The sequence below is a fragment of the Plectropomus leopardus genome, chromosome 11 (assembly GCF_026936395.1).
Source record: "Plectropomus leopardus strain MGB_pleo_1.0 chromosome 11, ASM2693639v1, whole genome shotgun sequence".
Taxonomy (NCBI): Eukaryota; Metazoa; Chordata; class Actinopteri; order Perciformes; family Serranidae; genus Plectropomus; species Plectropomus leopardus.
Window position 1 is genome coordinate 30,491,112 of NC_142186.1, and position 68,771 is coordinate 30,559,882.

General features: G+C 36.7%; 8 protein-coding genes across 18 annotated transcripts in view; 5 read left to right on the forward strand and 3 right to left on the reverse strand.

Moving 5' to 3' along the window:
• The first annotated feature begins 479 nt into the window (after window positions 1–479).
• LOC121946237 (uncharacterized) lies at window positions 480–9,777 on the forward strand. Of its 3 annotated transcripts, none has more exons than XM_042490730.2 (7): window positions 480–621; window positions 2,402–2,589; window positions 4,199–4,318; window positions 5,790–5,846; window positions 6,530–6,733; window positions 7,282–7,404; window positions 8,039–9,777. In XM_042490730.2, exons 2-7 carry the CDS (start codon window positions 2,413–2,415, stop codon window positions 8,102–8,104), a joined length of 747 nt encoding a protein of 248 aa, XP_042346664.2. In that variant the 5' UTR covers window positions 480–621; window positions 2,402–2,412; the 3' UTR covers window positions 8,105–9,777. The 3 variants fall into 3 exon arrangements, with proteins under 3 accessions (XP_042346664.2, XP_042346667.2, XP_042346666.2); XM_042490733.2 differs by having other exon boundaries at window positions 8,042–9,777; XM_042490732.2 differs by lacking the exon at window positions 480–621 and adding an exon at window positions 695–1,252.
• Window positions 9,647–12,946, reverse strand: LOC121945673 (uncharacterized). Its single transcript, XM_042489973.2, has 7 exons — window positions 12,891–12,946; window positions 12,055–12,205; window positions 10,889–10,999; window positions 10,612–10,668; window positions 10,340–10,510; window positions 10,073–10,192; window positions 9,647–9,848 (listed from the first exon to the last, which is right to left on the reverse strand). The coding sequence occupies exons 2-7, from the start codon at window positions 12,181–12,183 to the stop codon at window positions 9,810–9,812; spliced, it is 627 nt and encodes a 208-aa protein (XP_042345907.1). The 5' UTR covers window positions 12,184–12,205; window positions 12,891–12,946; the 3' UTR covers window positions 9,647–9,809.
• A 362-nt stretch (window positions 12,947–13,308) lies between these two features.
• On the forward strand, window positions 13,309–18,911 carry LOC121945940 (uncharacterized). 2 transcript variants are annotated; one of them, XM_088084597.1, is made up of 8 exons: window positions 13,359–13,373; window positions 14,613–14,855; window positions 16,112–16,291; window positions 16,401–16,511; window positions 17,466–17,522; window positions 18,003–18,173; window positions 18,283–18,399; window positions 18,664–18,911. In XM_088084597.1, the coding sequence occupies exons 3-8, from the start codon at window positions 16,121–16,123 to the stop codon at window positions 18,724–18,726; spliced, it is 690 nt and encodes a 229-aa protein (XP_087940723.1). In that variant the 5' UTR covers window positions 13,359–13,373; window positions 14,613–14,855; window positions 16,112–16,120; the 3' UTR covers window positions 18,727–18,911. The 2 variants fall into 2 exon arrangements, with proteins under 2 accessions (XP_042346254.2, XP_087940723.1); XM_042490320.2 differs by lacking the exon at window positions 14,613–14,855 and having other exon boundaries at window positions 13,309–13,373.
• Window positions 18,912–19,617: 706 nt separating this feature from the next.
• On the forward strand, window positions 19,618–26,096 carry LOC121945939 (uncharacterized). Of its 3 annotated transcripts, none has more exons than XM_042490316.2 (8): window positions 19,640–19,719; window positions 21,460–21,526; window positions 21,743–21,925; window positions 22,672–22,782; window positions 23,027–23,083; window positions 23,705–23,875; window positions 24,934–25,050; window positions 25,293–26,096. In XM_042490316.2, the coding sequence occupies exons 3-8, from the start codon at window positions 21,752–21,754 to the stop codon at window positions 25,353–25,355; spliced, it is 693 nt and encodes a 230-aa protein (XP_042346250.2). In that variant the 5' UTR covers window positions 19,640–19,719; window positions 21,460–21,526; window positions 21,743–21,751; the 3' UTR covers window positions 25,356–26,096. The 3 variants fall into 3 exon arrangements, with proteins under 3 accessions (XP_042346251.2, XP_042346250.2, XP_087940721.1); XM_088084595.1 differs by having other exon boundaries at window positions 19,652–19,719; window positions 21,429–21,526; XM_042490317.2 differs by lacking the exon at window positions 21,460–21,526 and having other exon boundaries at window positions 19,618–19,719.
• A 26-nt stretch (window positions 26,097–26,122) lies between these two features.
• On the forward strand, window positions 26,123–32,721 carry LOC148188307 (membrane-spanning 4-domains subfamily A member 4A-like). Of its 4 annotated transcripts, XM_088084599.1 has the most exons (8): window positions 26,123–26,230; window positions 28,229–28,285; window positions 28,497–28,676; window positions 28,782–28,892; window positions 29,795–29,851; window positions 30,593–30,745; window positions 31,517–31,633; window positions 31,881–32,721. In XM_088084599.1, exons 3-8 carry the CDS (start codon window positions 28,506–28,508, stop codon window positions 31,947–31,949), a joined length of 678 nt encoding a protein of 225 aa, XP_087940725.1. In that variant the 5' UTR covers window positions 26,123–26,230; window positions 28,229–28,285; window positions 28,497–28,505; the 3' UTR covers window positions 31,950–32,721. The 4 variants fall into 4 exon arrangements, with proteins under 4 accessions (XP_087940725.1, XP_087940726.1, XP_087940724.1 ...); XM_088084600.1 differs by lacking the exon at window positions 28,229–28,285 and having other exon boundaries at window positions 26,185–26,230; XM_088084598.1 differs by having other exon boundaries at window positions 26,221–28,285.
• Window positions 32,722–33,365: 644 nt separating this feature from the next.
• On the forward strand, window positions 33,366–45,748 carry LOC121938316 (uncharacterized). The gene is made up of 13 exons (XM_088084892.1): window positions 33,366–33,502; window positions 35,008–35,187; window positions 35,296–35,406; window positions 36,518–36,574; window positions 36,758–36,928; window positions 37,115–37,231; window positions 37,310–37,378; window positions 41,103–41,276; window positions 41,473–41,583; window positions 42,283–42,339; window positions 43,610–43,786; window positions 44,761–44,877; window positions 45,425–45,748. The coding sequence occupies exons 2-13, from the start codon at window positions 35,017–35,019 to the stop codon at window positions 45,494–45,496; spliced, it is 1,404 nt and encodes a 467-aa protein (XP_087941018.1). The 5' UTR covers window positions 33,366–33,502; window positions 35,008–35,016; the 3' UTR covers window positions 45,497–45,748.
• A 10,377-nt stretch (window positions 45,749–56,125) lies between these two features.
• The window catches only part of rpz4 (rapunzel 4), a 16,059-nt gene continuing 3,413 nt past the window's right edge, over window positions 56,126–68,771 (reverse strand). Inside the window, exons 2-4 of one of the 2 annotated variants that reach the window (XM_088084605.1) lie at window positions 66,279–66,383; window positions 60,360–60,419; window positions 56,126–59,582 (exon numbers count right to left, since the gene is read on the reverse strand). In XM_088084605.1, coding sequence (XP_087940731.1) covers window positions 58,381–59,556 — 1,176 coding nt within the window. In that variant the 5' untranslated portion in view covers window positions 59,557–59,582; window positions 60,360–60,419; window positions 66,279–66,383 and the 3' untranslated portion in view covers window positions 56,126–58,380. The remainder of the gene's footprint in view (window positions 59,583–60,359; window positions 60,420–66,278; window positions 66,384–68,771) is intronic. The other variant, XM_042489704.2, reaches the window with a different exon arrangement.
• The window catches only part of rpz5 (rapunzel 5), a 5,624-nt gene continuing 3,481 nt past the window's right edge, over window positions 66,629–68,771 (reverse strand). For both annotated transcript variants that reach the window (XM_088084604.1, XM_042489702.2), the window contains exon 2: window positions 66,629–68,771. This exon is cut by the window's right edge and continues 445 nt beyond it. In XM_088084604.1, coding sequence (XP_087940730.1) covers window positions 67,968–68,771 — 804 coding nt within the window. In that variant the 3' untranslated portion in view covers window positions 66,629–67,967.

Here is a 68,771-nt window from a genome sequence, read left to right on the forward strand (position 1 = left end):
AAATGGAAAAAGCCCTGCATCTATATAAATATCTATTTGTCCTAATTCCTGAATGACCACTTTTTTATTTTACTTATATTACTGAGGTTATCTACATATTTGAATTTGTTTGATCACCGCTCACTTCAGTTTAAGTGAATGAATATAACCATGATGTGGCCTTTTTGACTGTTTGATATTAATATTCAATTAAGTTAATTGACGAAGAAAAAAAAATCTTCGTCCCGCCAACCGTGACCCTCACGCACGATCCTGCAGAGATGCCTGTTGTGCTTGTGGACCTCTGCTGTGAATATGCAAAGTTTTTCAAAGTTTTCTAACCACAAATTAAACTTTCTTTAAATGCACTTTCCAGCACTGGTGCTGGGGGAATGTGGGCCCCTAAACTTCATGGCTACGGCCCTGCATGTAACTGCCACCTCTGTTTAAAAAAAAAAAAAAGCGTCAGTTGTGTTTACCGGACTGACCAATAAAGGGTGGGAGGTACTTCTGGTATTGTGATGAGTCTGTACTTCCTCTTATCCAAACAAAAAATTGCAGCTGCAGGAAACAGTCAGCCAGACTTTAACCCCGTAATAAGTCGTTTAGGTTTTTCTTCAGTACTCTAACAGACAAAATCAGGTGAGTCATTTCTTTAGGTTTGATTCAGACTGTAAAGAAATCTGATACGATCAGTCATCAGGCATGAAAACAGTCAGGCGGCGTGGGAAGCCAGATTTTTGTTTGATTTAATTTAATAGTCTGTAAGCACTTTGTTGCATTTATTTTTTTAAAAAAAGTTACACAGTTTGTTGGAATAAATCGTGTTTCTGATGTGTCACGCATCGCCAGACTGTTTTGAGCTGTTTTCAACACTTTTCATTTTACAGATGTTTCATTACACTCAAAGTCGCGATGCATTGAGGTTAGTTAAGTTAATACCACGAGAACAGCCCTGTTTTAGGCAGAAAGTGGTCAGTCAGTCATTTTCTGTTTTCGCGTAAGGGTCGCGGGGGGGCTGGAGCCAATCCCAGCTGTCATGGGGCGGAAGGCGGGGTACACCCGGGACAGGTCGCCAGACCATCGCAGGGTCACCACATATAGACGAACAACCATACACACTCACATTCACACCTAAGGGCAATTTAGAGTCACCAAATAACCCGAGCCGCATGTCTTTGGACTGTGGGAGGAAGCCGGAGACCCACGCAGACACGGGGACAACACGCAAACGCCGCACAGAGGGGCCCGGACTGAACCCCGTCTCCAGTTGGTGTGAAACTTTATTATTAACCCATCTGAAACCCAAATCAACATCAATGCTTTTGTGCTGCCTTCCTACAAGCTGTTTAACCCTTTGAACCCTGAGCAGATTGGTTTGGTTTCTTTTGAAATTATGGGGAAGTAATTAGTGTTCTCATATTTTTTTTTCCAATTCTCAGGTAATTATTATTATTATTATTATTATTTTCTACAACTAAGGTCTCTTTTTTTTTTTTTTTTTTAATTTTGAGTCATATCCGGTTGAGCTGCTCATTGCCTTCTCCCCATGTTTTTACTTTTTAAATACCAAACCAGTTTTTAAACCAGCTGGTTTTTAAACAGCTAAAAACTTAGCTGGATCTAAGTTTTTGTTAATTTTTTGTTATCCTGTTAACAAAACGGTTGTGGCTGAAGGTCAAATGTAAGGCAGGCGTACAATTTCATTGCTAAGTTACAAAAAACATATATTTCGCAGTTTTCACAATGCAGAAGAGAGCAATAAGAATTGTAAATTATGAACCAACAAATGTTATTAACTCAAATGCTTCTAATTTTTGTGATATAGTTGATTTCAAAACTACTCAAATGTACAACATTAGTTAGTTAGGTCTGTATTTTGAACATATCGAACAAAATGAGAAAACAAAATAAGATATGAGCAAGGAAAACAACCCCAGAATGCCTCTTGGACATATTCAGTTAACAAATGTAAATATTTCATGTCTGAAAATAAGTAGGAGCAAGAATTTTTGTTTTTAAACAAAATTACAACATTTCTATTATTTAGACAAAATTAGGACAATTACATTAAGACATTACAAGAATTAAGACAAAAACAAGAACAAGAAAACACACACACACAAACATCACAGCACAAAAAAAAATAGTTTACAGTTAAGTTCCTCGTTTGGTCATGCTCTAAAACTGCTGAGTCTATAATTCCTGAAAGGCAAATAGACCATATTTCATTACTTCCAATGTGGTAAGAAGTCAGTGTTTTTCCATTTCTGTGTCTCCAGTTTATGATGAGGACTATCTGTTAGAAACTTTACATTTTTGGCCTGATCTGAGTTCACCGAGTCCATTTAGGTTGAAGAATCAGCAGCCTGATTTCAGAGATGTAAAGTTTCTGTGCTCTCTCGTCTCTTTCACTCTACAGCAGCTGACAGGATGTCTGTGACCATGTCGAAGGCTGACGGGGTCACCGTGTTCACGGTGACCTCTGACTCCAAAGGTGTTTGTCCTCCAATGTGTGGAATCCTCAGAGATCTTTGCTACAGTCCCGCGTGCTGCTCTGTGTCTCAGCGCCTGAGGAGGGTCCAGAGATCTTCTCAGTCAATACTGGGGGTGAGTTTAAAACCTTAAAGGCCTGGACGCAACAAACCGACATCAGAGAACTATCAGCAACTAAAACTGCCTGCTGCGTCGCCTCACTTTACCCGCCACGATCAAAAAGTTTCATATGAACACGCAATAAAGACCTGAGAGTAAGTGCCTCTTCATACCAGCGGATGGCGCTGATTGGATGTGTCGGGAAGGACTCTGAGTTTGCATCTCTTGTCTTCACTTTATTGTTAATTTTTCTTTTTCATTTTTAAATCATTTAGTCGATAATTTTACCTTCTATATGCTGTTTCTTTACTCTTATTGTAAATCTGTATCCTTAAATATGTTTTTGTATGTCATCGCTCTTTGGAGCACTTTGATTTGCCCTGTTGTATGAAGTGTGCTTTACAAATAAAGCTGGCCTGCCTTGCCTTAACAAATAATAATAATAAAAAGCGAGTAATCTGTCCTTAACTCAACATATATTATAGAAATTATTTATTCACTGATTGAGTGATGAACAAGGTTCCCGTGAATCCTTAAAAAGTCTTAAAAGGCATTTAATTCATTCATCTAAAAATATGGACTTAATTGGCATTAATATGCCTTAAATAAACCTTTCAAAATCTTCATCTGACATCAGAAAGAAGATATTATGATTCATTTCTTCTGACATTGCATCGTGAAATCTCAAAAATTGGTAATATCTATTTTTTAAATAATTTGTCGAGTATAGCGTCAAGCAGATCAGGTTAGAGCAGGCATGTCAAACTGGTCCACAGGGGGCCGGTGTGGCTGCAGGTTTTTGTGCCAACCAACCAAGAGCACACAGTTTGACCAATCAACTGTCTGAAGACCGAGATCAGTTGATTAAATGAGTCAAGTCTGGTGTGCTGCTACTTGGTTGGAAACAAAACCTGCAGCCACACCGGCCCCCCTGTGGACCGGTTTGACATGCCTGGGTTAGAGGAATTGGGAGCACTCACATACATTTACCGATCAAATGACTAATAAACAAGCTCTGTGTGTCACAAAAATGTGTTTTGATATTTTCAGCATTTGAACTGACCTTAACTCTAGATAACTGATGTCAGTTCATTTTTTTTCAGTTTTGGTTAAAAAATTGGTCTTAAATTTCACTTTCAGTGGCATTAAAAGGGTCTTAAAGAGTCTTAAATCTAACTTGCTTTAAACTTTAGGAAACCTGGATTAATATAGTCTCCTGTTTCAGCCACAGTAACTTCTCTGGCAGGAAAACACAGTGTGGAGAGTTGGTGATCTGCCCAGGTTGTCAATTTTCCTCTGGAGACGCACGAGGCTTGTGCTGCCACACAGCGAGTGTGTCCCGGGCGCTAGAAGCCAACTGTTTTTTGGGAAGGTCTGGTATGGTCAAGGTTGTGTTCAGTATTTTATATGACGATCTCAGATGGGCAGGGTTGGGGCTTCAACTTGCACAGGTCTCCTTTGTTTAAATAAGAAAGTTGTTTTAGAAAACACCATAAAACTGTTCGGTGAAGTGGTCCGACGTACGTTCTGCACCACAGGGTCTAACTTTGTGTCGCTGGCTGTGTGTAGGTATCCTGTACATATATGCTCTGTGTTTGTTGCTCATGCTGTGTTTCTTCCTCAGGCTCTGCACTTTATGGTTGGGCTGCTCAACATCGGCCTCGGAGTGATCCTCTGTTGCAATTACGGTACCGCTTGGTGGCACATGACAAGAACCTTGTTTCCTTTATGGTTTGGAGGAGTGGTAAGGAAGCTTATCCTGTGTTTGATCTTTTGGTCTCACAACCACAGACTGTAAAGATGGACGATGTGACCCCACTTAACTCCACTATGCTTAAGTGCGGCTGAAATATCCTGGATACGGGCACTGCAGTGTTTTGCTAGTGATGTAACTCGAAGTTGGAGTCTGCACATCAGCGTTATCCATAGTGGGAAATTTCCCGTTAAAACACCCATCTGACCAATTGCAAGCAGCGCCATTGAATGCGAGCACATGGATTGGCTTTTGCAGCTGTCAGTCATGGCATAAAGTCCTCTTTTTGGATAATTTCATGACTCATTTAAACCAAGCGTAATAAAAATGATCACTTGAACAAACATCAGGGGGATGAGAACTACCTTCAGTGACAGAAACCAGCTTCAGGAAAAATTTACTTGCCGTGTACTTTGAGTTTTAAGTTTGGCTTATGTCCTTTCACAAACATGGAGGGGCGGGCTTTATGACCTATACTGCTGACAGACACCAGGGGGCGATCAAGATAGAAAAGTTAAACTGTGGGGGAGCTGTCATGTCGTCCATTTTTACATACAGTCCATACATAAGTCCAACACAAACTTTCTTAAAAAATGTACATTTATATGCTCCCAAAGTTACAGTGAAGAGAAAAAAACTTTACAACTTAAGATCTGCCTCACAGATACACACTCTGAGCTCACTTTGAAATGTCAAATGACACAAAATCATCATCATTAATCACAATAAAAAGGTTTTGAATTCATTTTTACCACTGTTGCATGCATGTTTTCAACATTTGGCAAATTTTCTTTTCTTTTTTTTAATCTTACAGAAAATTTAAACTTTTTTTCATTCAAAATCTTTTTTGAAATAAATATCAAAATAATGAATTTTTAAAAATTATTTTTGGGGCATTTTTTTATGATAAAAACATTTACACATTAGAGGTGTTTTTTTTTCTTTTTTTAAAGCATAATTTCTACATATATTATCAAAATATTACCATTTAAAAATGGAAATTATCATTGCATTTTCACATTTCTAATGGTCCTTGTCCTATGTTTGATACCATATCAGTCTTATATATTTGAAAAAGCTGGGCAAGTGGGGCAAGAAAAAAAATATTTTGGGTCCTTGAAAAGACATAGACATTTTGAGAAATTTTGTCCATATCAGTGTGTGGGAACCCTGAATAAAGCTGTTCGATGCTGTACTTTGCTGTGTTTTGACTCAGTGTCACAGAATCCTGCCTGAATTAAAGTGTATTTTAACAGATATCTTAATCTCTTAGTTCTCAGATGACGTTGATTAGTTCTGGTTTCTTGTCCCTTGTCTGCCAATGTAACTGCATGATTTCCCTCTTGGTGATCAAAATGCTGTTCACTCAAGTCAGTGGTTCTGTTAATGACATGTATGAATTTTATTGTTTGTATTGAATAATGAAAGCTTAATATTCAATTTTTTTTTGTCTCTTCTCCAGTTTATGTTGTTTGGCGTCGTTGGCATTTTGTCTGACAAGTTCCCGAGTGTATGTCTGGTGAGTGGTTCAGCTTCATAACATCCTCAAGTTCACTTCATCAGCTTTCATTTTATTCTTCTCTTCTCAACAAATCACACAAATTTAACCAATCTCTGTGAATTCTGCACGCCTTACAATTGTGTCCAGTCACAAAAACTTTACCGCAAATTTGAATTGAAACTATGGTAAAACCTTGAATAATATTAAAACCTGCTGTATTTAAGATGTGCTGAACCATCACAAATATTTGTACCAACTATAGATACACAATCATGTTGCTCTTAAATGTTGTATGTCCTGATATTGATTGCATATTGATGTTCTGGAAGGCAATAGCAATATTTCTTTTCATGTTTGTTTATCAACACCCATACACAAACGAATAAATGTCACTTAAGCAAATTTAGAAAATGTTTTAGAGTAATTCTAATGCCTGGATTATTAGATTATTATTAGAGCAGATATGGGCAGTTACAAACATTTAGAGCATCTGGAGTTGAATTAAGAGAATATCTAAGAGAAATTTAAGAGAATGTCGCTTCATGAGGTCCATTGTCTCACATGTTCACAGTATGCAGTTTCATTGGACATAAAAAATAGGCTCAGTGGAGTTGCAGAGGTTTCTTAAATAAATACAAGTCATTCAGCTGTCAGGAATGATATGTTTTACTCATGGTGTGTTTTTGTGTCTTGTGTTTTAGGTCATCCTCAATGTGATCCTGAATCTAATAGGAGTTGCTGTTGCCATTGCAGCGATTGTGCTCTACAGCTGCAATTTGTCAAACACGCGAGTGTGGTTGAGCTGTTTCAATGATTACTATTATGGCCGCAGATACATTACAACTCCATCTACTAGGAAGTGGAGCATGTTGGAGAAATGCTTGGAGGGAAGAAAGCTGATCATGGTAAGTGTGGAAAATGTCATTTGTGTGTGGGAAATGGACAATGTCATAATGACATTTTTACATGATGGTGCTGCCAGCAAGGCAAGGCAAGGCAAGTTTATTTGTATAGCACGTTTCAGCAACAAGGCAATTCAAGGTGCTTCACACATAACATTGAAATACAACAACAGGGGGAAAGGAAACACATTTAAAACATTAGAAAAGAAGCATGTAAAAGGTGATTTAAAAAAAAGCAAGTGGGAAAACAACAGATAAAACCCAAAAATATAAAAACACATATATTGAAATAAGAGTTGCAGTGCAGAGTTTCGAAGTAAAATATAAAATTTAAAAAGTAAAAAGCCTTTTAGTCAAAGGCAGCAGTGAACAGGTGAGTCTTTAACCTTGACAGACTCTCAGCAGACCTGATATTTTCTGGTAGTTTGTTCAGCATCAAATCTTGCTTATGTCATTTAAAAATTCTGTTTTATTACATTGAAATATCTATTTGAATTTGATCATTTGTTCAGCTCTAACTCAAATGTTCTTCTACTTCATGTCCCACTCAGATGCTCTTGACCGGCATGAATGCTGTGCTGATTTTCCTGTCATTCCTGGAGCTCTGCCTCGTCATCAGCTCCGCCGTCATGAGCATCAAGGCTCTGAGAAGCCGTGAGAAGGAAGAAAACAAGGTAGAGTTTTCTAAAAGTACATGTTACTTCTAAACTTGTTATTTATGCAGGAAAGGTTGACTGAGCACAAATCTTCTCTTTTTTATTCCTCTTCAACAACTGTTATGTTTTCGGGTCATTTATTCATCTGTCAGTCCATCCCATTCTCATGAACGCAATTTCAAGAACGCCTTCAGAGAATTTCTTCAGATTTGGCACAAACGTTCAGTTTGAGTCAAGGATAAACTGATTTGATTTTGGTGGTCAAAGGTCAAGGTCACCGTGACTTTGCATCCATCTCATTCTCATGAACGTGATATATCAGAAACAGCTTGAAGGATTTTTTTTTTTGTAATTTGGCGCAAATGTACTGATTTAAACTTTGTGGTTAAAATGTCAAGGTCACTGTGACCCCTTCTGATGCAGTCTCATGAACAAAATATCTTAAGGCGGCCTTGATGGAATTGTCTTCATTTCTTTAAAATTCACTTAAATGTTCATTAAAATAATTATGTGTCTGTGTATCCCTGCAGAAAACAAGTACAGCGGCACAGTTATTGAATGTATGTCATACGTGAATATGTGCTATTTGTAAAGGTTTTATTGTGTCTGCACCTTTTTATTGGCATTACTGATGTTATTTTTCTCTTTTTAGCAGATTGGTGAGCCAGAAAATTTGCCTGAACCACTGCCTGAAGTCACCAGTCACCCTGTTTCCTAAATGAAAATCTCTGCTTTGTGCTGTCAGTCACAGGTACTGTGTTCCTGTGTATTTATACCACTGACTGTCTGTATTGAAGCATGAGTGATTTATTCAGCTGGTTCAGTGTCTGTCAAATGTCTGTGTCTTTTCCTACAAGGGTTGCTTAAAAATATTTGCACTTATATTTTAGAGTATTTTTGATACAAATCTGCACTTAAATGTAAATGCCGCTGTCCATTTCACTCTGTGTTGACGTTTAAAAAATCAGCAAAAGCAAACTGTTCCCATTGATAATAATTTTCTGCTGATTATTGTGCTGTACGTATGTTTTAGTATAAATGAGGTTCATGTACATTTGTGTAATTAATACACATTGACGGAATTTGATTGTTGATGGTATTTATATTAAATTGATGGCTCTTTTGCTATTTTGCAATATTAAGCCATGTTAAAAAAAGAAACAAAGTCATCAAAATGACTGTTTCATATATTTTGGTGTTTTGTATTTGTTTGTAGTGACCTTGACGTAAACCATTAAGCCATGCTAAAAGTAGCAAAGCCATCAAAATGCCTAATACTGCTATATATTTTGGTATTTGTATTTCTGCTCTGTACTTTTAAACCGTTGGGTGTAACTGAATGACTCAGTTTAAAAAACTTTTTTATGTAGCAACAGAAACGGTACGTATAAAGGGAAGTGTGAAATGATGATTATATTCCTGTTTTTTGAAATGGGTTTTCCAGCCAAGTGAAAATTAAATAAAGTGATTAATTTAGTGTCAATTCACCTTCTGTGAACATCCTGTCAGTTTACCTGTAATAGCATTAATCTACTATATGTGTGTTTGTACTTAAAGTTATTTGGTCCTATCAAGCTTTAAACAACGCTGCTTAAGGCTGCAGCGATAGTCCAATACTTATATGTGTTATGTGCAATGTATGTGCAATATGTTGCATGTGCAGTTTGGATTATGTGCAATTTATTGTTTTGTTTTAGTTTTTTGTTTTGTTGTGACTTTGAAGGCTTTTATGGGTGGTTTTATGGTTTGTTTGCTATTTTACTATATGAAGTCATGTTAAAATAACATTCATCAAAACTCTTCAAGTACTCTTTTGTATGCTACTTTCAATACCTTTCTAAAGTCAACAGCACAAAATATTATTGCACAAACTCTTGTGGTACAGCCAAACAGTGCAAGAAAAATGTTTCTAAAGATATTTCAAGTGAGAAATGGGCAATGCAATAACAAATCTTGGTTTATTTTTGATCATTACTGCCTAGTTTTACAGTTTAATTGCACCGTGGCTTAATTTTGTCACAAATTATATCTTGTTGCTTTTTGTTTTTGCTCAGCAAAAATTACAAAATACTCAGAAGTTAAACATGTAGCAGTGTATGTACTCCAGACTGCTTCTCCAAACTGAGGACGTGCCCACTGTCATCTACTGTGTGTAAAACACTGACTACGGATAAGTGCCTTATGTAACCACACTCCAAAACCCCCCCAAACTATTTCTTTGAGTTAAAAACAGTGACAAACTCAATGTCTTTTTGGGCAGTTTCACCATTTTACATGTTTTTATTTAAGCAAGTTTACTTAAAAAATAGAAAGTGAAAAGAAACAAGACATGAATGTTTTGATTACTTTCATTGAGTGTGTGTAAAAGCAAAAATATAACAGTGACTCATAGTCATGGCTCCATGTGTTTTGTTGAATTGATTTTAAGCGTCAGGACTGGGCGGGATGACTTCAACATCAACCTGTTTGCACAGAAAAAAAAAAAGCAAAAACAGGATTACGTAGCGAATTCTACAATGTGACTTCTACCGAATTTAACACTGCAAATATTAAGTACTGCACCAAAACGTTATATGCAGTTATATGTATCCATATACAACTACAACTGTTATGTCCAGAATTTTACCAGCTGTTCTCTAATCATGTGGACTGTGCACATTTTTTACATTGTCTTTTAAATTCATACCTCTTCCTTCGTCATCTCACTGGTCAAGAACCTGATGCCCAGAATGGTGTACCTAATACAGACACCGAGCTGAAGAACCGCCATGGCGATCATCGTGACGTCCATGGATGTCAACAGTCTCTGATGGATGAGAAACATGCTTAAAACCCATTTTATATTACAAATATATTCAAACTAATAACTGAACAAGCTGTCACACTTGCAATTTAATGCATGCTTTTTACTGTACGAGCGTGTTTTTGAGTTTAATTTTAAAAGTTCATCTACCTGGGCAAAGAGTGCCACATTTATGCAGCCGTCACCGTAATGATCAGCATTTTTAGTGCTGCGCTCACACATCCACAGGAGAGAGGAATTTGCCACGTTGATGGCATACAGCACGATGGCCGTAATGGCAAAGATAGCTCCGGAAATGTTCATGAATACGGTGAAGCCCATCTGAGAGGAAAGAGTCATTTAATTAAATGCCATATTTGATAATACAGAGGGAAAATATTCTATTTTGTGCATATTTTATTTAGTCAGTGGAGTTTAATCACCAAGCAGGGAGACGGGGACTGTCCGGCTGAAATGGACATGATTCCAACTAGTATGAACTGGTGAGAGGTCAACAGACAGCTCATATCAGTGACAATTGTATTTCTTTGCCAGTAATAACTGGGAATTATTATCATAAAACAGTCTTGCTCCCTTTTGAACTTGTACAAATATGTGTGAAGCTGCTGTTGTGTTTTGTTGACACAACACTGCTAACACAGATACCAAACAAGAGTCACCAAAGTAGTGTGCTCTAATATTGACAGGATTATTTTTTACCACAGAGCCCAGCCAATAAGCAGCTCCCAAACTGGTCAGATCTCCGGGATTTGTGCTTGTTCGTCCAGGGCCGAGTCCGATGTTGAACAGGCCAACCATGATCTGCAAAGTCTGTAAAAGATTCACACTTAAATCTCTTTCTATTACACTTGCAGTCCAGTCACCAGAATACAATGGTGGCATAATACTTCATATTTCATATGTATGACGTAGATCAGAAGGAGGACAGGATGGTGAATGCCTGGACACATACTGCAGGTGAGACGGCTGCCAAGCAGGAGAGACCGTTAGGGACCAACAAAAGCTGGATTTTTTACCGACATTTCCAGTCATACTGGTAGCAACAAAAGCGAATATTTTTTAACAAGAGTTTGGGACACTTCTGTGTGTGTAGCAACAATAGTGAGTATTTTATTAAAGAGAGGTTGGGACATTTCCAGCTGTGTTTTCAGAAGCAAAAACAAGTATTTTTTTATCAAGAGGTCAGATTATTTCCAGCCTTGTTTGTGGTGACAAAAGTGGGTATTGTTTAACAAGAGTTTGGGACGTGTTATGCCACATTTGTAGTGACAAAAACAAGAATTTTTTAACAAGGCATTTGGTCATTCCCAGCCTTGTTTGTAACAACAAACCTGGTATTTTTCAAGGAGAGTTTGGGATGTTTTATGCTGCCTTTGCAGTGACAAAAGTGAGTATTTTTTAACAAGAGCTCTGAACATTCCCAGATGTGTTTTTAGCAACAATCACCGGTATTTTTAAGATATTTTAGAGGGCTTTTTGCTTATTTGGCAGAACAGTGATTGCATGAAAGAGGGGATGCTTTTTTAACGAGAGATGGGGCCATTTCAGAGAGTAAGACATTTTCAGATGTCTTTGTATCGATCAAACAGGGTATTTGAAGCCAAAACATGTTTTCTTAACACTTACAAGATGGTTTCTGTGCCTAAACCAAGCCATGTGTTAACCACAGCATTGTCACAACATAAAATTAAAATGTAAAGAAACGTTAAGTTTCAACATAAACATAAAAACAACCATAAAACTGATGTAACTGATGAGCAATGTTAGCATTTACATTTACTGGTGATTGCATTAATATTTTAACAACCAAAAAACACCAATTAATAATAGCTGTGTGTGAATACACTGATTTTAATTCCTCTCACCCCAAATGCTGTAGTGACAGTAGTCTGTATCGGCCCCCGGCACACCGAGCTGCAGCAAAGAGCCTTCAGGATTTGGCAGAGTGATGGAAACACGCTTTTGCGGTCAGCTGCCACAGAGATGACGGTCATCGTCACGGTCCTGCACACACACCTGAAACACAAAATGTAAAAAGAAAAATAGATTGGTTCAGCGATGGGAATGTGTCTCCTCTTGAGTTATGGTAATTTTAACATGTGCTTGAAGCTCTTAAGTCATTCATTTTGTTTTGTCTCTGTGTGTGTGTGTGTGTGTGTGTGTGTGTGTGTGTGTGTGTGTGTGAGGAGGGGGTGTTTGTATAGGACAATGGCTCAGTGCATGAATGTGATGAATTCTCAGTACCTGCCAAAGTAAACGGAGAGTCAGTGGTATCGATCAACAACCCTATCAAATCCAAATATGCAGGTGTATTACAGCTGTGGTTCTGCAAAAATGCAGCAAGATTACACTTATTGTCCCTTGCTTTAAGTTCTTTATTTAGTAACTGTAAAATATGCTGCAGAGGCTTCAGCTGGTAAAATTAAAAACAACCTTACAAAAAAAAAAAGAAAATGAAAAAGTCAAGTATCATCATCAGGATGCTGAGTTAATAAAGTTTTCTTTTGGGGAAAATTTCTCCACTTAAAAGCAAATTTTAATCATTTTGAAATATCCCCTCTCCTTCACACAGACAAAAAATTATATAACATAATTTTTGTCAAACTTTATCATTAAAAAATATCCATTACATCCAGCTCATTGCTCACTGAACATGTTGTCTCCTTATAAAATTCACATTATTGTTAGTTTTTTAACTCACCTGTTGATGACGTGATGCTGCACCTGTGACAGTCTGACTGTCCTCTCAACAGCTTCTGGTCATTTCACAGCGACAAAATTATTACTTCCCATCTAGTAGTAGGTTTCTTCAAAATAAAAGCCTTATTTCCACAAAAAGCAAGCATTAGCAGTACCACAGGAAGCTTGAATTAGGTAAAAGTAGCAATACCACAATGAAATATTAAAGATCTGCAATCAAAAATTCACTTCTTTACCTCAATCTGACATTTAAAGTCTCCAAATAGAAATTATAGAGGCTGTACTACTTTAATTTACCCTCATCAATCAGCATGTTAACCCTAATTTAATGTAAAGTGGGAAAGGGCAAGTCATTATGGAAATCATTTTGGAAATTTAAACGCTTTTATTTTGAAGAAACCAACGAGCGGCAGGAAGTAGTTTTATTGCTGCTACCTGAACCTTCAGTAACTCAGTCTCAGTTTAGGAGTGAGACAACAAACAGGTGAGTACTCTGCACACAAAAACACATACACTGTTTGACTGCGACAGTCTGTTTTTTTTTTTTTTTTAGCTCTGAACTCAGTGATGTGTCTGGGTGTTTTTTTTTGTGGTAGTCATGTTTTTTTCTTTTCCACTTTTAATGTTTTGCGTGCATGTGTTTGGTCGACGGTGGACGCCCCTATTCCTCATTTTTGTGAAGGCGTTTATCCCAGGTAGCAATTTTTGGTTCTGAAATCGTTCTGAGAACTGTAGACTACAATGCAACCAGTGCAATGTTTCAATAATGTTTTCTTTTAGTTCCCAGAATGTTTTTCTAGTTAGGCTAACGTTCTCTATAAACATGAAAAAAAGCTGGAAATGATTTTTTCCCCTCAATATTACATTACAATACATTGTCATTTAAAAAAAAGTTGAATAATCTCAGTCCTCAACAATATGTTCTGAATGTTGTTTGTTTAACATCACCAAAACATCCTCAAAATGTTGCAGTTAAAACGTTACATTTTAGTCAGCATTTAATCTCATGGGGACATTATTTGAAATGGTAAACATCCTGACAACATTCTTTAAACATTGGATGAAAATGTTTTCTTTAAAACTTTATTGCAACTTGTAGGTAACATTGGCCAGTGTTGTGGGAATGTTCCCTGCTAGCTACATATTGTATCTGTATCTGTGTGTGTGTGTGTGTGTGTGTGTGTGTGTGTGTGTTTGCTGTAGGTTAAGAGTTTGAGGTGGCAAACACAAGTGCAGTGCGCTCTGGGAAACTGAACTTCTCTCCATCCAAATAACAGAACCTGTTTGTGAACCTTAACCTGCAGGCTGTAATGAACTTTTTAACAAAATGCCACACTTGCTGTGAATTCAATAATCATACGACTCAAATATGTGCTGTTCGATCATTAGCTGTGAATGTTATTCAGTCAGTCCTCAAGTTTTACTTGTTGTCATTTATAGTAGTTAGCAATCTCCTTTCTCTCCTTTTTTTGACCTATTGTAAGTTTTGTGTTTTTTTTGTAGTCATTTGATTGACTTTCGAATAATAAACGTTGCTCTGTATATAGTTTAAACTTGAAAAAAATGTGTTCATGCTGCCTTGAAATGTTATATTTGACTGAAATGAGAAGACAAGTTGAACCTTTACAAACCCAGCTCTCAGATTTAACTTAAAAATATAAGGCAGTCTCGACACTAACTTTTTTTTAAAAGTTAAAACAAATATTTTCTTTTTACTGCGTAGGTGCCACCACAATCACATTCCCCGGACGTACCACCCTGAAGGCCCCGCCCCTCGTGAACATTAATCAAAATGTAGAGGAAATTGTAACGTCCGATAGTTTTATTGGGTATGAGTGCTGAAAGCAAAACAAAATATTTCCCCCACAGATATGAGTGCCTTTTTGTGGACTTTTGCAAGTTTTGAGTCCAATAAACGGACCCTTTGTTCAGCAAATACACACATCTGTTGCTGCACCAGTACAAGGTAAAATACAGCATACTGGATTTTTATAATGTTTTTATTTATATTAAGACTGTCCTAGTTTTAGTTGAAGTTATATTTATTTCAGTAATGTTCTTTATGTGTCACTTGACGCTGTAACAAAAGTACTCAATTGGATTAATAACACTTCAGTCACCAGAGGAAGATGCTGGCACTGTACGTTTCTGCAAACCACAAATACTCTACATCTGCATGTTTCATACTAATCATATGAATGTTTTCAAAATAACATAATACGGGAGCTGACTTTGTTACGCAGAAGAGGAGGGGATGATGGATGGTTTGTCCCGAGGCCAAACTTCTGACCACTGTTCAACAAACAACAAATTCAGTCTTATCATATCTTAAAAAAATGTACTGCTGCGTTCCCTGCGGCTTTTTAGACACAAAATGTTGGTGTTTTTTTTTTTTTTAAACCCACAACTGTTTTTTTTTTTAGTGGGGACAGTGGTATGAAAAATTGTGTATTTTTTATTTCTTATTGAGACATCAGTGCTTTTCCAGCAGGGATTGTTCCCCCTAAAAGTGGGTATTTTAAACCAAAACATAAGTGGTTTTGTGCCTAATACTGTGCATATGTAACATATCTTTAGTTTGCAGAAACGTCTGCAGTCAGACTTAACTTTTGCTCGCTTAACTCACATTAAAGATTTAATTTCATTTCATTCATTTCATTTCGTATACTTTAATGTCCCCGTAGGGAAATTTGTTGTGGACTCTGCTAGTCCTGCAGTACACACCAGCAACTGACAGTACACAGCAAAATATGCCCATTTAAAAATCATCCCACAACACCATAAAGACAGTTGCACCAGCAACCAATTTGCACTTCTGGCTGAGGCGACGCATTGCACAACCTTCAATTATAAAATGCTCAATAATAAATAATAATATCATCTTAATCTTAACCTTAGCTTAACCTGCAATACCTGTTGCATCCAATACACACTACATCACATTACATGACATCACTGCGTTGAGAGTCTTGATAGACATAGGGATAAACGAGTGTTTGTAGAGGTTCAGCCTGCTCCGAGGAACTCTAAATCTCCCACCAGAGGGTAGCAGCTGGAACTCAGACTAATTTGGATTTGAATAGCTTTACTTTCTGTAATTCAGACACCAGAACCACAGAACATCTCTTCTGTATACTGCCACTGGGTGGAGAAAGTAGGCTTCTCCATAGCGCCACCTGTGTTTCTATCCAAATATCTCAAAATCTCCATGTCACGTTGCAGGTGTGAGAGATGTCCTTCACTGTTGTCAAAGACAATAAGGTGACTGTGGTCACTGTGGTGGCTGACCAGAAGAGCATATTGCCTCCGCTGTGCCAAATCTTGAAGACTCTTTGCTACAGTCCGACGTGCTGCTCAGTGGATAAGGGGCTGATGCAGACCAGTGTGACTGCAGGTCTCGGGGTGAACGAGATTAAAATGCATTTATTTACATGCAGTTTTGAGTAGTGGTCTTTACATTTAAGGTTCTTCGAGCGTAAGATCATGAGATTTAATCATTTAAATCCAACAGACTGTACAGATCATGGTGGGGCTGTTCAACATCGGACTTGGGCCTGGACGAACATACATACAACCTCAGGATCTGCCTCATTTGGCTGCTGCATACTGGCTGGGTGCTGCGGTAAAGTGATACAAATATTTTTGTATTAATATTTCCATGAGAGCATATTTATTGATTTTGTTTTAGCACAATGGCAAAAGCAGGGAGTTTCCCGATGCAATGTATTGGAATTTCTGCAGATATGCAATATGACGATGTATCACAACTCATTTGGCAGATGAAGTACAGATATCGATATATACACTTTTTCCCACCTAATTTTAGTGATCATCAGGTGTCTGATGTGTATACTCTTTTTGTGATGGCCAACCAGCAGATGGAGACATAAAATACAATGCTTTCATGTGTATGTAATATTCATTCATTGTGTAAAATTAGAAAAATATTTCAACTTAGCCTTGATGTTTTCTAAGTGATCACTTTGTCAGTAACGAAAAAAAAACCTGTTTTTTGGACAATACTGATATTTAGTTTTAAAGCCAGTATCGGCCCATACTAATAACGTGCCGACATTAGTGTGCATCCCTAGATTTTATCATTTTTCCTAAAACGAAACAATTTTCAGAACTCTATCAGATGTTTTTAAATGATCTAATTGCCAAAATATTTCTTAACCCTTGTGTTGTCTTTGGGGTCATTCTGACTCCAAATGAAATCTTTTTCTGTCAAAATATGTTTTTTTTTACTTATGTAAACAAGGTCTATTGGCCCTAAATTCCAAAACAATGGGAAAATGTGTGGTAATGGGTTGGGCTGAAGTAAGGATAAAGGTGTAACACAGAATTGATTGACAGTTCATACAACATGCTTCAAATAACAGTCAAACCAGACGGGGTCATTTTGACCCCAGAGGACAAAAGCATAATGACGTCTACCGATTCTAGAGAATAACATTTCTTTATGAGAAGTAATTCTATTACTAATTTTAGTTTTTTTCCTTTTCCATGAGAAAAAAAAAACAAGTGAAAAACACAGTTATTTATATCACTGACCTGTCTGCTGTCCTCTCTTCAGTTCATCATCGCTGGAATCACGACCCTTGTTGCCGGGCAGTTTCCCTCTCTTTGTTTGGTAAGTAAAAAAAATTTAAATAAGTACCTTTACCATCACATTTATTGAAGTCATGTTGATGAATATTACTCGATCAAACTTGATAATATGTTTGTATAACTTTAAAACCCAAGAAAAAAAAGAATACTTAAAAATATATATTTTCAGCACTTTTAAGGCCTTTTTTGTTCACTTATTTTCAGGTAATTTTCTTGTAACTTTTTCCTAATTTCTTGCTAATTTTTGTGTCATGTCTTGGGAAATCGCTCTTTGCCCTTTCACCATGTTTTTGAAAGAAATTTAACCAATTTCAAGTTTGAAAGGGTTAGTAGAAGACAACTATATGTCTAGATTATAAAAATAAACATCACTTTTTCAGAAAGATAAAGTTAATAATATTTGGTACTCTGTATCTGAAAAAGGCTAAAATTGAAGGACATGTATAAACACATAAACTGTGGTGAAAAACTGTCAAAAGAATAATGGAGTCATTCCTCTCAGGTAGTCTTTGCCGTATTGATGAACATCATCGGAGCCATTTTCGCCATTATTGGCATTGTGCTGTACGCCAAAGACATAGCAGAAACCTCTGTCAACAGCATGTGTCTCGCTTGGTTTATAAAACTGTATCATGTTCGTGACAACTGTGGAGATGTGGCGGCCATTGCTCAAGTAAGTATACTTTAAAGGCTAAAACTGTTTTAATGCTATATTGAAAATTCAGAAAAACATGTTGTAAATTAAATTCCTTTTATTTTTTTACATATATCTCACCTATCAGTACCTGCTGGGAGCCGTGGACATTGCTTTGATCGTCATGGCTGTTCTCCAGCTGTGTGTCTGCATCAGTTTTGCTGCTCTGGGCATCAAAGCTCTGATCAACAGGAAGAAGGAAGAGGTATGAACCACGAAAACAGTGCACAAATGTACACAGTCACACACAGGTGATAGAGACAGAGAAATACAAGTAAAACCTGAGACAGTATAAACAGCTGCACCATGAAGAATGGCAGCAATAGTTGTAGTGGGGATATACCTAGCTGCATTTCTGCTGCAATATTTAATATATGCAGTTTTAAATTCAGTAAAATGTCACATTATAGGATTCTCAACTTTATCCTGTTTTTGTCTGATAAAGGTTCACTTTTTTCTGTACAAACAGGGTGATGTTGAAGGTCAGCAGACACAGCTGAAGGACGTCCTCCTGACCAGTCCTGGTGCTTAAAATCAATTCAGCTAAAAACATAAAAGCACGACTATGAGTCGTTGTTAGACTTGTGATTTTAAACACACTTGCTGAAAGTAATCAAAACTGCTACTTATCCGGGACACTTTTTGTTCAGTTTGTGTCCAGTTTTTTATTTGCTTGTCAGTTATATTTTAAAGTAAACTTGCTTAAATGAAAACAAACTGAGAGAAAGAGATACTTTATTTGTATTTGGGGATAATCAAACCACCACCACTACTACTACTACTACTACTACAACTAATAATAATAATAATGATAATAATACATTTTATCACAATTAACAAGCTTTAGAGGTTAAAAGATTTTCTGATAAAAAATTAAAATAAAAAACAGAAACCCATTTACAGGTAGATGCTTAATATCTCAAAATCTCAGCAGATAAAACCTGTGTGGGTGTGGGTGTGTGTGTGTGTGTGTGTGTGTGTGTGTGTGTGTGTGTGAGATAGCTAACCCCTCTGTTTTGTTTTGTTTTATTCAAAGATGTTTTCTTGTAAACTTGCCAGTTTTAAACTAAACATAACTATGTTAAAGGGTTTTTTTTAAATACTACTAATAATGTTGCATAGAATGAAGTTCTATGAACTGTTTGTAGACGTGAAGTATTTATGTGTACTTACAAGTACAGTTTTGAGTGTTTTGTACTCTTTTTGAGGGTTCCCAAATTTTGCTTGTACCACGGTATCTGAGGGAAGCATATACATACTTTTTTGTTTTTGACACTAAACACTGAGGTGAGTAAAATTTAATGCAATTTTAATTGCAGGTCCTTTACAACACATACTTACTTTGTTGTGTTGCTACTTTTACTCAAATATAGGAAAATTCCTTTACCAGTGCTTATTATTTGGCGCTTTTATTTTGAAGTCAAACAAGCAACAGGAAGTATCTGTTTTGTTGCTGAACCTGCTCACCTGAACTCACCTGTAAGTCAGACTGTCACAGTTTCAGGAGTCAGTGGACACGAACCAGGTGAGTTCTCTGCACAAAAACTTATAATTCATAATAATTTGAACTTCATACTGAAACCCTATTTATTTAGTTCTGCACTGGGTGATATGTATATTTTGTTAATGGTTGTCGTGTTTTAAGGTCAGAGTGAGTCACTGAAAGAAAGATGTTGAACATGATTTATTTTATATATTTATATTTTTTAGATTTTTCATATTTTTATTCATTTGTCAAGATTAAAAACTGTAATTCCTTATTTTTCTTAAGATACTTTTAAGAAAAAAATGACATGAATATACCTTCGATGTTCTTCTGCCTTATTTAAGCTTAAATTCTCTCTCTCTATATATATATATCTATATTTATATATATATATAGTGTGTGTGTGTGTGTGTGTGTGTGTGTGTGTATTAGCTTTAGGATACAAGGTTGACACAAGGAAGTACAGCAGCATTTTCTGGGAAACTGAATTTCTCTCCGCCCTAATGACAAAATGACAATAGTCAGTCGAAACCTGGATACTTTGTTTTAACGTAATACCAGAGCCCATAGTGACTTTGCATTTAATCATGTGCGTTTGATACCTCAAAGACGCGCTGATTAAAGTGGCAGTGAATATTATTCTGTGAGTCCTCAGAATCTCAGTCTCTCTCTCTTTTTTGGTCTTTTTTCATAATAACAGAAATTAAATTAACCCTGAAATGCAGTGCCGTGCACAGACATATTAAAGGGCAGGTGCTCAAGTACAAAAAAAGGGCACCCGTATCATAATTATATTTAAGATAAAGTTTCATGCTGTAGCACATCCTTCACTTTCTTACATGTGTTTATTTCAGATTCAGAGAACTTTATTAATCCCACCCGGGGCAATTTGAACATAACATACAGTGACATGTAGACAAGAATATATTAGTAATAAATAAAAATAGAAATATGCTAACAACTTTATAAATAATTTAAAAGATTAATTTAAAAAAATCAATAAAAAATATAAAAAACATTTACAGAGAATTTCAAAGATGTCAAATGGCCGTCAGTAATGAAGGCACGTCAGAGACGTGGGTCTGTTATTATGACTCAATGCAGTTTTTGAGCATTACAAGACCCTTTTAACTGAGAGTTGATTCCAAGGGAAAAACAAACAACAAAATATAAAAATAGGAAATAAATTTTAAAAATGTAAAGGTTTGCCAAAAGGGCACTTTAATAGACCGAGTCCAAAATAAGGGCAAGTGCTCGAGCAACACCTGGGGTCTGTCTGTGCACATGCCTGCTGAAATTCATTTCAGTTCAATTATATTTGTTAAAAAAAACAAAACTTTGATGGGGAATATAAAATGGCAGAAAAGCAACTGAGGACGGATCCCTCTTCCAGGACAGACAGACATCTAATAGATGTTTTGTGTGCTGAACAGATCAACGCTAAAATTACTGTAACCCATCTGACTGTATGATACATAAAGGTAGAAAAAGAGGTTTGTTTTTTTAAGAAAATATTAGCCTTTTTAATCCTCTCGCCTTTTGGTCACTGGTGCATAAAATCACTGCTGTTGGGATGCAGAGCAGAAATGTGAAATTATCACCAGTGTGTTTTTGTGTGTGTGTGCCGGTGCTTTGCCCATCATAATCATCTGTTGTTGTTTTGTTTCCTATAACTTCAGTACAGTTGCCTTTCTTTAATTTAAAAAGTGTTTTTTTCTTTAAAAAATAAATATATTTTACTTCCACAGATACCAGCGATTTACTGTTAACTTTTTGCAGATTTTGAGACAGATACACTCTCTGCTTTTTTTCAACAAACGCACCTGAATTGGCGCAAGAATACAAGGTAATATACAGTATATGCTAGACTTTCACTAATTTGATTATTACCGGGAACTATCATTTTGTATATTGAGAGTACTGCCTTAGTTTTAATTTTAGCTCAGTTTCTGGTTCAGACTTCTGATATTTACCATGTCTGCTGTAACTCTGCAGGTTCCCTCTGGGATAAATACTCTTTCCATCCAATGATTCATCTCTAAATCTCCGTGTCATGTTGCAGGTGTGAAAAATGTCCGTCACTGTTGTCAAAGACGAAACTGGAGTGACTGTGATCACTGTGGAGGCTGACAAAAAAAGCATGTTGTCACCGCTGTGTCAAATCCTCAAGACTCTTTGCTACAGTCCGACATGCTGCTCAGTGCATAAGGGGCTGATGAGGACCAGTGTGACTGCAGCTCTCGGGGTGAGCGAGATTAAAATGCATTCGATAAGATAAGATAAAAATTAATTAATTTATTATGAGGGAAATTCTTGTACCAGATTGTTTCAAAAATACAGTATCAAAAAAGAACACAATAACAGAGCATCAAATAAGTGAAAATAAAATATAAAGTGTCTAGTAATAGTCATTAAAGGCAGAAAGTAAATAATGTTTTATTAATGAGCATTTTTTAATTTGCTGTCTTGTGTTGTTTAGTTGTTAAAGTAATGAGATTCAATAGTTTTAGTTAGTTAGTATTTTACAAAACATTTTTCTACCTAAAATGTCACCTATGGTCATCACATCAAATGTCTCATTTAAATATGTGTTTATATAAATAAATCACTAACTAACATCAGCAATGTGCTCCAAGTAGTATCTCTGCTTTACCGCATATTTCTCATCCCTGACCATGCAGCTGACAGAAATTTGTTCATACGATGCAACTTTTGCCAACTCCGTGATCCGCTCCTTAAAAGAGTGCTCACCTGGTTTCCTCCAGTTTCTCATTATAATTTGCGTCCTCACCATGGTACTGGTGGGACTCATTTTTGAGTTGCTGAGAACATAAAGCCTCAGGCAAAGTTTCTTATGAGCTGCAGCGTTTTCAACAGTTCCTAAATTTAAGCTGAAAGAGTCTGGAGGGGGTCCAATAAATGAGATTAAGAATCTTTTATTGCATTAATCTAATTTTGATGTTTAGATCTAATAACTTCTGTCTTTTACAGACTATACAGATCATGGGGGGCCTGTTCAACATCGCAGTGGGGCCAGGACGATCATACATGTATTCTCCGGACGAGAGGGGGGTTATTGCTGCTCACTGGCTGGGAGCTATGGTAAAATAACATTTTTACCAAACAGACACAATTACCTGAACTTTCCCAAATATAAGAGGTGTTTAATGGCTGGAGGGATAACAACCTCTTATTCTAAAGAATAAGACTTCTTAGAAATAAATTATGAACAAATAACTGTTTTTCTTCTTTTTTCTTCCACACACAAAAATAATTATCAGTATGCACAATATGATACACCGTATTATTAATTTTAATTGATTTCACTTTGTTATTGTCTTTGTAGTTCATCGCAACAGGAATCATGTCCCTTCTAGCTGGCGGGTTCCCCTCTCTTTTCTTGGTAAGTAAAGACTAAAAATCCTTTTTAGATGTGTACCCTTTTATTTTGTGGTTTATGGGACTTTAATATGCTTTTCTCATATGTGAATTAACACTCAGGTCACTGTGGCTTACTGCGTTCTGAGATCATTGTAAAGAATTTGATATTAATATCATTTGAAGCATGAAACAATGTGAAACAGCTGCTTATGTTGTTGAGATTCTTCAGATATCAGATCAATCAGTAAAGCCACATTTCACCCTCGAAGTCTGTTCAAAAACGGCGTACAACTACAAATCTGACCAACCATTCTTCTTATATTTTCACCATTTAATGTGCTGCGGTTTTCGGCACTTCCGCATTGGCTGCATTTTTCAGCTTTGCAGGTTGCTGCTTGGTGCCAATGACTGTGCGAGCATTGTGGCTTTTGCCTTAAATGTCCTCTCATGTTGGAATAAAACTGTAAAGAACATTAAACCGATTCCTGAATGACAGAAAACCATCACTTCAACAGATAGATAAGGTTACCTATGTTTTGTGTTACACGTCTGAAAAGGACATGTGATTAAAAATGAAATAAAATGTGTAAAAATATGCTCTGTGAAGTCAAAAGAATGGTAAAGTTATTTTTTTCTCTCTCAGATGGTCTTTGCTGTGATTTTGAACATAGTCGGATCTATCCTGGCATTTGTTGGCTGTGTGCTGTATGCCATAGGTGTCGCAACTGCGCATGTCATACCGATATGTGAAATGCACCGGGTCATCAATCAAAGTTATGCTCAAGCTTGCAGAGCTGTGGCATTTCATTTCTTGGTAAGCATGCTTTTAAAGGATGAATCTGTTTTTCTGCTATATTCTTCTTACTGTAAAAAAAAAAAATCCCATGAAAAACACGAAACCATCCCAGTTTTTATTTTATTTTATTTTATTTTTTATTTTATTTTATGTATACTCATTTATAGAGGGATATACAGATTATCAGCACTAAGTGATGCTGACTATTGTTAGTTGTGTTGAACTATCATATTTTCCAAATGTACAGTCTTTTTTGAATATGCTCTTGGCATGTGAAAACTGATGGACATTGACAAATAATATAGTGGTCCATTAGAGACAGTTGAAATGGAAGATTATGCAGTATTATTGTGACCCAATGTATAGTATATCTAAATGTGTAGAGGGGCCTGCTGTCCATCTTTTTCTCACTTTCTTTTATTATCTTGTGCAGTTTTACAGACTTTAGATATGTATCTGTGTGTAGGTGTAGATGTTTGTCAGAGTTGATTGTAATGTTTTACTTTATTTGTTTAAAAAGACAATAAATACAGTAGTAAAAAGTAAAAAAAAAAGTAGTAAAACACAAAAGCAACAATGTATTAGACAGTCTCTTCCAAAATACTGTGTGTGGATTAGCACACATTTAAGTATCTAGTAGTAGAGTTTTAACTCCAGGAGGACACCATATGTGGTATTGAATTTAGGAAAAAAAAGTCAGTGTGTGTGTCTTTATGGTGAAGAAAGAACATCAGCATGTTCAACAATGTGGCTCATTAATGTGTTTTTTTTTTATAATTTATTGACAACAATGGAGCTCTTTGGCAAAGAAAACAATGAGGTTTATCAGGGAATGGATACATAAATAATTATAGTTTTGAATCTTTGAATGGGATCTATTGGCAATGACAAAGATATTTTTGTTTGTTTTTCCAGCCTGGTTCCATAATATTAAATTCTAAAAAATCTAATCTTTTATTTAGCATTCAGTAGAGTCTTTACAGTTTAATTTAAAACTCATGAATACTTAAATTGTTAAGCAAAGTTTAAATCATCTTTGAATTAATTGAATTCTCTTTTTCTTTTGTCTATTTCAGGGTTTGGTGACAATCATAGACTTGACGATGGTCGTCCTGGCAGTTCTCCTGCTGTGCGTCTGCATCAGCTTTGCTGTTCTGGGCATCAAGGCGGTGGTCAACAGGAAGAAGGAAGAGGTATGAAGCAAAAAGACAATGCACAAAATGTGCACAGTCCACATATAAGAAAGGGTCAGTTTGGCGGTATATTTAGAGAGGTGCTAATACATTGTATTAGCAGTATGAGCAGTAATTACAGCTCCAACAGTAGGAATAGCAGTAAGAGGAATATACATAAATTCAGTTAAAAAAATCCCATAGTGAAATTCCAAACTTTATCCTGTTTTTGCTTGATAAAAGTTCATTTTTTGTGCAAACAGGTTGGCAAAGAAGATCAGCCGCAACAGTTGAAGGAAGTTCTTCTGACCAGTCCTGATGCTTAAAAATCAATACTTCTACACACATTAAATTATAAGTCGTTATTATATTTGTGCCTTTAAACACACTTGAAGAAAGTAATCAAAACTGCTCCATAGGACACAACCCCACCCCCCAGTGTATTTATTTGGATTTTTTTCCCTATTTTTTAGCATAAACTTTCCCAAATAAAAACGTGTAGAATAGTGAAAACAGCCCAAAGAGACACCTCACTTGTATTGGGGGCTAATATTTGTAATAATAATAATACAGTTTTTCAAAATAGCCCATTTCAAGGTTAAGCTTAAAATACTTCCCAGATTGAAGATTTATTGAATTATTTAATTTTTTTTTATTATTTTAGTTTCAAGATGTTTACAGGAAAGAGTAGATATTCACACGTATATTTGAAATGACAGGAAACAATTTTACAAATATAAAAAATAGAAAAACAAAGTTTGGTCTTTGACCCCTTTATCTTCTAACATGGGCAAAGTACAAAATTAAAGTCAATAATGTTGCAAAAAATTAATGGTAGAATTAATGCAGTCAATATGAGGTATTTCTGTGTATCTCTAAGTACAGTTCTGAGTGTTTCGTACTCTGACAAGTTTATACCCAATATCTAAGGAAGGTATTGTACTTCTTTTATGTTTTTTGTAAGACAAATGTGAGTAAAATTAAGTAAAATTTTGATTGCAGATCTGTTGCTTACATGTGGAGTTGTTACTTTGACTCAAATAAATAAACTACGTAGTCTACTTATATGTAGTGTAAATAATGGCGCTTTTATTTTGAACAAATCAAACAAGCAGCAGGAAGTGTCAGTTTTGTTGCTGCTACCTGAACTCACCTGTAAATCAGGCTGTCTCAGTGTCAGGAGTCTGTGGACGCGACCCAGGTGAGTCTCTGCACCAAAAACACATAATTTATCATAATTTGAACTTCACATTGAGAAAACCTGTTTACTGAGCTCTGAACTCACTCTATGTTTGTCATGTTTTACGGTTATGAAAAGAAAGATGTTATCGACTTGATTGTCAATTTAATCTATTTTAACATTTTCACAACACTTTTTATGTATTTTTCTTGTTGTCTTGTTGGTCCACATTTAAAGCTCATCCGGCTCATTTTTTTAAAGCTTTTACTGCATCATATTTGTTGTCAGCTTCAGGACGAGGTTGAGATGAACAGAAAAACGTGCACCACTCTCTGGGAAACTAAACTTCTCTCTGTGTCAGAATGACAAAACCGGTTTGCCAACCTAAAACTGTAGGCTATATATTTTTTTCTTTTTTTCCCCAACACAGTATAGACGCCACACTGTGCACCTTAGCACAAGTGTTCAATAACTCCAACTGGTTGATGCACCTCTGACTATTCTCCACAATTTATACATTTATTAATTAATTAGAATTTATTTGCAGCATGCATTTTAACTTCTCTTAAATTTTTTCACAAAGAGCAATAATCAACACAAGGTTTTCAAGGAAGTTCATTTATAAATGCCAAGAAATAAATAATAAATAATAAAAATTAAGAATCGGTCTAATTCATTTCTTTTTATTTCCCCAAATTGGTTATTGTTCAGGTAGTTAACTACACAAAAAGGGTGAAACAAAGTAATTTAGCTAACTGTATCACTATTTAAATATGAATCTAACTGAATACACTATTATTCAAGTTTTCAGTTAAATTTAAACTTATGAAATTTATTTCAACTTCCCCAACTAATCCCAGCATTTTATCGTATTCGTATACATTTAAGTCAGCAATTCATAGCATCAGCTTTTCAATAACCCGTATTCACACCACAATTTCATCATAAATTGTCCTCTCTATTTTATAAACAACAACAAAAACAAAAACAACCCTAACCCCAAACTCGATATTCTTTTTGAATGTTATAATAATTAAATAATTATGTGACAATTTATAGCACAATAGGACAGTTTAACATTTTAAAACAGAAATTATGTGAGAGCAAACCCATAAATCATAAAACTCATGCAACAGTAAAACCATAGATCATAAAATCAATGATGATGCAGCATTTCAAAGAATTTTGAATTGTTTTTCCATCTTTGCGCAAAAAGAAAGAAACCGCTATGTCGACACAAGCCTTGATATTGTTTTTCAGACCTGTGTGGTGAGATGTTGTGACGGAGACACACCTTAATTATCGTGGGAACTCAACTTGTTCCAGATCCTCTTCCGTTATGGTCTTTTGTCAATATAAAAGCAACTTAAATAACACTAAAATGTAATTTGTTCTATTCAGGAAAGCTAATTCAGTTCACTTTTAATAATAATCTTACCTTTTGGTCACCTTTTAGACAATGTGTATAAAATCACTGCTGTTAACTCCACTTGTGCTGCTTTCAGAGAGCTTTTACAAGTATTTAAAGCTTTGAAACCTGAGCAAATTGGTGTCATTTCTTAGCGACTTGGTGAGAAATGTTTTGCAAATAGCAAGAAATTAGCAGATTAAAACATTTTTTAAAAGCTGTGAAAAATGTCTAGGAAAAATGTATTTATAGTTATCATAATTACATATTTAAGATTATGTTACAGAATTACACAGTTTATATGTCTTTACCTTGTTTTTTTTTTAACATTTTCCTTTTTAAACAACTTTCAGATAATTTTTAATTTTTTTTAATTTTTTTTTTTTTTACTAATTTCATGCTAATTTTTGGGTCACTTCTTCATGTTTTTGAAAGAAGTAAAGACACTTTACTCAAGTTTCAGAGGATTTAAGACGCAGAGCAGAAATGTGTAGTTATCATCTGTGTGCTAAGTGTTCAAACTCAATCATCTGTTTTCTTCCCAAAGTTAAGTTTTCCTTAATAAAATATTTCTTCCACAGATGCAAACAAATGACTTATTGCTTTTGCAGGTTTTAAGATACTTTCTGTTTCTTCAACAAACACGTATGTTGCCGTACCAGCGCAAGGTAATATACAGTATATGCTAGATTTTTAACAGGCATTTTCATTCTGTATATTTAGAATACTTCCCCTTTTTTAAGTTCAGTTTCTAGTTAAGACTATTATTTATGTTTTTATCTATGTGTCACTTGGCTCCTGTAACTCTTCAGGTCCCCATTGGGATTTATAAAGTATCTCTCCAACCTTTCATCCCAAAGTCTCCATGTCTTGTTGCAGGTGTGAGAGATGTCTGTCACTGTTGTCAAAGAAAACGGAGTGACTGTGATCACTGTGGCCGCTGACGGTAAAAGCACGTTATCACCACTGTGTCAAATCTTGAGGACTCTTTGCTACAGTCCAACGTGCTGCTCAGTGCACACGAAGCTGATGCAGACCAGTGTGACTGCAGCTCTCGGAGTGAGTAAAAGCCAAAATGTATTTATTCATGTGCATTTTTAAGTGATGGTCTTAAGTTTCTCAAGTATAAAACAATGAGATTTTACAGTTTTGAATCTTTTTTAGACTATGCAGATCATGGCAGGCCTCGTCAACATTGGACTGGGGCCAGCACAAACATACATGCATCCTGAGGATCTGACTGGTTTGGGAGCTGCTTACTGGCTGGGTGTTGTGGTAAAGAAATATTGTTGTGTATTAACATAACAACTAGAACTGTCAAAAGACAGATTTTTTTAAAAAAATGTGATCAATCACATTTTCCTCTCACTTTATTTATATAAAAAATAAAAACAAAAAAACATCACAAAATAATACCAGCAATAGAAGTAATCTAAGCCAGTGAAATTTACAAATTCTGGTTGTTAACATACGTATTCAGTTATAATTCTTAACCATTTTTCTTTCAGGTATATTGCTACTGGGGACCAGTCCCTTTCAAAATCTTTAACAATATGGGCATAAGTTTTATGATTAAATTAAAAACACTTATTTATACAAATAAAAAATATTAAAATGTATTATAAAATCTAAAAATAATATATAAACATATATAATATAAAAATATTTTTAAAAAATGTAAGCAGAATATTAAAACTCAAAGTGCGGTCAAGTGTAAGTCTGAGCTGAGTACAAAATTACGTTGATTTGCTGGTATTTTAATTCCAAAGAATTTCTTAATTTCAACCAGAGATTTACAATTTTGCATTTCTTTCTTCACAATGCTGTTTTTCCATCACCAAAATATTGTCTAACATTGGAGCGCTATTTAGCCTTCTTCCTGAGAAGCTAACATGACTCTAAAACTCAGCCCGCTGCAGCTTTTCAAAGACAGGAATGTCGGCCAGTGATTAGCACAATTAAAAAAAAACAACAAAAAAAACCCCGCTAAAGTTAATTACAGACCTTAATCGCATTACAACTACCGCACTAATGTTGAAAGTCCTAATAACATCTAGTAATTAAAAAGAATAACTTTTCCTTGTGAGAAATAATTTGTGGAAATATCACATGCATTCCAAAAAACAGGTGAAATACAGTATTATTAATTTTACTGAGCTGTCGTCTGTCCTCTTCAGTTCATCATAGCTGGAATCACGACTCTTGTTGCCGGGCGGTATTCATCTTTTTGTTTGGTAAGTAAACATGTTTGAATAAGCATCCTGGTCACCTGTATATAAAAGTCATGATGGACATCTTACTAGATCAGATGAAATAATAATTTAGAGAGGGAATTATGATACATTATATATATAGTAAAAAGGCTTTTCAAGCAGTTGGTTTTCTAAAATGTTTTTCATGCAAAAGGTTATATTTAAGGTTATCTATATGTGTTTTTCACTGAATCTGTGCTCATTCAGAGGTTGTGTAATCAAGGTCTTGATTATTTAAAAACAGGCCAGTTACTTTTTTCCGTTGGGCTCCAAATGTGTTAGAACCGCCACTGGATACCAGTACCAATACCAGTACACTCAAAGCAATACTTACTGAATGCAGTGGCGGTTAGTATAACCACCGGCAACATTCAGATATTTTTGTAGCATCTCTGTCTAACACACTCAGCATCAAAACACCAGAGATTGTATGTTTAGCTGCTGCTGAGGGATTGTGAGCTCCACGACAGGGACAGCTGGTGGGAGTGCACCTGCACACACATTGTGACAGGGCTAACTGTCAGCATCACATGGTTAACATTAATACTACGTGATACAGTGTTGTGTCAGTGAAAGGTAAGACATATAGAGTAGCAATATCCAGCCTTCTGGACCCTGTTTCTGCCCTGACAGCAGTTTCACTGCAATTCAAGTAATTATGTAAAAAATTTCAATGTGGTGGAGCACTTAAAAAAAAGATAATAATGGAGACTTTCCTCCCAGGTGGGCTTTGCTGTGATGATGAACATCGTTGGAGCTATCTTCGCCCTCGCTGGCATTGGGCTGTATGCCAGAGACTTGACGGATGCCTCTTTCTACAACATGTGTCCTGATAATCGTTACTACATCTGCAGCTACAACGGGCCGATTGCACGGGTAAGCATATTTTTAAAAGATAAAGCAGGTTTTATTCTTTTTTTTTTAGTAAGGAATAGATGTTTCTAGAATTTTTGGACATTTTTTTTTTGATTATTGTATGTTTCTAGGATTTTGGGATGTTTTAAAATTTAGGGACATTTCCAGGATTTTAGGAAGTTTTTACTGATTTCAGGACGAGTTTCTCAGATTATAGGACATTTCTAGGGTTCCAGGAAGTGTCTTTGATTTTATGATGTTTTAAGGATTTTAGGAAGTTATTGTGGATTTTAGGACATTTCTCAGATTTTAGGGTGTTTCTAGGATTTTAGGGCATTTTTTAAATATTTTCCAGGATTTTGGGAAAATTTTAAGGATTTTCAAATGTTTCTCAGATTTTAGGACATTTCTAGGATTTTAGGACGTTTCTAGGATTTTAGGACGTTTCTAGGATTTTAGGATGTTTCAAGAATTTCAGAACATTACTAGGATTTTAGGCCATTTTTTTAAGTTTTTAGGACACTTATATAATTTGATTTTTGGACATTAGGGGCTTGGTGGTAGAGTATTTGCTGTAGCACCCTCTATGTGGGAACGATTTAAAAAATAAACTAAGATTCCTGTGTTTGTAGTAATGAAGAAACATTAGGTTTGGAATACACATCAATAATTTAATCCTTAACTTGGATTTCTTGACATTGACATAAATCATGAATACTGGTGTTTTAAAGGGAAGTTTAAATCCTCTTGGGATCAAATTTAATACATTTCTTCCTGTTTTATTACTGTCAGAATCTGGTGAGAGTCAAGGATGCAACCATGATCGTCGTGGCTGTTCTCCAGCTGTTCGTCTGCATCAGCTTTGCTGGTATGGGCATCAAGGCTGTGGACGACAAGAAGAGGGAAGAGGTACGAACCATGAAAACAATACACAAAATGTGCACAGTCATCATGAATTAGAGGACAGCTGGGTGGTATATTCAGAGACGTGAAGCAAAGTTAGAGGTACGAGCAGTAATAACATAGCAGTAGGAGTAACAGCAGTACAGCAGTAGATAAAAGTAGCGTTTCTACAATATTAAATATTTGTGTTAATTTCAGTAAAAAGTCAAATAGTAGAATTGTCAACTTTGTCCTGTTTTTGCTTGATGAACAGGCTGGCAAAGATGTTGAAGATCAGCTGCCTCAGTTGAAGGAAGTCCTTCTGACCAGTCCTGGTGCTTAAAATTGATTCAACTAAACACCTGGAAGCACGACTCCCATTGTTACACATTTGTTTTTACACAAACTGCTAAAAGTAATTAAAACTGCTTCATATCACAGGGACACTTTTCATCTTATGTTATTCATGTTGTGCATTCAATTTTTGTCCTTATTTTTTATCTTATTTTTTATCATGAGGGTTTTATGTAGTCTATTCCAATCTTATTTTATTTTTACATGCAGGTTTTATTATGTCTTTATGTTTCTTATGTCTTTTCATATGAAGCATTTGATGCATGTAATTTTATTGTTGTGAAGCATGTTAGACTTTCTTGTATGAAGGGTGCTATACAAATAAAGTTTTATGAAAATAATAATAATTTATATTATTATATTTTGAAAAGATCAGACATCCCACAGGAAGTCCCAGTTTTATTACTACTGCCTTAAATTAACTATACATCAAATTTTGTGGGCACGAACCATGTGAGTTCTCTACATTATGGTCTGAAAGAAAACAGAAAGTTATGGAAAGCAATGTCATCTGTTTGCATGTTTATGTTGTTGTAACATTTATTGCTCTGCTTTTCCCGTTAGGTTTGAACAAGAACAAAGAAGGAAGTGCAGCAGCGCATCCAGGGGAACTGAACTTCCTCCAAACAGGAAAACCTGTTAGAGAACCAGCATGAGTCTTAATTCACTAAAAAGACAGATGCCATACTCGCTGTGCACCTTTTCTCAGGTGTCAAATACCTCAAATAAGAAGTGTAAAATATGGTTGATGTCGCTGTGAATGCTCTTCAGTGAGTTTCACTTGTTTTATTTCCACTAATCATGCTTATCAGGGAGGGACTTCTCCATAAAAGGTTAAAAGTCCAAGTCATCTCTTTCTAAACGTAGTTTTGAAAAAATGAAATGAAAATAAGTCGTTAAATACTTCTGTATCTTTTCCCAGATGGCAGCAGGGTGTTTATTATTATTATTTTATTTTATTATTATTAATTTATTTATTATATATGTATGTCTTTCTACTTGTTTATCATAAGGATTCCTATTAGCTGACCCCTAAGCGACAAGCTAGTCTTCCTGTGGTCCAACAAAAGCAAACAGTAACAATGATAATATAGTACTCATAAATAAAATAAGTAAACCAGCAAATAACAATACAAATATTAATGATCATACAAAACTATGACTACTTTAATAATGATATTAATAATGAAAAGATAGTAATTAACTCACCATCAAAAAACCAATTTAAATTAAAAAAAAAAAAACATTAGAAAAAATTAAAGTGAAAAAAGTTTTTTATTTATTTTATAACTATCATACTCAAATAAATATAAAGCAACCAATTAAAGAAATAACTGGCGAACAAACCAAATAAACACCTCAGCTGCTCGAAAAGAATAATACACCTTCCCAGAAACTTGAAGTTACTACTTTTACTCAAGAAGCTCAAAGGACTGAAAAAGCTTTTTATTTTGAAAGAGCGAGCAACAGGAAGCATTTTCTGATTTTTTTTCTGTTCCTCTTCGCTGAAACAGACTGTTGCAGTTTCAGGACACGCACCAGGTGAGCTCTTTGCACTCAAAACACATACTTAATTATAATTTGAGCTGTATATTGAATCAGCCTGTTTATTGATCTGTGAACTGGAAGATATGGACACGCTGCTGATGGTTTCCATGGTTTTATGATCTGAAAGCGCGAGGAAAGTGATGGACAGAAATATAGCTATTTCTCTTCTTTCTTTTCTTTTTCTGTTTAATTTAAGTCATTTTATATAGTTGTTATGCACGTGTCTGTGGTTGGTCGACATTCAACACCATTATTTATATATTTTTTATCAACGTTTATAACATCCTTTCTCGTAACAGTTTTGCATAAACAAGGAAATGCATTTCTGGAAAACTGAACACTTCCAGTAATCAGGAGGAGGAGGGACAAAACTGAACATTTCCAGTAATCATGCACCTCAGGGAGGGATGGAACTGAAACTTGAGAGTTCCTCTTTGGCAATGTTGGAAGTTTTTTTCAGTATAAAGTTCACTGACATTTTTGAGTAATAATACGTACAGTACAAACTGGAGCTGCACCAGACAATTATTTTCAATACTGATTAATCTGCGAATTATATTCTTGATAAATAGATCTGTCGATAAGGCTTAAAAGTAACTTTTATTGATTATTATTGGTTTACGAAAATGTTTATCATTTGGTTTCTCTTAGTCATCTAATAGATTAATTGCTGCAGCTGTAGAGTAATCCTAATGCTTTAAATCACATTTATCGGGCCCCTTTTACTTCTAACATGCGGTCTAAAATCACACACTGGAGCGGCATGAGGCTGCTGCTTTTTTGTTTTGCGTAAAAAGCCAAAAGCGGTATAAAGAACAGACTTTGTGGCCGCCCCATAGTGCAATCTCTGTCTAAAAAGAGCTCATTGTTGCAGAGCAATAAGCTGGGTTATAGTTTAAAAGATGTAGGGCATGTTTGTGAAAAAAGTGAAACTGTGTTTCTGCTCACCCGAGACAATACCTTGTACCGTGCACTACTATTAAGCATGTCTCTGTAAGTGTTTCTTTGTCTCTTTGTAGTTGTTTGTTTCACTCCATTAAGTCCCTGTAGCTTTGTGCAGAGGCTGTACCCATCAGGCCAGTTCAGTCCTCCACCCCCCCCAAAAAAACAAACTACGTACCGATCACCTTCTGTTTTAACATCGAAGGGGGGCACCGGGTGCCGGGCACCAGGCATCCCCTCTGGCTGTGCCCCTTTTTGCAGGTTTTAAGATTTTAAGACTGATAAATTTTCCCTTTATTCAGCACACAAACACACACAAAAAGCCATAGACTCAAGAGCTTCATCCTCAGTTTTACCAAATGTTCTTCTTAGTATCTAGTTCTTTATACTTTTATTACTTTAAGTCTTTAAACTACCTCCTTGAGCGTCCATATGTTTGTTTTGTGATTCGTCTATGTGACCTTGCTGCTGTAACTGGAATCTCTCCAGTAATGGGATTGATAAACAGCCTGTATCTCTCAAACCTCCTGTCTCAAGACCTTCATGTCTTGTTGCAGGTGTGAGAGATGTCGATCACTGTTGTCAAAGACAAGAGCGCGACTGTGATCACGCTGGCGAGTGACGAGAAGAGCATGTTGCCTCCGCTGTGTCAAGTCCTCAAGACTCTTTGCTACAGTCCGATGTGCTGCTCAGTGAACAAGACGCTGATGAGGACCAATACAGTTTTGGTTCTTGGGGTGAGAGAGATGTATATGTATTTATTGATGTGCATTATCAGGTGGTGGTCTTAAGATGTTGTTAAAGATTAAAACAAACAAGATCTTAAAGTTTTGAATCTTTTGCAGACCATACAGATCATGGTGGGACTGTTCAGCATTGCTCTCGGGCCAGGGCGAACAAGCCTACATCCTGAGGATTTTGCCCATTTGGGAGTTGCTTACTGGCTGGGTGGTGTGGTAAGATATTATTTTCATGTTAATATAAGGCACAAGGTAGATTTATTAGTGATTTTTTAAACTAAAATTTGTACCTGGTCCTGCTGCATCTTTTGAGTTGAAGGATGAGTTGATTAAAATCATCAGCAGCTGTGAAAATTCCTTCTGGTTCCTGTTTATGGGATCACATAATTCCTGCAGTGCATTTTTAAATTTGCATCACAGTCTTGCGTCCCTATGGCTCCCAACAAGATATGTTAGGGTTTAACTCTGTCTCTGTGAAGATGTGTACAGAGCAGTCTCTAATCTCCCCGTTGATGAGTTAGCCTCAATCGCATCTCATACACTTTATTCTCCTATTAGCAGACATTAGCCAGAAAATGGCTCGGTCAGCCTCGCCCTGATGCAGGCTCTCCTCCCTCTCTTCGTCCGGCTTCAATTCTCCCCTCTCCCCTTTGACTCCATGGCCCCTCTTCTCAAAAGGGGCCATAGAGTAAAAAAAAAAAAATATAGCAAAAAAGTAGCGAGGATTTGAGGAGCTAATGGCAGCTGCATCTACATGCGCTACCGTTGTCATAGCAATCCGTTATTACCATGAAAACGTATATTTTTTTAAACATCACTACAAAGCACTATTGCAAAAGCAGTATCTTCTATTTTTCTTTTTCTTTTTTTACAAGACAAAACAAGTGAATTATCGTAGATTTAACATAGATTTTTTTCTGTCTTAAAAAAATTAAAAGAAAAAAACAGGTTAAATCTACGATAATTCACTTGTTTTGTCTTGTAAAAAAGAAGAAAAAGAGAAATAGTAGGGTAGTAGTATAGTAGGTTATACACAGATTTTTTTCTTCTTTTTTTAAAACACCATCACCCCCACTGAAAAAATACAGTGAATTTATTGCTTTTTTTCTTTTTCTTTCTTATAACAAACAAAACAAAAACGTAAAAAAAGTAATATACAGTACATTTTTTTATTTTTTATTTTTTTATTCTTTCTTAAAAAAAAAACAAAAAAAAACAAGTGAAACACTGTAGATTTAACAGTTTTTCTCTTTCTAAAAAAAAAGATCTAGTGAAATATAGCATTATTGATTTGAATTAATTTCACTGTGTTGTGCTCTTTTTTCAGTTGATCTTTGCTGGAATCTTGTCCGTTTTTGTCGCGCTGTTCCCCAGCGCCTGCCTGGTGAGTAAACATCAATTAAACATGCAGATCTCATGAGTTTATGTGCTGCCTTCTGTAATGAATTTGATACCTCAGTTAGTTGAACAAACCATGAAATAATGTGAAAAAGCTCATTTTGATTTGTTGGGGAAATTCCTCACGTTTTACACTGATTGTTTTAACATTGCAGTCTCTTCCTCGCAGGTGGTCTTTGCTGTGTTGACAAACATAATCGCAGCTGTCGTCATCATTGTTGGCATCGTGCTGTGCGCCATAGACGTGAAAGAGGTCTCTGCACGCAGTATGTGTGACTGGGGCAGGTACAATACTCGAAATGATGATGACAACTGCAAAGGTGTGGAGTTCTTTTTCAAGGTAAGCATGCTTTTACAGGGTGACACTGATTTTATGCTTAATTTTCTTTATGTTAACCAAATCCATGAAAAAAAATCGGACAATGTATCAGTCCATCTCATAATGTTTTCCAATGTCTCTACCTCATCTGTGGCTGCTCTTTGAATCAATTTGAATTCCTTCTTTTTCATTACTTGTCTGTGTCAGCGCTTGTTGGTAGCCATGGACATTTCCATGATCGTCCTGACTGTTCTCCAGCTGTTTGTCTGCATCGGCGTCGTTGTTATTGGCATCAGCGCTTTGGGCAGCCTCAGGAAGAAAGAGGTATGAGCCAACACAAAGACACAATCCAGTAATACTATGTCTTGTTGCTGTACAGGTGTTTACTTTGTTGTGTGTCAGCAGGGCGTCAAAGCTGATAAGGCTGACGAGCAGCTGTTGAAGGACGTCTTCGTGACCAGTCCCGGTGCTTAAAATCAATACATCGTTCATCCAAACACAGAGATGCTGATGAGCAACGCACCATTGCAGTCCTTTCATATATCATCTTAACATAATCCTACATGCTTTTAATCACAAATGCACTACAATTATTTTGCCAAAGACAAATATTTGTCTGTAGTCTGGTACAATGTAATTGGAATTATTTTAAATATGTTTCTTTTGATCAACGTCTGAATTATGATTAAAGCAAACTTCCTTTAATAAATAATAATGGAAAAATTGATGACAGTGTTTTGAGGTTTTTAAAATGTCGATACTGAAATTCCACTCAGCGGGGATCATGGATGGATTATTGAACAGGTCTGCTGGGCAGAGGCTCTGGGGCCCAAGTGTCACGGGCCTCCCCTGGCCTCAATCTGCAAAATGTAAAACGTCAAATTAAAACGTGCCGACCAGGAAGAGACTCAAAGAAAACACAAAGAGACAAAAAACAACTACAAAGGGACACAAAACTGACCAAAAACAAAACACACAAAGTTACCTCAAAGAGACATTAAACAAAGGTGCAGAAACACCTGTAGCGTTTAGAACAACTTTATTAAAAGACGAACATGTTTCGGGTTGTGGCCTTCTTCGGGATCATCATGAAGTATTACAATCAGAATTTAAATAAGGTAGAAATGAAAAGTAAAAACAACTAATAACATACATTCAAACACATATCAGCCAATGGCGTAGCGTATAAATAAGGTAGGAATGAAAAAATATCTATAATTTTGTTTAGCAAATATGAAGGCTCTTAAATATTATTAAAAGGTCTTAAATGTGGATCATAGTTTTACATAAGGAATACAAAGAAACACAAAAGCACAGAGTGTGCCCTTATGTTGGAGAAATGGTGGGGCCCTTTGCAAATCTGGGCCCTTTGTCTCCTAATCTCCTAATCTATCTCTCTATCTCTATCTATACCTGTCTGCAGACCAATACAATGTTTTACTTGCCTTTTTCAATCCGTCCACTAGATGCACCCCCCACCCCCTCACCTGGTGGCCCCGCCCATCTCCACACCTGTTCCCTCTCTCCTCGTCAGCTCTACAGATATTTATCCAGCCTCTTTCAACTCAAATCAGCTGCGCAAAGTTTCTGTGTGTTTCTGGATTTTGAAATTTGTTTGGACTTTGGATCCACTCTCCTGCCCCTCCTGTCTAATTTTTTGGGCTTGTTGTTGTTGGATTACCTTTTGAGTTTTGAGCCTGACCCACTTAAATGGCTTTGGTACCTGCCAGTAAGAACATCCATACCCTCATTACATCAGTGAACTGAACCTGTCTGCCTGCTTTGTCTGGACTGTCGTCATCCCAGATAAACTTCCAAAGAAATAAATGGTCTAAATCTGACACTTCTGACCGCAGTTTCAGTGCTGTGTCAGTTTGACCTGATTAGTACTTCTGTAATATAAGCCATTTTCATTTTAACAGTTGATTACACTAATTCAGTCCAGTAGATGAGGCTTCATACAGAAAAAATAAAAGCTTTCTAGTCATTTCTAGAGATTTTCTAATTTTTTTAATTGGTTAAGGTTAAAGAATCAGTGTGTAAGATTTGGGATATGATATAATTAATATTTATATAAATAATATTTGTCAAGTAACTGGTAACTAAGTTAATTAAATAAATGTAGTGAAGTAAAGGTATATATTTTACTCTAAAATGTAGTGGAGCACAAGTATAAAGTAACATAAGTACTCGAGTACAAATGCATCTCAAATTTCACTTGAGTACAGTACAGTACTTGGGAAAATGTTGGTTTCTTTTCACTGGTGACTGTACAAGAAACCTCAGAGCAGCATGTAGTATGAAATTGGTACACAGCTGGTTACTGTCCATGTTTTGACAGCCTTTTTCAGAACCAAATAGTATCACATGACATACTAACATGACAAACAGTGACAAAAATACATTGATTTTTTAATTTCCAGTCAAACCTTTCATAGTGACCTGTTATAAAGTCTTTGGAATGTTTATTTTGCTGATTTTACTGTTTTCTAATGCTGCTTTGTAAACAAATGTGCATACAAACTGTTGTATTTTTCAGTAAATCCATAAAACAGTATGTACACTATATATAGTAGCTAGATTATGACGACACATAAACAGAGATGAAATGAAAAGAAATGTCTTTAAAATTTGGGTTTGTATGTTAAAAAAAAAATTTAAAGGACATTTCTTCTTCTATTTAAGTCAAATATGTTTGATGGCAACAGTAGAAATGCAGTTTTGATATGCTATGCTCAAACTAAAAGTAGCATTTAAAAAAAAAAAAAAATCTAATCCTCTATGTTTTTCCTAAACTGACAATTTAAAAGTACAAAATTCAATAATTTTGCACAAAATGAATGACAGAATATGTCTGTCTATTTAGAGAGACATTAATTATTCATATAATAAAAACAATTTAAGAGCTTTTTCTTTTATTTTTAGTTTTAAGGATTCCAAGCGTGCATTTGCATCACAATGTCTGAGCTTTAAGCACTTTATGTCCTTCAGTTTTTTGACGCTTGCAGGTCTGTTACTTGTAACGCTCATATTTTGATTTTTGTGTTGTTACTTTTACTCATGTAACTCAAATAGAAGAGTAAAGGAGCTTTTATTTTGAAAGAACGAGTGACAGGAAGTCTGACTGTCGCAGTTTCAGGACACGAACCAGGTGAGCTCTCTGCACACAAAACACACACTTTTTTAAAAAATGTAAACCTAATATTGAATCAACCTGTTTATTAAACTTTGACTTTGAAGATATTGATGTTTTGTCGATGGTTTTAAGGTCTGAAAGAGGAAAGTTATGGACGTTTCTGTTGTTGGTCGACATTCAAGATTATTATTTTGATCTTTTTAAGTTTATTACTTCCTTTTTCATGTTAGTTTTGAATAAACAAGGAAGTGCAGCAGCATTTACTGAGAAGGCGAACTTGACCTCCCTCCAAACACAAAAACCTGTTTGTGATCCTGTAAGAGTGTCTGCTTGCATATATTCAGAAATCCCCTACATTTCCAGTCATCATGAAACCAAAAACTTACTCTTTGGTAATGTTGGACCAAATTTTGATTTACTTTAGTATGAAGCTCTCTGACATTTTTAAGTAACTACACACAATATAATCTGCAGCTGCAAATATTCATGATTAATGGATCTATCAGCTGGTTTATTAATGTTGCAAATTAGTGAAAAATGCCGTCAAACTTCTGCAGAGCCCAAGGCATGTTGTCACGTGTTGTTTTTTGTCTGATCAACAAAACCAAAACCCCAAATAGTTTCAGTTTGCAATCATATGAAACAGAGAGAGCCCCAAAACATCACAATTTAGAAGTTAAATGAGAATATTTTTGGCAAAAAAATGAGGTTGAAATATCACCTTCTGTTCTGACGTTGGTTGTAGGGGTGGTTGCGCCCCTTTTTGAGATTTAAAAACCGACACATTTGCCCTTTATTCAGCACACAAACACACAAAAAGCCTGGCTGAAGGGCTTCATCCTCAATTTTACCAAATCTTCTTAGTTTCTTGTTAATCTTTAATAAAAATTACTTTAATTCTTTACTCTGTGTCTCTGAGCATCCTTAAGTTTGTTTTGTGATAATTATGTGTGATTTGGCTGCTGTAACACTGCACATATCCCAATAATGGGATTGATAAACAGCCTGTATCTCTCAAACCTCCTGTCTCAAGATCTTCATGTCTTGTTGCAGGTGTGAGAGATGTTGATCACTGCTGTCAAAGACAAAAGTGTGACTGTGATCACTGTGGCTGCTGACGAGAAGAGCATGTTGCCTCCGCTGTGTCAAGTCCCCAAGACTCTTGGCTGCAGTCCGATGTGCCGCTCAGTCAACAAGACGGTGATACGGTCCAGTACAGTTTCAGTTCTTGGGGTGAGAGAGATGTATATGTATTTATTGATGTGCATTATCAGGTGGTGGTCTTAAGATGTTGTTAAAGATTAAAACAAACAGTGAGAGAAACCAAAATGTATTAATTTTTATGCAGTATTGGGTGTTGAGATATGATCCATATAAAGGGCAAGATTTAGGCTAACTATTTTTATTATTTTTTTTTTATTTTTTCCAGACCATCCAGATCATGGTGGGCCTGTTCAACATCGGACTCGGGCCAGGACGAACAAGTCTACGCCCTGATGATTTTGCCAGTTTGGGTGCTGCTTACTGGCTGGGTGGTGTGGTGAGATTAAATATTGTTGCCTTAATATCACCATGAAAGTATATGCATAACTTTTGCTGATATTACCATAGAGTACAATAGCAAAAGCAATAATTTCCTTTTTGTTTTTGTAATTTCAAACAGATTATCAGAACTTTCTGTCAAATAAGAATTTTAGTATTTCTTAAAGACGTCTCCCATTTAGAGATCAACAGATTATCAGCTGATTTTTGGGGCCAGTATTTGGCATTTTGCCGATTATCTGTATTGGCATTTTATTTTAACAATTGCCATTAAAATTAATGAATAAAAAAGTGCAAATAAAGTGTCAGCATGGGAGGAACTTTTACTTTGTTAAACCTCACTTGACTTTATTAAAAAAAAAGTTGCAAGGGACTTGTTGTACTTAATGTTGAAAGTTTTAGTTTTGATTAAACGTTTGCTAAAGGCATTTAAACAAAAAAATGTGTTGCAGTTTGTTATATTCCAATTTTTTAATTTTGACAAAAAGTAATTAGTAATTCCAAAAACCAATATTGGTTGACCCCCTACTCCCAATTGTAGAGAAAATATTGATATTAAAATAAATAAGTGAATGTTTTTACATAGGTTAATTTACTTTCTTTTAAATAAAACATTGATTCATATAAAAAAACAAAAAAAAAAAGTAAAAACAAATTTTGATTAATTTCACTGAGCTGTCTGCTCTCCTCTCTTCAGTTCATTGCAGTTGGACTCGTGTCCCTCATTGCCGACCAGTTTCCCACCTTTTTCTTGGTAAGTTAAGACTAAAGGCCCTCGCAGCTGAATGTCTTTATGTTTTTGGTGATGAGAATTTAAAATGTCTTTATGTAAATCCTTGTAACTGGTAGCATCGCTCTCTGAGGCTGTTAAGTGAACTGCAGTCAGTGTTTGTCTGTCGCTCACACTCACTCTGCAGGTGTGAGCAGGCACCTGCGTGTCTGTGATAACAGTAACGTGACCTCCACGCATGATCTGATATCACAAAGTGTTGTCCGCTGGATCAATGACCGACCTGTTTGTCCAGGATTCACATTACAGCCAACCAAAGACGTGCTGATAGCTTAGCAGGTCGAGATAATGTTATGACAAGTCCTTTAACACAGGGCTGCCAACTTTTGGGCTCTTGGCTGGAGTGAGACTTTGATGCCCCGGGCTTATTATCACCCATTTCACCCCACCTCTGTGGAGGGGGTCTGGGGAAATCCTCAAACTGTGTTTGGTTATTTGTTTTTATAAACAAGCTCTATTTTAATGCTTTTAATGCACTCTGTTGAGAGTTCTCACTCTTCACTCAAATGTGTAGGTTACCTAAAAAACTGTTTGTTTTTCTTCTCTCTTTTTTTTCTGTTGGACAGAATAATTACGATTTATTTTCTTATTTTATTATATTATATGTTAAGGGTAGCTGGTAAAGGTGGAGCTATTTTTTGCATGCACTCTAGCACATTATTCTTAATTCAAAGTTCACATTCTTATCATTGAAAAATTAAAATGTGTAGGTTACCTCAAAAACTGTTTTTTCGTTGTTTATTTTTACTGGCCAGAATAACTATGAATTTTTTCATACTGGCAGTTGTTCATAATTACTATTAAGTGAAAACCCATTCTATGTTGTAAAGCCGTGTTCGGCGTCAATCTTCTGTAGTCTCATTAAGCCACTTGTTAACTACCGTCTTTTTTAAGACATATAAAATCTTCGAAGTTCATGCATGTGGTATTTATTGATGTTTTTTATGTTGTTGAACAAAACATCAAAGTCTCTTCAGCTTCTGTTAACCGCAGACCTTATTTAAGACAAAAAATCATTCAGAAAATCCATCGACTTTGGGACAAGGGAACCGGGAGTGCTGGGATGCGAACTCATTTCCAGGTTTTAGGACTCATCCCTGCAGCTTGCTGTTTGCCAATTACTTTATCAACTGGAAGCAACCACCAGCATGAATCTGCAATCGGCTGCATTTTAACATAAATAAAAACACACTGTGGAGCAAAGTCAAAACAATAATGGAGTCTTTCCTCGCAGGTTTTCCTCGCTGCGTTGGTGAATATTATCGGATCTGCCTTTGCCATTTTTGCCATAGTGATGTATGTCCAGGACATGGCCAGTACCACGGTCGCCAGGCTGTGCAGCGATAACTGGTACAATGCTGGCAGCATGCCTAGAGATGACAGATGCATATATGTGGCGCAAGGTTACCTGGTAAGCATGCTCTTAATGGATAAAGCCTGTTTTATGCTATATTTTTCTTCACAGTCAGATGACGGCTGGAATTCTCCCAGTTCGGACATGCAGACACCATTGACCTATCCGGGCACGATAGACAAACAATGGCGCCTTCTGCTGTGGACGCCACGTTAGTTTGAATGTCACATAGGAACATAAACTAGCGAAGCAATTTGAGGCAGCAGTAGACCAGCTTCTCCTTGTATTCTGCGAGGTAAAATTACTGTATTTAACAAGGAATCTAGAGGCTGTGGACGGGGCAGCAGCAAAATGTATTTTAGCATTCCAAAAAAGGACCACCTAAAAAAAACAAAAACAACATCATCCATATAAAAATCTGACATATGGCCATACATACACATTTTTATTCAATATTGGGATATATAAATTTACATACATGTACATATTTTATATTTATATATTTGTTTTTACATATTTACTCTCATGTGCAAACATGCAGCAAAAATATTTGAAGTTTCTCATGTAAGGTGACACATTTTCACATTTATTGACTACAAGGGTAAATATGTGGCAGACATTTTTGTTTTGCAGGTATATAATGTAATGTATATAAACAATTTAAAAATTTACATCCAGGATTAAAACAAGCTTTGCAATATATAGTTATTTTAACTAATAAATGCAGTTTACATGATGTTGCAATATATTGAAATTAAATAAAATAATGATGAATATGAGTAATGAAATAAAAGAAAAAAAATGTATTATTATTTATACAAATAAATATAAATCCAGCCCTGTTCTTTAATGTTAAACTTAAACACAATCATACAGTATTTAGCATTCAATGGAGTCTAAATGTAAAAGTGACTTTGGCAGTTTTGTAGTGCAGGAATCTAATTTGTTTATATATCTTGTAAATCGTTTGAATTCTAACTTTTCTTTCTTTTCTTTTCTTTTCTTTTTTTAAAATTTCTGGTCTACATCAGCGTTTGTTGGTAGCCATGGACATCACTATGATCATTCTGGCTGTCCAGCAGCTGTTTGTCTGCATCACCATCACTGTTTTGGCCGTCAGGGCTCTGATTCACCGGTGGAAGGACGAGGTACGACAAACACACGGAGTCACAATACAGCAGTATTAGTCAATAGTACTTGTAGTGGTTTTCTTAATGGCTGCTGGACTTCCAACATCATTAGTGATGTTAATGGTAGTTTTTTTAGTAAGTGTACAGTTTAAATGGTAACAGCGCAGTATGAAATAATGTAAGGTTGTCTTCTTCCAGCCTGTACTTAAAAAGTTGAGCACAGAAAGCACAACATGCAGCAAAGGGCTTAGACTGGAATCAAACCCACGGCCGCTGCTGCAAGGACACAGCCTCTATACATGGGGCATCTGCTCCATCCACTGATCCACTGATGCCCCAGTGGTTCCTTATTTTAACCTTAAGTAGAAGCAACTTAAAACACTATTATGTATGAATTTAGCATTAATGAAATAAACTTAATTATGTAACTAAATCAGAGAACAGAATAAAACTATCTACCAAATAAAATAAATCTCATGTCCAAATAATTTAGAAGAAGGTATATAAAGTTGACTTAAATTTGTCCTTTTGTTGCTTTTCAAACATTTACTTTGTTGTGTGTCAGCAGAGCAGCAGAGCTGATGAAGATGACGAGCCGCTGTTGAAGGACGTCCTCATGACCGGTCCTGGTGCCTAAAATCAATTCATCTTTCAAAGATGTTGGAGTATGATGAGCGGCACACCATTGCAATCTTTTTTATCTATTAGCCTAAAAAAAATCAAAACCGTTTTAATCACAAATACACTACAATTTTAATAATTTAGAGAAAAATCTGTTCGTAATTTAGTACAGTTGTAACTGGATATATTTTTAAAATATTTTATCATCTTTTGATTTATTCTTTAATGTGAACTTTCTTAAATAAATTTGAATAAAATTGTGACCATATTTTGAGTTTCTTAGACGTAAAGAATCAATAGTCATTCACTGGGGAGCATGGATGGATTATTGAACGGGGCCCAGGGGCCCAGAGTGTCAGGGGTCTCCCTGGCCCTCATCTGCCAAATGTTAAATGTCAAATTAAAACATACAACCAGAAAGAGACTCAAAATGACCACAAAGAGACTCACAAAACATACAGTGGCAACGATTCACAATTAAAAATGAAAGCAAAAGAAAGAATTTTTCTGCTTATATGTTTATAAAGAACATTTATTTAAATTTTTGCTATTTTTTTTTTTTTTTTTTTTTACTGGGCCATTTCCTCATTTGTTTTCATTTTATATTTTTGTTTTGTATTTAGCTTTTTTTCAGGTAACCTTTTTATTGTTTTTTGTTTTGGTCATTTTTTGTTTAGTTGCTTATTGTTTTTTTCCCACCTTTTCCCAAAACTATAGTTCTAATAATTACAATTATATGTTTTAAAAAAAGTATTATTAGTAATAGTATTATTTTAATGTTGGCAGTTGTTTTTTACAAGGCCATTTCTTTGTTTTTGTTTTATTTTTTTTTTTATTTTTCTTTTGCTTTTCGAGGGTAATTTTTTGTAACCTTTTTGTAATTCATTGTTATTTTTTATTTCATTTTTTTAATGTCATGTCTTGTTTAGATGCTCATTGTAGTTTTTATTTATTATTTATTTTTTATTTTTTTTATTTTTCTTGAATGGAACTAAGCTAATTTGCTCAGGTTTCAAAGGGTTAACATGCTATCAAACTGAGCCAACACCTTTTTAAAACAGTGTCAACACTAACTGAATATTACAATATCCATGAAGGATTTAACTTCATGAGGACCGTTGAATCAAACTGCATAAGTTTGGGCTGCGTGTCGTCTCCCTCAGTGAGAGCTGCATGTGGTTTCATTTCTGTCATTTCCTCAACCTGTGATGACTCAGTTTGCCAGCAGGTGGAGCTAATGCTCTTAAATTCACACTCATACCTGAACTTTACCTGCTGGGATTTCCTTATATGAGCATGTGCACAGTTTCATTTTCATGAGAAGGGAACATTGAACAGACACCGTTCTCATGCTCGACTTTATGCGATATTGTATAAAAATACTGATGATAGGTTTTAATCCCTGAAAAGGAATATTGAGTAGTAGTCAAGGATACAATAAATATTGATATGGCATGTGTGATATTTAACTACAAAAAATCTTGATTTATTTTTTAATTTCTTACAGTTGTCTTTATGTATTTTTGGCCTTTACACTTGAGTGAAATGAGACCTTAAGAAGAAAAGGCATGAAATTAAAGACAAATATTTGTATAGGATTTGTAACATTTCAAAAAGTGTAAGAAAATACAGAAAACTGAGTCATTGTAGAAAATAAAAAACAGATTTAATGTAATTAAAGTTAAGCATAATTCTATATCTATTCTAATGTTAATTTTAATTATCACTTATTATGTAGTTATCAGTTGATGTTTAGCTGTGGCTGTTAAAAGAATTAGCTCATGACGGCTTTGCATATGATCTTTAAAAATGTCAAATTTCTGTGCACTTATTTGTATTTCTAACAATTTTTAAAGGGCTGAAAATGCCATGAAAGTACTAAATAATTTTATTTTTTTGAGCTTCAGATTGTGATTTATTCCTAGAATGTATTTTACAGATTTGTTGCAAGACCAGTTTTCATAAAATTATTTGAAACTTATCCAGATTTTCACTGATTATGTAAATAGATCTGAGGCTATGTTATATATTGTAATAGTTTGTTAGTATTTAGACACCGTATCTACCTGAAAAGTACTCTTTAATAACCTATTGTGTCCAACTAACACATCTAAGTAATGTGACATAATTGGATTTGGATTGGATTTGATGTTTTGTTTCGGTTTGGTCAGTCCAGCTGTATTTTTAAATATGCAATACTTGATTTCTGCTCATACTTTAAAAAATATGTTGTTTCATAGTAGCACCACTTAACTAAGAAAAAATTGTATTATTCTAGGAAGCTATTGAGAAATAAATGAAAAACAATATTAAACCTCCTCTCGCGTGACAATGATCAATTTATGCAGTCAGTTTCCTCAGAACAGGAGTTTTATTCCAGCGAGCTCCACATCTGAACACGACGGAGACACCTGTCCTACATTAATGCAGCCTACAGTATTCTGTTCTCATTAAAAATACAGCAGGTGCCTCAAATGTACTTGCTGATTAATGCTGAATCCCTGTTGCACAACAGAATTACAATCACACAGAGTGGCTTACGGCAGAGCCACAGGAATGTCTGTGTTTTTCATGTATAATCAATCCTGAATGATGAGGTGTTAGACGTCTACGTAACCGGCGTGTAAAGGTAAACAGCTCTCAGGGCCAAAATCAAAACAATGGACTGAAAGGCGATTTCATTCACAAATAAGCAGGACATTCTTTGAGTGCACCCGTAACTCCAGGGGCTGATAATCAGACTGTGGCCTCCTGGGCGCAGATTTGTAAAAGGCCCCCCTCCCCCACCTCTCCTACACAGGAGCAAGACGCACGCATTTTCTAGTTGTTTAGCCTCTTTATGTCTCCTTATTTTGCATCTCTTAGTAATGCTGTAATGCATCTTCCTTGCTGCTTTGTGTATCTTCATATACATTTTGTCTTTTTTTTGGTCATTTTGTGTCTTTGTAGTAGTTCTGTGGCTCTTGGAGGTAATTTTGCATCTCTTTGGGGTAAAATTGATTTCTTTTTTTGGTCATTTTCTGTCTCCTTGTAGTTGTTTTGTGGTGCTCAGAGGTACTTTTGTAGGATCTTTGGGATGATTTTGTCTTTTTTAGCCATTTTGTGTGTCTTTGTAGTCATTTTGTGTCTCATTATGGTAATTTTGTGTCTTTATTTTAGTCATTTTATATGTGTAGTTATTTTGTGTCTTTTTTTGTCCTTTTAGGGATAGTTTTTGTCTTTTTTGGTGATTATGTGTCTCTTTGTAGTCGTTAAGTGTCTCTTGGGAGTATTTTTTTCTCTTTGCAGTGATTTTGTGCCTCTTTGTGCTAGTTTTTTGTCTCTTGGCGGTAATTTAGTATATTTTTTGTGGTGATTTTTGTATTCTTTGGCCATTATGTGTCTCTTTGAAGTAATTTTCTTTCTCTTGGGGGGTTATTTTGCATATATATGAAGTCATTTCATGTATTTTTGGCCGTTTTGAGTCTCTTCCTGGTCAAAATGTGTTAATTTCAGTAATATTTTAAAGGTGACTTTGGGCCCCTGAACCGGAGCACAGTAGACCCTGTTCAGAAATTCTACCATCCTTAACTCCCACCTCCCTTATTAAAAAGAACTTGTGAAATTCATTGTTTAATACATGAAATGTGATATTAACACGTGAAATACCTCACAGTATTTCATATATAAACTGTCCAAATTCCTCACATGCATATGAATAAATTGAGCAATTCTGTTTCATATTATATATTACTTGTTAAATAGCTGTTTTCACATGAGATTTTTTTTACATTTTACTGTGTGTAATACCCAGAAAACACAAGTGCAAACATTTATCCTGCTTGAAATGTACTAAAATCATGTGTCTATATGTATATTTTTCATAATTCACTTAACAAGAAAACCTTACTCTAAGCAAAATTTCTCTGGTTACATGAAAACAGTTTAAAAATTCTGATTAACTGACAGAACAAATTTTTTTAACAGATATATTGTATCAGAATATTTGGGCGTTGTTACTCTGCTGATGTCTCTTGTCTAATCTTTTGGTTTGCTGCGTAATGGGAGAGAAACCAGTCAGGAGTTATTTTAAAGCTGAAGAGGTGGAGATGATGTCTGAAGGATTTGCATAGTTTGTGCTGGTGTCATTGTTTGTTGTTATATTGCAAAACAGACATTAGAGTCACTGCTCGTACAATGTTTAAAAGACAAGAGGATCTAAAAGACGCCTCAGGTTACATTTTGGAAACAATACCAGAGCTAACTGTGATACCACCTCTAACTCTGTGATAGAGGGTTTTCTTTACCGCAGTGCCACATGAGCTTGTTGGGTCTTGTTCAGACGTTGGTATGTGAGGAGGGAGGACAGAAAATCACAGTAACAAGGATGAGGAGGGGACCAAGAGGTGCCAAGTGAAAACACAAAGTTTGAGGACAGACAGGAGAAGTCAAGAAGTTTGTGCTTTTGGTGTTTTTTTGCCACAAATTCTCAATGACTCAAATTAATGACTCAACTTATGGGCTTCGAGTCAAGTCCTTGTACGGATCAATATGGAGTGTGGACTCATAGCTGGAGAGGAGCCAGTTCATGCTCAGGGCACTGCTGATGTGCCCTTGAGCAAGGCATCGAACCGCATACTGACATCTCTGCATTAATTCATGTGTACAATATAGTCCAGTTTGTGTATATCTGTATTTCGGGCCAGTGTGTGTGTTATGCAGAAAGTAACAGAGTGAAAAACTTTAATTTCCTCATGAGGCAGGGGCAGATTATCAGGAAATAACGGCTCTGGGCGCAGATATGAAAAAGGTCCCCCAGTGTCTCCTACACAGCAGTAATACCCACTGATTCTTGTCTTTGTTGTTTTCTATTTGGAGTCGAAATTCATCTTTTTGTGGTTTTGTGTATCACTGAAGTCATTTTTGGTCTCTTTGTGATCATTTTAAGTCTCTCCCTGGTCAGTGGATTGTATTCGTTTGTGGATCGCTGTTTTGAGGCCTCAAGTTCTTTTAGTTCATGTTTTTGATCCATGCCTATCCTTTTTTACTTGATGCAGAAGCAACACTGTTTTGACTTTCTTTTAACCTTAATCAATTGATTTTTTGGCCACATGGGGGCAGCACAGCAAACTAAAGGAAAACAGTGACATATCAATTAAAAATTCTGGGAAATGCCAAAATGTTCAGTAGAGCTCAGAGATGGACGATAAAATATGAGTGACCCCTTCTCACATTAGTCATTTGATCCTCTGTTAATATGAAAATATCGAGTGGAGCAGCTTTATGTTTAGCCAGTTTGAAAGATCTATGCGAAACAAAACAAAGTATTAGCAGTGTGTGATCCACGGGCTGTATATGAAAAATAGCTTTGGTTTCTGAGCAGTTTTCTACTGTTTTGGGTCTGCTTAGGGCAAAAACACACCAGGACAAAAACTTGCCACCACAAGGTGGGGAAATTTTTGTTGACCAATCGGTGGAGTGAGCTATAGAGCTGCTAGTCACAGCTAAAAGCAATTACTCTTACTACTGCTAGAATACTTAACAGAGAGCTGTTAAACATGATTAAGTTTGGATGTTGGCTGAGTCTCAGATATGTCCTTCAAAGAAGAAACACTGATTCAAGCACTGGTTCTGCGTTTGAGCATATTAGAAACAGACTAACTTCATTGGGTTTTCTTTGAAGTCTCCTTCGCTTCGTTCAGCTTCAACAGACTATTTCAGGGTTCTCATGATAGAAACTTGACATATTTGTTACCAAATGTTACAGTGAGCTGCATTCAGAGCCCTGAGAAACAGGCACTACCTCTCAGAAAACAAGCCCCTCCCACGCACCACCTGACCTGCACCACCTGATTTAAATATGTGACCACTTTTTTTTTTTTTTTTTAAATGACTGCTCCTTCCATTGAAACTGAATTAAGGCAGAGATGAGGGTTACGCTGACGTGGCGGGTGGCAGCACAATGTAGTCCTGCAAAGCGGACGAATCGTTTCGTTGCCACGTGATGTTTTTCTGCGTTCCTGTGGTCACCTGATGGGCCGGACTCAATGCAGGGCTGTGTGGCCAAATCATATCCATGAAAAAGTAATTCTGGACTGATTAAAAGCATCACTTCCCCCATTCAAATGTTTTGTGTCAGCAGCCCCTTTAACCCACCTGGACGTAGACATGAACCGGCCTGAGGCGGCCTCCTATAGGGAGAACAGAGCTGAAGAAAAACGCCAAAAAACGTAAACATATTTACTTTTCTGATTCTATTCTGTAATTTTACTCCACTAGAAAGGTCTTATTTAGACTCATGGTTTTAGTAGCATAAATTTAGAAAGAAATGGGTTCAAATGGGCTCATGAAATCTTTTTTTTTTGTCATTTTGTTGTGTTTTTATGTTAGTTTTTGCGATTTGTTGTTTCTTTTTCTCAAGTCGAAGTTTTGGGGTGTGCATTATTCTTCATATGGATCCCATTGACTCTAATATTTAATACTCCTTCAAGGTCAAGGTCAAGGTCAAGGTCAGTGTGTAAAATCAAAACCCGTTCTCCCTTTCAACTTGTAAAATACCATCACTTTGTCAGTAAAACTCAGGGCACAGAGTCAGGCACAGAGGCACCCTTCATCACTGTATGATACATACCGGCAACTACCGCAGCGTAAAGAGCAAGACAGTCCGTTTTGGGTGGGCAGGAGGGGTGGGGGGTGATTCAAACAAACTCCAGACTTTCATTTCTTGCGTAAAACCAAAAGTAATTTGCATGTAGCATGATACACATAATAGCACTCCACGTCACTCCATGTTGTTATTAAAATAAAACAACAAAAGTGCTAGTATGTGTAGCATGCTATGCTAGTGTGATAGTCACACAATGTATGTCAAGTAATGTGGCATTTTTTTGTAGCCGTACTTATTTTGAGCCAAAACATGTTTTTGCCAAACCTACCACAGAGGTTTGTTGCCTAAGCTTTAGGAAACCTAAAAACGAAGTATTTGACCGTCATTGTTAGTTTATTTAGAAAAACAACATTTGCATTTCACAAGCAGAAGCTGTACATGTCTCTCAAAATCGCTAAATCCCGCCCTTTGATGTAGACCGGCCAATCATAGCATAGCATCAGCCAGCTTTGACAAATTTCAGACAGCTACACGGCTTTGCTCTATAGACCCTTGTGCAGTCGTAACAGACTTTTTTCATGTGGATTTGGAGAAAAACATTGTGTCTCAGGCTCATGTGATAATGAATCTTGTTACCTGATGACCGGCAGAGGACCGGGTGCTGGTGGCAAAGGGGGGAAGTCAAATCTGCACTCAACATGATGACACAAAGCTAGTTGAAAATTGGCAAAGCTTGACCATCACAGTGGGGCAGGGTTTTGCAAAGGGTTAACTGACATGCAGTCACTCAAACTGATGCAGAGTACCAAGCGCTTCCTATTTTGACTCACAAAGCAGCAATATCCGGCAAGTTGGATGAAAGCGTGTTGAAAATCATACAAATTTTAAACTTTGCTGCTTACTGTCAACACTCTCAGCATAATTTTTACATCTGTTTCCTGCACAAAAGCTCTAAAAATCCACTGAATGTTATCTGCTCAGCACCAAACAGATACAGTTAGCAGCTAAAGAGACAAAGATTTCCCTCAGGAGTAGGTAGAGACCAAAAACAGAGCTACAAGAGAGTTAATGTGGGACTGACATTCAACAGTTGAACAGAAACACAATTCCAATTGATTTATAATATTGCTCCATATCTGATGGATGTGTAAATAAGCAACTGTTTGCTAAAAAGTTTTTAATCGTCTTAAAAGTTGATAATGTCAGTGTTTTTACAGCTCATTTCCACTTCCCTTTGGCAAAAAGAATCACCATTTAGGTTTAAGATATTCCCAGAAAGTTCAAAAAAGGCTCTCACGTTGCGAAATATTTGTCAGTGTTGATCATTTTCAGGCTCATTTTCTGTAAGCCTTTTCCTCAAAGTTGCTGATGAAGCAGTTTACAGGCCTCAGCTCACTGAGCATTGATGTAACTGGGTCTCTCGCCAGTGGAAATCTGGAAAGCACTTGTGAGAGATTTACTTCGTTAAGAAGTAAAAGGAAAATTTTAAATTCCCTCTGTCTCGGTCTTGTTCCATTGGCAAACAGGTATCCAGACAACAAAGTCTGTCTCCTCTGCAGGCCAAGTTTGGTAATCTGAGTATTTTTCCCCAAAATCAAAAGACTGTCTCGGCCCCCCTTGAATTTATGAAAAGTTCTTGCTGTTATGACAGAATTTCTTATTTCTTCTGCTGACACTAGCAAAAATCCTGTCTCTCCTTTTATATAAGCTTTAACTTTATGTAACTCATCATTTTTTGTTCTGCACATATTGAATTTCTTTCAGGGCAGCACCAGTCTGACTCTCGTTCCCAAGTCATCACAGTTTGCCTTTTTGCAGTGGACTTCTGCGTATTACGCTCCAGGTATCCTTCTGCGTCTGCTGTTTACGCTCTGGGATGCCACGACCATGATGTCAACAAATGCTCATGGCAGGATGACGCAGCATGGTCCTTATGTTTACAGAACAGCACATGGCAACCAAAGCGGACCATCAGGACGATTAGGATTAGGAAACCAAGTCGCAGACAGTTCGGATTAGTCAAAAGAGACACATGGTAATGCGTATACAAAAAGAAACAACTCACATCCACACGGGAAGCAAACTCCAGGATCCTGTATGAAAGTCTGTTGTTTGTAGGACCCCCTACACCACCCCAGATGCCCGCCCACACTATCAGCGCGCTCCTTCTATAAACTCGCCATCAGCAGCATTATTACGTGACGCCGTCCTTCCACATTACATATGCATGTGACCAGTGCGACCATATTTTTTGGCTTATTTCTGTGAACAGCGAGCATTTCGAACAAAGAGTTTCTCCCTCTCAGATCATTTGAATGTTTGAGGCTTGAAGAAGTAGAACTAACCAATATTTTACAAAATAAAAAAAAAGACCACATAAACCTGTTTGTTTTTCTTGTTTCCGCATTAGTGACATGTGATGTGGCCTCTCTGATCTCTGGAGCTGCTGAGGGATTCAGACCTGCAGGCTGAGGGTGAGTTTTAAACCAGTACTAACATCTTTAGCAAACCAGACCAGTTTGACAGTTTATCTGTAGTGAACAGGAGAGATAATCATCTTGAAATACAACACTAGTTTCCTCTCTGTCATTTTTTGAGCTGTATACATACCACTAATGTTATAAATTTGATTTTTTTGGCTTTTTATTTTCAACAGTCAGAGGTCACATTGAAAATCTGGAAATTTATTTTGAACATGTAAAAAAAGAAAAAAAAGAGAAATGACCACACAAACAAGCAGACAGATAAAAAAGAAAAGTAATATTTACAATGAAAAACATAAAGCAAAAGAAACTGTTTAACACTTGATGATTTGGTTTTAATTTGAAAAGAATTGAGAAGACGTACACACTTATTTAATCCACCACCTCTCCTTAAATCATTGATTTTAAGTTAAACAGCTTGCTTTTTTATCTAATTAATTTTCCTAAACTTGTCTAATTGTAATATTTATCACATTTTATCTTTGTCAGACAAAAAAAATATAAAGTCATTACTGATATAATATCCTTATCCAAGATGTAATTTCATTATTTACATCAAGTGTATTAAAATTACATGCTGGCAACACAAAAACAATTCAAAGTCTATTATGAATAGTTGCAGTTTGGTGAGAGTTAGAGAACAAAAAATTACTAGGTTAGGTTAAGTGAAAAATAGTAGTTTAAGTTAAAATAACTAAGTATATGTTATGCAAGTGGTTCAAACTTGAATACTTTACATAATTATATAAAGTACTTAACTTAGGCTCAGACACTTTCAGTCACCTAACCTGATAAAAAGGCGCAAATTGCTCCATAAAAATGAACTACAATGCAAGAAATAATTGTTTTGATCAGCAAAATTTTCTTGGCCCAAAACCCATTTAAAATGAGTGCTATATTATGTTACTTAGTAACTCAGAAATTCTTTCTCTTTAAATGCCCAAAACAAGACATCGCAGTAAAAATACAGCTTTGACCCACTTGTTTCCGTTTGCACTTGTTCCGCATTTCTGTCGAGGCACTTGACCCGCCAGTGTGATGTACTGCAGAACCACGAGTTTTTCTACGCTGAAGATAGAAAAGCCACAACCACATAATAATAGAGCACTATGGGTGTTTCCAAACGAGCAAACCATAATATCCTTTTCTCTTCTTTTTTTAAAGTAAGCTGTAGATTTCTCCACAGGACAGTTGGGTGTTAAACCCCTCTCTAGAATTTGATGCGACACTTAAAAAAAATATATATATATTTTATTTTTTATTTAGCCTTTAAGAGTCAATACAGTATGAAAGTAGAAGTCCAGACTTTGTTAGTGTAATGCGTGCAAGAGTAACCACAAACATTAACCATATCTGCTGACTTGTTCATGTTTTGAACAATAAATTCATGAGACACACTGCGGTTTAGCAGTTTTTGAATTATTTTGCACAGTTAAGGTCACATGTCTTACTTTTAAGTCAACATGTTATATCTACCACAAAACCACGGCCATCGTTTTTTCAGACAGTCAGAAGTTTGGGTCTTTTAACATCCAGCAAAACTGCAAGTCCTTCACAAGAAAAACAAACAAACAAATAACATATGACTGAGTTTATTTGGAAGATTTGTTTTTACATTCACTGCTTTGGCATACCAAAAGGATTTTAAATCTGAGAAACTAATAACCCAAATATACTGCATGAAAATAGAAATAATATAAAACAGTGCATTTTTAAGCAGTAATTCTACAGCAAATATGGGGCGTTTTGGTCAAATAAGAAAATGTTCAAAGAAAATTATTAAACTAAGATGAAAACATAAAAACAACACAAACACACAAAGAGGAAACAAACAGATTACAGCGGTTTGTAATATAAAACAAATGGTCAAAAAAAGTCAGTGGTTTCTTTCTGCAGTGACACACTGTAGTTCTTACAACGTAGTGTTGATGTCGCGGTCAGATTATAAAAATCTTGATCAAAATCTCTCAAAAAAAACATCCCAAATCCCAAACACTCTGTACAAAATTCATCTTACAGTTTTTTCCCATATAAAAGTAAATCCTCCACCTTTGAGCAACTTCCCAGTGTGTGTTACACAACCACACAGGTAAAGACACAGGAATAGCTATGCTAGGCATCTGTATGTAAACAAAGTGTTGCCGTGACTACGCCTTGGCATGTTCATGGCAGGGTGTGTGAATAAAGTTTCGACGGTGTAGTTTTAGGCCTTGCCTCTTCTTCGTGCTTTGTTCGTGCTGTACAGCAGACAGTAACAATTATTTTTGTCAGATGAAATTAAAACGAAGGCCCTACAGTTTCTGTCACAGTGTGTTTAAATGTCTGGGGAGGTTTTTATCCCACAGCTTTGGCGTGCACGTCCTCGTCGAGACGAGGTCACCGCTTATCACTGCCAGCAACACATAATCTCTGTGTGACAGCCACAGTCTAAGTCAACAACTTTCCCAAAACGAGACGTCCCCCTGAAATTTATAGCAACAGCAGAAAACAGTCGTAAATCTTATGACAGAATTTCTCTGCAACTGTCAGCTTGTTGATTGATACGTTTCCTGATTGATCAATTTTATAACACAAAGACGCAGCTGAGATGATGCAGCTTACACAAAGGGGATAAACTCTTCTGTCTGCTTTGAGAAATAAACAAAGCGTTGGATCAAAGAAGTCACTGTTATCAGTTAAAGAACAGAAAAGAATGTAACTTTCTTACTAAAGTCTGTACACACAAAATCTAGTATTGCATGTCTGTCCTTCCTGAAAGAGGGATCCCTCGTGCGTTTTTTGCCTTATCCATAGCCATGTCAAAGTGGCGTCTCATGCTGCTCAGATTGTAAATTGTCTCTTCAGGCAAATTTGTGATATTGGGCTATATAGATACAACTGACTTGCTTTGACTAACAATAAACATTCTTAGAAAAGTTGGATAATTCTGTAAAAAGAGGCTGTAAGAGAGGTTTAATTAAAGCTACAGTTTGTAACTTTTAATAAAATAGCTCATATTTGCTGAGACTGAAAAAGTGAATCAGACAGAAAAAACTCATGTCCCTCCTTGTTGTCCTACTGCCTCCAATGGCAGTTGCTAGAATCAGACCGCAACACAAAAAACATCGAATCAAAGCAGAGAAGTCTCTTAACGCAGCTGTCAATCATGTCAATCACTGTCAAACTAAGCAGCACTGATCTAATATGAATCAAGATCGTGTTACTGCATTGCCTGTTTCTCACCTCAAATGTTTTCAGAAACATGTGGTATGTGCACTCTTTAGTTGTAAAATGAGAAAGTTTGTGACTTTGCTGCCATGTTTGGAACAGTTAAATGAAGCACTGCACACACGCTGGACCTTCTTTCTCATTATACAGCTAAACAGTGCACTAAAATATGTTTCTGAAAACATCTGAAGCAAGAAATAGGCAATGCAGTAACATAATCTTGTTTCATATTTGATCAGCATAGCTTAGTTTGACAGTTTGACGGTCACAAGCAGTGATTGACGGCTGCTTCAGAGACTCCTCGGCTCTGATTGGTTGTTTTTGGTCAGTAAGACTTTTAGATGTGCTACAAGGCGACAGAGTGGGCAGAAGAGTATGATTATTTTCCAGCCTGTTTTGAATAATCAGAGGAGTTTTGTTTTTTTTACGACTATACATCTCATGTATTTCTGTGTGAATACAGTGACAGTTATAGAAAATATGACAAATTTATGTTTTTTACAGTTACAAACTACAGCTTTAAGGCACATACTGCACATAAGCAGAGGCAGCAGACTCTATGATTAAATATGAAGTAACCTCCAAACATAGACTGACTTTTGAGTTTTTTCTGCGTCTGAAACTTCAAGCGGAGTGAACGCAGACGTAGAAATTTTTGTGCTCCTCCCAGTAGTGCAGCTCATCTTTGAAGCTCCAGGAGCAGGCCAGGTCCTTGCTGGTTTTGACCGTGTGGACCACGCAGGTACCGGGCAGCCTCTCAAACAGGAACTCTGCGACACCCACCACCGTGAGCTTCTTCTGACTCTGGATCAGCTGCTGGATGTGGTTTTTGTCCACGGGCTCAGGCGAGGCGCTGTAGGACACCCACACGTTGAGTTTCTCGTCCGACGTAGGGACCTGGAAGCGACTCTTTCCTGTTGGGCAGTGGAAATCCTTCTTGTTGGCGAACAGGCCTGAAGGGGACCTGAATATACGCACGGACCAGCCCACCCAGTCATACTTCTTCTGTAGTTTCTCTATGATAGCGTCGGCTAGCTGCTGGTGGGTTAAGTTTGACTCGTCTCTCACCAGTCGACGGATGTCCGTCTCGGCCTGTTTGGGGAAGCTGACGATGCAGTCTTCAATGACGGCGTTCATTTTCTCTTGGACAGTCTTCATCCTCTCAGACCAGTCTTTCAGAAGAGTGTCCTCTTCGTCATATCCCTTCAGAGCCGCGTGGCCCAACAACGCGATGAGCCCGATGCAGAAGAGCTTCTTCAGCCTGGCGCAGAAATCCTCCACCGGCCGGCGACTTTTCTCCTCGTAGTTCAGAGTGATCTCCAGCACAGACTCCCCACAGAAGTTATCTCCAGTCACAGAGTTGTAGAGCGTGATGAGGTTCTTGTCACCGTCGGTTTTGGCAAAATGGTCCAAGAAAAGCTTCTTCTTGACCTCCCTGAACTTTGGTTTGGCGTTGAGGATGTCCATGTACTTCCTGAACTGGTTGGTGATGTTCTCCTCCACTGGGAAATACACGGCGTTCAATCCGCTCTTCTTGATCTCGTCGTTGATGCGCTGAATCTCCTCCGAGGCCACCTCCAGACGCTCCCGCACCTTCTGGAACTGGTCCTTCATGAACGCCGCCTCCTTGCTCTCCACATTGTCCAGAGCCAGTTTGACAATCGGAGCAGCGATGGAGAAAACGGGGAAAAGGTCGCCGGCGATACTGGCCACCACTTCAGCTCCCTGTTCGAACACCTCCATCACGGTCTCCACCATGTCCTTCTTCTCCGCTACCAGCTTCTGTAGCGGGTTTTCCATCTTTGCTGTCGTCTCTCAGACTGATTCTGACAAGAGAGAAATATTGACATGTTTAGAAAAAAGTGTGTGGATTGCAACTTCTCCCTCCCAAAAGTTTAGAGCAGTAAAAACACAGAATTAAGCAGTTTCTTGTTAAAATCAATGTTTCTCCTGCACTGTTTGGCATGTCGTAGCTGTGCCGCCAGCTCAGCGTCTGCTAATGTGTGCTCACCTTTTTACTCTGATAACATTCAGGGTTTTTATCTCAATCAGTTTGTGTTACTGTGTGACTCATGCGTTTAAAAGACTTTATTTAGATTCACCAATGTTACACAATAACAAAAAATAACTAACTGATTGAAGCAGTGGTAGATCAGCTGCTCTTGTGTTCAGCAAAAATTACTATTTTTGTTAGCGGAGTCGGCTGAACTACCACTGCTTCAATCAGCTAAAACCATTAATGGCTTCGCTGACAAAACAGGCTTTCTGACAGAAATGTAAATTGGTGAAATAACTTTTAATTTAGTGATGAATAAACTGATTTTAGGTGAGAGGTTTTTTTTAGGTGGCTTAAATATGTGTAATTGCTGACCCTGTACTTCAGTCTGTTTCTCTAAACTGTATGTAACACACTGACTATGGATAAGTACAACAACAACCCCTCTTCAGAAAACTTGAATTCTCCCTTTAAAGTATAAAACCTTTAGGAACAAAGGTTTAAAATACAGACAAACTAAAAAAATAATTAAAAGATAAAGACAAATGAGGCAGAAAGTATCAGACATTTGAGTTTTCTGACAGAAAATTGTGTTTTCTTTACTTACAGTTCTGTGTGTTGTTGGACTGCAGCCTGCTCCCTCGCTCTTCTTACGACACAGCAAAAACTGATAAGGAAAGAGAGAAACAGCGCAGTGAGCCTCGGCGCTGGCTGTCAGCCACACCCGGTGAGCAATGAGTCAACAACGCAAGAGGGAATTCAGCTGTGACGAAAGGCCAGTTTGGGTTGAAGTGCTTGTGTGTTATTTGTGTTTGTGTTTAAAGTTGAGAAATCAGCAGTTTAGTTAAAAGACTCAATGACATTGTTTAATTTACATTGAGGGAATTATGAAAAAAGCAAAAGGGAAGTTATTTGGCTTAAACAATCAAAGTAACAAGCAAAGCATCATTTCTCTTAGTTCAGTTAGTGACAGAAGACAACATGGAGGAGTCCAGACTAACCAGCTAGTAAACACTCTTCTCCACATGTTTAATGCAATGACATAAATTGAAAAAAATAAGTGGAAAAATATAATTATTTGCTTGAAATGATAAATGCCATCATCTTTCTAAGCCAGTCTGTCTATACTATTCTCAAGCTCACTAAATGGACTTTTCTAGAAATACACTTATTTGTTTTCTTGTCAAGAGTATGGTTGTACAATTAATCAAATTAAAATCAAAATCACCACATGGCCAAATCACAGGAGCTGCAAGTTTTGGATAACGCTAAAATGTGTCAAAACACATTATAAATGAAGCATTGTGGTGCTACAGAGATGCCAAATACAAATCATATTCCAGATTTGAGGGAACATGCTTGTCCAACAAAAATCACATCATCTTTTTTTTTTCTGTGAAAATGTAATACAAAAATTACCATTCTCACAAAAAGTGTAATTCATATCGCAGTTGCATTATCTTTCAAAATAATCACAATATGAATTTTGTTTTTACACATCATGGCGCCCTAATTCCAAGTTACACACTTCTGCTTTAAAACAAATGAAATCTAAATGTGTTACAGGTGGCAGCTACTGAGCTTGCGTCAATTAATTTTCATGATAACTGAACGAACTCTGTCCACAGACGAAAACAGTGTCATACTGTTGAAAAGTCTGAGAGAAGATATTAAAGAGTTCCCAAAGCGTAGAGTAAGTTGGATTTTAGATGTTCTTAATGCCACTTGGAATAAATTTAAACCCAATTTTACAATCACCAAATCTGAAGGAATTGGAAACTTAAACCGACATAATTAATTTTTTTTTAAATTAGGGTTGCGGGTAATTTTGCCAAAATTTCTCTTGTATCAAAACAGCGAGTTTTCTTGCAGATTTTTATGTTTCTTACGCAGCATTTGGGCTTCCACTGCCTCAATTCCCATCGTGCCGAGTTTAAAAAACTTTTGGCATTAAATACCCAGAGCCCTCTATGCAGAGAGGCATTTGGTAGGTTATTTAAAAAAGAGATGTTATCAGTTATTTTCTTCAGACACAGACAAGTTCTTCCACAAAAAGCAACCTTTCCTGTCACAATTCACAGACTTACAGGTCCTGCCAGACTGAAGAGCTGTTTTAAAAAATGTTGTTGTGTATGTGTACTTTTCTTTCTAAATGTACCAGGATGCGGTGGGTGTTTGTGTTTGGATTCCTGATTTTATTTTTTTTAATGTCTTTGTGGTGATGTTTCATTCTGTTCTTTCTTCTCTCACTTTTTAACATTACCTTTAGGTGTACAATTTTACTGTCGCTTATGAATTTTCCTCTTTTCCTTGCAAATGTCTGTACATCAGTGCACTCACTGTTATGTTATCCTACATTACTCCCATTATGCATTTTTTTAAGAAAAAGGATTCAGAAAATATCCATATCTTAGCATTTTAAGATATGTATAATATTGATTCAAGACATGTTGATACAAACTAGGGCCTTATTTAGAGGTTAAATGCCATTTAAAATGTTTTAATCTTGTATTATGTGAACCTTGAGTTATTGTTTCTCAGTCTGTTGTTATTCTGCCTGTGAATACGTCTGTTACATTTTCACTTAATACGTAAATCATTGTTTTTCAAATGGCAGAGCATAATAATACAAAAGGTTAAAATGCAACTGTTCAGTGGTGGTTATGATATGAAGGACATCACTTTCTGTCTTGCACTTTGCACTGAAAAAACAAGACATCCAGTGGATTTGGAAAATCTTATTTAACACAAACAGTTCCTCCCAAAGGCCAGAAAAGGGCTGACTGTAAGAGAAACAAACCCAGATTGATTCTCTGGACATGTTCAGACAAGTCCTCTTGTAAAACTGGAAATGTGTGATTTGGCTGGAAATCTTTTTTTTTTTCACAAAATGATTGTGCAGTCATCCTCTGGCTTCAGATTCTCTTATTTATTCATTCTCTGTGCAGCAGCTCAGACTAATGAAGCTGTCGTCACACGTTTCAGCTCAGGATTCTGGATTACAGAGAGCTGCTGTTGTTGCACGTTCAGTGTTTTTACATTTTGGCTGAAGGAGAAGCAGCAGCGTTGTTTCTCCCTCAACCAGCCCGGTCAATAATGGAGCAGCAGGCGTGGGAAGTGATTAAGTGTAAGAGGTTAAACTTGCTGGGCAAGGGTGCGTTTTGCAGTCAAACTCAGCAAGTTACCACGGCAACAAGACAATGGAAAAAAAATTGTCAGCTTGTTCGTGTCTCTGCTGAGGTCTGCTCTGTGGGGTTTATCTATCTAGACTGCAGAAGATTGCAGTGAGAAGATAATGCTCATTTCTCAGACTCATGCATCAAACACCTCTGCAGCAGTCAGACATCTGCAGGCATCCACAGACAGCAGGGTTATCTATACCGACTGGATTTTAACACTGAAATACCTCTGAACAAAGATGGCTCCAAAATTAAAGAAATAGTTAGACGTTTTGGAAAATATAAGAGGATAGATACCTCTGACCATTAAATGATGAGTTACAGCCGACAGCTGGTTGTCTTATTTTAGCATAAAGAGAGGAAATGGAGGAAGGCAGCAACAAGCGCCTCTAAAGCATTTAATTCATACAAAAGCTGAAGTGGAAAAATGACACTGTGGCTTTTCCTAAACCGGGAGTCAAGAGACTTCCTGGAGACTTTTCATACATCTACCCCCCAAAAAATACAAGCTGATGACTCTTCGGTTCTATACATTAAAAAACATGATATGACATGTTGATCAGTGAGGTCAGTTTTTGTGATAGCAGCTGGAATCAGTCAGGGTTTTTGGCCTGATTCTGGGACGTAGTTAATGCCGAGACTGAGCTGAGTTCGGAAACTGGTTACGACACGATTTTACACATTTCCAGGGGGCTGAGTTTGGGCTGATGCTGCGTCAGGTTATTTCTGGCAATGGCCCAGTAATGCCGTGTCTCAGTCGAGTCAGGACCAGTTTCTTTGATCCGATTCTTTTCGTGCCTAGTCTCAGTCAATTTAGGAAACCTGACGCTAACCTACTTATTTGATTTGTTTGAGTTAAGGACGATGCTGGGCCAGGGAACGACCCGGCATCAACAGTCCAGTATTGGCAGTTCTGGCAGCCAGTATCAGCCGGTTTATTTGGCCCGATTCTGGGGCCTCATTCATGCTGAGTCTCAGCCAACTTGGGGCAACCAGACAGGGCCTGACTTATTTCTTCCAGCGTGCCGAATTTGGGCCTAAACTAGCTCAGGTCATTTTGGCTACATGGGAAGCTCTCTGTTTCCATGTTTTCAGTCTTTATGCTAAAGTAAGCTAACAAACAGCTTCATATTTAATTGACAAACATGGAAGTGGTATCAATCATCTCATTTACTCCTGAGACAAAAGCAAATAAGTGTTTTTCCCGACATGTCAAACTATTCGATTTAAGCGTCTTTAGAGTTGTCTACCATGAAGCTAAAACTGTTGTAACTGTGATATAAATATCTAATATCTGCAGAATTTCCTTGTCAGGCTTAAGAAAAAAACAACAACAGAGTACAGTAAAATCCAGCAGGGTATTAGACCATCCACTGCTGTATCTTATTTGATTTGACTGTGCTAAAACTGTGATTCCTGCTTTCCACTGATGTTCTCTGTCTCTCTCTCAGGGTCTCGGGGGTTTTGTAACTGCAGTCTGAGAGCATGTGAAGCACCTTCACGCAATTTAAACACAAAAGTGCTTGAAGAAATCACATTTTCAAGACACAGAGCTGGAAGTGCATCTCACCAGAGGTATGATCGCCAACCTACATGAATAAAAAAAAACCTAATTTAACTAATACCCCCACTAATACCCACACATGCAGTGTTGGAAAGTCAGTACTATCACTATTAATATCACTATTAACTATCTAATAATGCAACATATGATAATATAGCAGTCATTTTTCTGCAGAACAACTTCTGATATTTTAAGTATATTTTTCTAAAAGTACTTTTCTACTTTTACTTAAGTGACATGTTAAATACAGGACTTTAAAAGGACAAAGGCTTATGTTTAAACATTGGGAAGGATAAGAAACCCTCACCATAAAATTGTGAGTTTCAAACACCTAATTTCCTGCATTCTGATGATTTTTAATGCATCAGTTTCCTCCTTTTCTGCATGTTTATATTGTTAATCATGGATTGTGGAGTCATTGAGATGCATCTTTTTGAGGTGTTGTATCTGTATGGTAGTTTTGCATCTCTTTGTACAGTAGACGTTGTGCCTCTTTGACGTCATTTTGTGGGTTTTTTGGGATCATTTTGTGTCTCTTTGAGGTTGTTTGGTATCTCTTTAAGATTGTTTTGCACCTTTTAAGTCATTTTGTGTCTCTTTGCAGTTCTTTTACATCTGTTTGTGGCCTTTCGTGTGTACTTGTGGTAGTTTTGCATCTCTTTGTAGACATTTGCGTCTCTGAGGTAATTTTGCGGGGGTTATTAGGTCGATTTGTCTCTCTTTAAGGTTGTTTTGCTCATTTTTGTGGTTGTTGGTTGTTGGTTGGTAGTGTATTTGCAGTTGTTCAGCATACTTTCTGTGGTCATTTTGAGTGTCTTTTTGGTCGATAGGCCCGTTTAATAATGCATAGACTATGTAAATATCAATAATCTTGTCAAAACAAAATTCCTCTGCTACATTTCTGTTTTTATTGGGGGGTGGGCAAAGGAAAGTTTGCTCTGCATCCCCCTAAAAACATGCCAGTGGGTATTTGCACTTACTCCATCATTAGAACAGTAAGTTACATTGGGAAAATGTAAATATATGTTATTTTTCATTACAACAGCATTCATGATTATGATCAAAACAAACAAAACTCATGCATGAAACATCATGGCCATGCTGCCACATCTACTTCAAACAGAAAACACAGAATGACTCTACAAGAGCTCAAATAGTTCATATTTCATTTATGCTGTATGCCAGAGCTTCATCCTGAACACAAAGATGACCAAACCCTCTGACAGCTGACCACTCAGCCCGGCCACCCAGAGAGGAGCTAAACGCTCCGTTAATGCGCCCTCCTAATGGAAAATGTATTGATCAGTCCGTGTACAAGGCCTCTAATTGTATCATTTTACAGCCGAAGCACAGAGAGCCAAACAAACATCGCAGGTTAACACCACAGATTAGTTATTGAAGCGCAGCACAAGTATATAGCACCTTTAAAAAGAAAAAAAAGTTTGACACTTCCTGGAAAAAGTGAAGCGGTGGCACCAGATCTGGCAACCAACGCCCATAAAAGTTTTTGCTTCAAACAGCGTTTAAATTGTGCAGATTCATCTAATGATCCACTTCCCTTTATTAAACGAAAGCAGCATTTAATAAAAAGACGCGTATTTGGCATTTTTAACAGCACTCCGGTGCGTAAAGGAGAAAAAAATGCTCGATTATGTAACGAGACACTGAAATGGAGTCGATGAAGTTGCATCGATCTTTTTCTATTAAAGCGTCCCATCAGCATCACCACAGTTATCAATATGAGCCTGTCCACTATGAAACATTTAATCATAAATGGACTCACCTTAAAAAGTTTGCGGAAGAAATACACTAACTTCCCGACTGTTTGTCTTCCTATTGGTCATGTGGCTCTCATGTTACAGAGCAGAGGCACACCCAGTCACACAGACTGAAAAGAAAAAACAAAAAGTTGGGTGGTGGAGGAAAAAAAAGTTGCATGCATAATAGGTTGTCGCTGTGGCGAAATTGTTCCATATCAACCTCCACCCACTTGATAAACAATGACATGTTATTAAAGTGTTATTACTGTTAAAGAGTTGTCCTGAATAGAAATACAACCAACAGAACATTACAAACTATGATTTAAAAAGTGTTTTTCTACTCAAGTAATGATGACCAACGATGACAAAACCATTCAGATTTTTTTTTTTTATTACAAATTAAAGTAAAATATACATAAATGTCGTAATGAAGTGATTGTTGAATAAAGATTTTTTTTGAAGTTTGCCCTGCAGCTATAGGCTATATTGCACCAAAAGCAGCAAAAATATTTTAATTGATTTTATTTTATACACATTTATTCATAGGACTGGGCGATATCGATAAAATCCGCTACTATAGTGTATGCCATTTATTTCTTTTGTGGTACATATGTTGTGTAGATTGCAAATCCATTGGAAAACTGGAACTAAATGACAAAATAATCCAAGGTCAAGGTTCACTTATTTAGTCTATATATGATACTACTGTATATATACTGTCTATATTCTGAACATGAGGCTACAGCCAGGAGACTGTTAGCTTAGCCAAGCATGAAGTCTGAAAAAAGAGGGGGGGAAATCACAAATTAACACATTATATCTTGTTTAATAAATCCATACTAAAAAAATGTTTGTTGCAGTTTAACAGGAGGTTGAGTTAAGATCCAGCAATTTATTGTTCTCCGGCAAGAAAGAACTTAAAGTTTTACATCATGGCATTAAAAAAAAAAAGACAGACATGAAAGTGGCCCCAACTTGTGGCTAAAAAAACAAACAAGTGTTTTTTCCTAAAATGTCAAACGATTCTTTTAAATGTTCAGTTTGACAGGTGATGTTTGATCAAAAGTCAGAAACCGTAGACAAAATTATCCCAACTCAAAGTCCACTTACATTCTTGATCGATTTTAAAGTCCAATAATAACTTGTGAATCAAAAAATAAACCATATTTTTGGCTAATCCAAATGGACACATCTGAGTGCTGCGTCAAATAAAGCAAAAAGAGAGAAAAAAACAAAAAAGTCAGTCAATAACACCAGTCAACAGTCTCGTTTTACAGCATTACCCACAATGATCCGAGATGTTACAGGGATCATTGGGATTAAAGGGTTAGAGCGCCTTTGTATGGTTAAGTCTTTGACAGCTAGCGGACTAATATCGCCATATCGCCCAACCCTAGTAATATCCAATGAGGACAGAATCATTATAAGTTTCTATAACACTAAGTCGAAGCTGGCATGGAGACGTACGGCTCTGATAAAAAACACCCTGAAGCTGCTGTATCATCAACAGATGAATATACGTCAAAGAATAAAAACCATTATGAGCAAGACAATGAATCACATACCAGACCCTTTACAGATTATGCATCGACACAGACAATATTTATGAATACATTTCTATATTTAATGGAAACATTTCCAGGTCTCTGGTAAAGACATTCATGGATTCACACGCAGCTCACGTCTTCTGGCTGCACTTTTTTTTTCTGAGCCTACTCAGAGTGGATACACAGGAAGGCTTTTTTGTGTTTTGCATAGTAATAACAATCCTCATGGAAGTTGTTGGTCTCCACCACCTCCTTGTAATGGCTGATAGCGTGGACCAGGCAGTTGGGGAAGCTCTTGTTAAGAGCCAGAGCCACTGCCATCATGTCCGACTTCATCTTCTGACCCTCAACCTGCTCCTGAATCTGACTCTTGTTGATGGGCTTGGGGTTGACGCTGAAAGAAACCACCACTTTGATCTTGTTCTTGGTTAAAATGTCAAACCAGTTGGCTCCCCCGCTTCCATGGCACTTCTTGCCTGCCAGCCAGTTGAAAAAGAAATTGCGCTCCCTATCATTGAAGGCCCTGATGGACCAGTTCACCCAGTCGAATTTCTTAGTGAGTGAATCCAGAAGGGTTTTGGTGAACTCTTGGTCAACGGTGCCGGGATTCTCCTGAAGCAGGTGCTCCATGTCCTGCTTGGCTTGGTCCACGAAGTTTTCTGTGCAGTCATCCACAGCCGCTTTCATCCGTTTCTCCACGTCCTCCATCCGGTCCTGCCACTTCTTCACCATCTCCTCCCCCACCACGCCTTCCTTGAGGGCGGAGTGGCCCATGACGGCGATAATGCCAACCACGAAAAGCTTCTTCAGCCGGGCGCAGAAATCCTCAACTGCCCTTCTGTTTCTCTTCTCTGTGGTGACGACCGTCTCAAGCATCGAGTCTCCTGAGATGTTCTCCCCGGTGACGGCGTTGTAGAGGGCGTCCAAGTTCAAGTCGCCATCCGTGTTCTCATAATGGCTGATGAACTT

What these genes read in the sequence shown, in the direction of transcription:
- LOC121946237 (XM_042490730.2), top strand. Translation starts at nt 2,413, where the DNA reads ATGTCTGTGACCATGTCGAAGGCTGACGGGGTCACCGTGTTCACGGTG. An exon ending in CTTCTCAGTCAATACTGGGG is followed by an intron (nt 2,590 to 4,198) that starts GTGAGTTTAAAA and finishes TTTCTTCCTCAG; the next exon opens with GCTCTGCACTTTATGGTTGG. An exon ending in CTTTATGGTTTGGAGGAGTG is followed by an intron (nt 4,319 to 5,789) that starts GTAAGGAAGCTT and finishes TCTCTTCTCCAG; the next exon opens with TTTATGTTGTTTGGCGTCGT.
- LOC121945673 (XM_042489973.2), bottom strand. Translation starts at nt 12,183, where the DNA reads ATGACCGTCATCTCTGTGGCAGCTGACCGCAAAAGCGTGTTTCCATCA. An exon ending in CTTATTGGCTGGGCTCTGTG is followed by an intron (nt 10,669 to 10,888) that starts GTAAAAAATAAT and finishes ACCTCTCACCAG; the next exon opens with TTCATACTAGTTGGAATCAT. An exon ending in ATGTGGCACTCTTTGCCCAG is followed by an intron (nt 10,193 to 10,339) that starts GTAGATGAACTT and finishes CTCATCCATCAG; the next exon opens with AGACTGTTGACATCCATGGA.
- LOC121945940 (XM_042490320.2), top strand. Translation starts at nt 16,121, where the DNA reads ATGTCCTTCACTGTTGTCAAAGACAATAAGGTGACTGTGGTCACTGTG. An exon ending in GTGTGACTGCAGGTCTCGGG is followed by an intron (nt 16,292 to 16,400) that starts GTGAACGAGATT and finishes TAAATCCAACAG; the next exon opens with ACTGTACAGATCATGGTGGG. An exon ending in AGTTTCCCTCTCTTTGTTTG is followed by an intron (nt 17,523 to 18,002) that starts GTAAGTAAAAAA and finishes CATTCCTCTCAG; the next exon opens with GTAGTCTTTGCCGTATTGAT.
- LOC121945939 (XM_042490317.2), top strand. Translation starts at nt 21,752, where the DNA reads ATGTCCGTCACTGTTGTCAAAGACGAAACTGGAGTGACTGTGATCACT. An exon ending in GGTTCCCCTCTCTTTTCTTG is followed by an intron (nt 23,084 to 23,704) that starts GTAAGTAAAGAC and finishes TTTCTCTCTCAG; the next exon opens with ATGGTCTTTGCTGTGATTTT. An exon ending in TCAACAGGAAGAAGGAAGAG is followed by an intron (nt 25,051 to 25,292) that starts GTATGAAGCAAA and finishes TTGTGCAAACAG; the next exon opens with GTTGGCAAAGAAGATCAGCC.
- LOC148188307 (XM_088084599.1), top strand. Translation starts at nt 28,506, where the DNA reads ATGTCTGTCACTGTTGTCAAAGAAAACGGAGTGACTGTGATCACTGTG. An exon ending in CTTACTGGCTGGGTGTTGTG is followed by an intron (nt 28,893 to 29,794) that starts GTAAAGAAATAT and finishes TGTCCTCTTCAG; the next exon opens with TTCATCATAGCTGGAATCAC. An exon ending in ACGACAAGAAGAGGGAAGAG is followed by an intron (nt 31,634 to 31,880) that starts GTACGAACCATG and finishes CTTGATGAACAG; the next exon opens with GCTGGCAAAGATGTTGAAGA.
- LOC121938316 (XM_088084892.1), top strand. Translation starts at nt 35,017, where the DNA reads ATGTCGATCACTGTTGTCAAAGACAAGAGCGCGACTGTGATCACGCTG. An exon ending in CTTACTGGCTGGGTGGTGTG is followed by an intron (nt 35,407 to 36,517) that starts GTAAGATATTAT and finishes CTCTTTTTTCAG; the next exon opens with TTGATCTTTGCTGGAATCTT. An exon ending in ATGTGGCGCAAGGTTACCTG is followed by an intron (nt 43,787 to 44,760) that starts GTAAGCATGCTC and finishes GGTCTACATCAG; the next exon opens with CGTTTGTTGGTAGCCATGGA.